At 35.0% G+C, this 72,089-nt stretch overlaps 6 protein-coding genes and 1 long non-coding RNA gene across 9 annotated transcripts; 2 read left to right on the forward strand and 5 right to left on the reverse strand.

Annotated features, from left to right (window-relative positions):
• Nucleotides 1-3,995: 3,995 nt before the first annotated feature.
• Nucleotides 3,996-30,512, forward strand: LOC110703880 (TITAN-like protein; the record flags this gene model as incomplete). Its single annotated transcript, XM_021881661.1, has 7 exons — nt 3,996-4,243; nt 4,368-4,491; nt 6,057-6,363; nt 6,484-6,554; nt 27,140-27,185; nt 27,326-27,747; nt 29,435-30,512. Coding segments are annotated over 7 exons (1,275 nt in total), but the record flags the coding sequence as incomplete, so codon positions are not given.
• On the reverse strand, nt 30,435-31,821 carry LOC110703955 (glucuronoxylan 4-O-methyltransferase 1-like). The gene is made up of 2 exons (XM_021881758.1): nt 31,235-31,821; nt 30,435-31,149 (listed from the first exon to the last, which is right to left on the reverse strand). Exons 1-2 carry the CDS (start codon nt 31,362-31,364, stop codon nt 30,452-30,454), a joined length of 828 nt encoding a protein of 275 aa, XP_021737450.1. The 5' UTR covers nt 31,365-31,821; the 3' UTR covers nt 30,435-30,451.
• Nucleotides 31,822-31,987: 166 nt separating this feature from the next.
• Nucleotides 31,988-34,432, reverse strand: LOC110703956 (acetolactate synthase 1, chloroplastic-like). Its single transcript, XM_021881759.1, has one exon. The coding sequence runs from the start codon at nt 34,304-34,306 to the stop codon at nt 32,294-32,296; it is 2,013 nt and encodes a 670-aa protein (XP_021737451.1). The 5' UTR covers nt 34,307-34,432; the 3' UTR covers nt 31,988-32,293.
• A 131-nt stretch (nt 34,433-34,563) lies between these two features.
• On the forward strand, nt 34,564-37,370 carry LOC110703958 (histone H1.4-like). The gene is made up of 2 exons (XM_021881760.1): nt 34,564-35,041; nt 35,981-37,370. The coding sequence occupies exons 1-2, from the start codon at nt 34,996-34,998 to the stop codon at nt 36,262-36,264; spliced, it is 330 nt and encodes a 109-aa protein (XP_021737452.1). The 5' UTR covers nt 34,564-34,995; the 3' UTR covers nt 36,265-37,370.
• Nucleotides 37,371-40,723: 3,353 nt separating this feature from the next.
• Nucleotides 40,724-42,247, reverse strand: LOC110703882 (protein FAR-RED IMPAIRED RESPONSE 1-like). The gene is made up of 3 exons (XM_021881662.1): nt 42,179-42,247; nt 41,548-42,021; nt 40,724-41,467 (listed from the first exon to the last, which is right to left on the reverse strand). The coding sequence occupies exons 1-3, from the start codon at nt 42,245-42,247 to the stop codon at nt 40,724-40,726; spliced, it is 1,287 nt and encodes a 428-aa protein (XP_021737354.1).
• Nucleotides 42,248-42,376: 129 nt separating this feature from the next.
• On the reverse strand, nt 42,377-43,344 carry LOC110703883 (protein FAR1-RELATED SEQUENCE 5-like). Its single transcript, XM_021881663.1, has 2 exons — nt 43,329-43,344; nt 42,377-43,170 (listed from the first exon to the last, which is right to left on the reverse strand). Exons 1-2 carry the CDS (start codon nt 43,342-43,344, stop codon nt 42,377-42,379), a joined length of 810 nt encoding a protein of 269 aa, XP_021737355.1.
• A 3,275-nt stretch (nt 43,345-46,619) lies between these two features.
• LOC110703959 lies at nt 46,620-52,039 on the reverse strand. Of its 3 annotated transcripts, none has more exons than XR_002507828.1 (3): nt 51,471-52,039; nt 47,390-50,428; nt 46,620-46,942 (listed from the first exon to the last, which is right to left on the reverse strand). It is a non-coding gene; the product is annotated as an uncharacterized LOC110703959 (long non-coding RNA). The 3 variants fall into 3 exon arrangements; XR_002507827.1 differs by having other exon boundaries at nt 47,390-48,214; nt 49,981-52,026; XR_002507826.1 differs by having other exon boundaries at nt 47,390-52,035.
• Nucleotides 52,040-72,089: the final 20,050 nt, after the last annotated feature.

Consider the following 72,089-nt stretch of genomic DNA (forward strand, 5'->3'; position numbering starts at 1 on the left):
GCAGAAAATTTGAGAGAATCGGGTTGACACTTTGCTTAAATATATAGAAATTGGTGTTGGATTAATATGATAATAGAAATTGGTGGAATTGTGAGAGAAACCTTGTAAGTCGTAGCAATATAAAAGATATAGGGAAGAAGGCATGCAAGGTATACGTAGCCGTCACCTATCAATAGGGATGACAATTGGGCGGTGCGGGTGCGGGTACCCCCTCCCGTATACCCGCACCCGCCAAAATATTTTATACCCACCACCTACCCGCCACTCGCGGCGGGTAAAATTTCAATATCCACACCCGCCTAAGAGAGTAGAAACCTAAACCCACACCTGCCTTTTACCCGACAACTCAACATTTTTTTAAAATAAATTTCCTATATAACTTGTCATTATACTCTTTAAGTTGTTGTGAATATATAATATAATAGCATAATACAATGTAGTAGGCAATATGTGGGCATTTAGTCGGGTATGTGGATAAGTAGACGGGTAATGGGTGGGTCATGCGGATAATAGGTTGGTATAGCTCAAAATCCACGTCCTACCCACTACCCACAGGAGTAAACACAAAATACGGTCCCTAAACTTTGCCAAAAGTTTGATTTTGGTCCCTATACTTTCAAAAGTCTGATTTTGGTCCCTCAACCACCAATGACTCATCAATTGTGGTGGTTATTGTAACGAGTCAACAAAGTTTAGGGACTTTGCCATATTTAATTGCTGACTGGACCAAAGTTTAAGGACTTCTAATACTGACTGGACCAAATTTAGGGACTTTGCCTTTTTTTAATTCAATTGCTACGAACTATGTTAATTAACCATATTTTTAACTTTAATTAATCTAATTATTTTACTCATTCCAATCTTGAATTTATTTAATTTCCCACGTTAATTTTAATAACTTTATGTTCTCTCTCCTCAACTTCTTACCTTCCCCATTTATTAAGCTCCACCACCCTACATATACATACTACTTCCACTACCAATCTAGCACCACCCTCTCCCACCGAAAATAACAAGGTGGTGGTCGTCGTGAACTTGACATGGGTTATCCTTCAATTTTTTTTCCTTGATTCAAAACTTGTTTGTTTTCAATTTGATTTTTTATTTTATTTTTTTTGTTTAATTTGACTGACATTTTAGATTTGTTGGTAATTGGTTTTTTTTTTTTTTATTTATTAATTTTAAGACAGATGTGGTGTTATAATGGTGACGCCCAGTGGTTGTTTATGTATTGACAATGGGCTAGTGGTTGTGGTGGTGGTGGTGACTATTGTGGTTAAGTTTAGGTAACTGGTAAGGATAAATTATTGAGTGAGTTTGGCAATTAGAAAGGTTAATTTTATGGGATTAATACTTGGAATGTATGGAAGTCCCTCAACTTTAGTCCAGTCAGCAAGAATAAAATAAAATAAAAAATGCAAAGTCCCTAAACTTTGGCCATGTCAGCAATTAAATAGGCATGAGTCCCTAAACTTTGCTGAGTCATTGAAATAGCCACCACAAATTATGACTTATTGGTGGTTGAGGGACCAAAATCAGGCTTTTGAAAGTTGAGGGACCAAAATCAAACTTGGATCGTATTTGGTGTCTGGCGGACCTACCCTTGGTCCAGGTAGGTCACGTGACCTAGCAAAAAAAAAAAAAAAAAAAAAAATTAAAAAAACAAAAAAGACTGACAGTTAGTACTGGAAGGGGAAAAGAAAAACAGAGACCAAATTCAAAATCACGCACTCTCATCCTCTCAAATCTCAATCTCTCTCTTCGCTCTTCGCCGCCGCACCGCCACTCGCCGGAGTCGCCGCCGCACCGCCTCGCCGGCTGCTCCATCCGCATACACACACACTCGGCGCTCTTCGACTCTTCTTGCTGCCAGGTAAGTTTGTTTTTAAGTTTTTAAATTTGTAAATTATACCCAAATTGTTGAATTGTTGGGTTGAGTACTTGAATTTGTGATTAATTGAGTTGATTATGTAATTTAATCTAGTTAATTAGTGTGTGTTCTATTGTTTTTTGAAATTGTTGATAATTTATCAATTTAGGGAGTTAGGGTTTCTGATTTTTTAGGAATTGAATTGCTGGTTTTTTTTTTTTTTTTTAGGAATTGAAATTGTTTCCTGTAAATTGATAATTTGATATTATAAATTGTTTCCTGTAAATTGATATTATAAATTGACAGTAAAATTGAGTAATTGATGATTTCATATTAGAACTTAGGGTTTTTTTTTTTTTTTTTTTTGGAATTGATTAGTTTGGATAATTGCAAAGGTGGATTGTAAATTGAAGCATTTGTGGTTTTCTTAATCTAATAGTTAATGTAACTTAATTTTCAGAATTAAAAGGAAAAAAATGTGTGATATCACAAGTTTCTTTGGTCCGAAAAATCCCCCTCCTCCACAAAATCCTCCTCCTCCACAAAATCCTTCTCCTCGTAGAGAGCGAGATATGTTTTTGAATGTTGACATGAATGATATTATAGATCAATATCAAAACATGAAAACCCGTAGAGAGCAATTGTAATTTCCTTTATTTGGTTGTAATATGGATATTTATTACTTTTGGAATGTATTTTTTTTTTAAATATTAGCTTTTTTTTTTAATATTCTTGCATTAATTATTGATTAGTAGTCGGTGGTGACCTAGCACCCGAAAAATCCTGGATCCGCCCACAGTGTGTATGACTTTTGTATCCATACCCGCCTAGCTTGTACCCATACTGCCCCAACTGGGGTGGGTGCAATGCAGAATTCACATTTTTATACCCACATGCCATCCCTACCTATCAAGGAGGAAGATCATGGTCAGTTATCATAATGTTGCACCAATGCATGATAATTTCTTGTTAGTTTGTCAATTATCATGGAAGAAATTAGCTTAATTATAATAGTTAACCATGATTAGGATAATTATCATAATCAAACATGCATTTAACCTTTTTTTACCTACCTAATGTCACGTTTAAAGACTAACTAATGTGTACCACAGCCGATGCACCGAGTTTTACTTTGAATCTGAACAAATATTATTTGACCTATAAAATATAAACTATATAATTAAAATAAAAAGAACAATAATAATTATGAAACCAAAGAAGTGCTCTCAAATTAAGTATTTAGTATGTTTTAATAGTATATAAAACATAATTAAACAATAGAAAAGATGGTTAGAACATCAATTTATTTTTTATTGGTCTTGTTTTCAAATCTTATAATAAGCATTTTTATTGCCATTAAAACATGTTTGTAGTTTAAAACATGTTTACAGTATAGTGGATGATGTGGCATATATCCAATACATGTGAAGGGTGCCATGTGGCACATATTTCGTTTTAGGAACACTTTTAATTTATAATAATAATAATAATAATAATAATAATAATAATAAGTACAAATTAGTAATTGGGGTTTATATTTGATAATTTAAAAAATTAGAAGTTACCATTGAAAAACTAAAAAAATAGGGTTTTCTAAGCTATGCCCCCGTAATTGTTGAGTTTCTAAGGTATGTCCATGCTTTTTCAAAATTACAAAATGCACCCTTCCAACTTAAGGTATTTATTTAATCGTACTCTCTAACCCAACATGAGTATTTGTGTTAATTATTAATTACTCCACTATGGAGAGAATTTTCATGCCTAAATTGGGTTAGATTTTATATAAGAGGATTAATGTTAAACATTTTTTCCACATTTTCTCATCTTTTCTTTTTTCTTCTAAAAGCAATTATTAATATTCTCTTGGTGTAATTCTTCTTTTTTCTCATCCACTTTTTAATACTTTATATGTTATTGAAATTACTAACGTCGAGTTAACGTAAAAGAGTACGGTTGATTAAATAATTTAAATTGAAAGACCCAACTTTACTTATAATTTTGAAAAAGCAGGCCACTTAAAAACTCAAGAAAAATAGAACCCGGCAAATCAAAAGAAACACAAAAAACATTCAAAAGATGAAAAGAGACGGAGACGAGAAGAAGATGAAGAAGAAAGTGGACGAAAAAACCATCAGAATTCGAGTTCTGCAAAATATGCAGAATCAACCACAATCAAGGTCGTCGCCACAATTCCTTCCCACGCCACACCAATTCACTCTCCTCACTCTTCACTCGCTTCCATCAGAAGCTCTCCTTCGTCAAATCTTCACTCAGAAACCCTAGCTTCGTTCTCTCTTCTTCGGATTCTCCTGATCGTCTTTGGTGCATCTTTTGTGATTCCGACATTGTTGAATCTGATTCTGCATTTGTTTGGTAAATTTTAATTTTTTTCGGATTTTTTTTTGAATTTTTGGCTGGAATTATGATTGGAGTAACTGTTAAATGTTGCATTTTTACATATATTTCACAAAATTTGGTTATGTTTTCATGTAATTAGTGGTAATGTAATTGAGCATTTGGCGAGTGATGATCATCTGAAGAATTTGAAGCATTTTCTATGGAAGTATGGTGGTGGTATGAACAAAGTGGATTCTTTCAGAATTACGGTTGAGTTAGCTGAGGTAGTTAACTAATTTAGCTTCATTATTTAAATGGCAATTTGTTATTATACTTAATTGTATGTATACTTGTATTTATTTGATGCAATTTTTAGTTTTTGATTGAATGATTTGGTGATCTTTTGTATGCCTATTTACTTTGAACTTTATGATGTGTTCAGATTGTTTAGTTTGCAAAAGCGATCGAAAACAAAGGGAAATAACCTATTGTTTAGAGTTTATGTTTAAGGATACATCTATATTTATTTAAGAGATAATAAATGTCCTATCTATCAAGAGTAATGAGTATGTAGTTATAAGTCACATCAAATTGAGATGAAGGGTCTATCTATCAAGACTCAAGAGTATGTAGTTATGTATCACAACTAAGTATTTGAAATTCTATTGTCCAATCCCGAAGATGATTTTGATGAAATTCTTATTTGTGGGAGGATGAGAAATGGTGTTTCTACCATGAAAAAAGTGTTTGGTTTAATTGGCTTGTGTTTCCATGAGTGGTTATGCATCAAAAGGCTTCATAAAAAAAAAGGTCTATTGTTGACTTGGTAGCTTAGTTATATAGCTTTTGCTCCGTTGTATTTTTCTTGCTAACATCATCCTCACCCCATCGATCATTCTATGTTGCAAAAAATTACCGATGGTGGCAACTACCTCATAATAATGTAATTCCTCCGTTCTTTTTTACTTGATCCGCTTTGAATTTTACACTATTTACCACTCCTCCTTTGACCGGTTTTGTGAATAATATTTAAAGAAAAAGATATTCATGTAAGATATTTTTAAATTCGTCTCAACAAGTACTATCATAATATATTAATTTTATAATTTTTACTTATCGAGAATTAAAGTTATTGATCGTTAAAGTTTTACATCGGCAAGCGTGATAAAAGAAACAGGTCAAGTAAAAAAGAACAGGGAAGTATGTTGTTACAGAGCATTCTGCAGTTTATACCTTATTATCGTCCATCTTAGAAAGAAAACTAGTTTTTGGCCTGGTCCTGGCTCATTATTACGTGAAATAAGCACTTTCGCTAAGTATGTAAATTCTGAATGAGTTGGAGATATGATGGTTATATACTATAGCAACAACAAAGTCAAGTTATCAAATGAATCAAAGAGAGATATATAAGTAGTCCCTCTCCCACCTGAGATGTAGAGACTCATGGTTGGGTCACTTGGGTGTGGCATATGGCAATGTGGCAATGGAAACTATGTCTTTTTTTCTAGAAAGGGAAGGAGGAGGCATTGGCTTGTCACACTTGAAATATAGGACTGATCATATCATATATTAGTAAATTACCATAAGCCGGAGCTGCCTTTTTTACCTCTTTTAGAGTAAGTAAGAAAATAGACAAATTGATGTTGCTTGGCCTGCTCCTATTTCTAAGGGCCTCCGTTAATCTCAACTACCAAACACCAGATAAAGATGTCTTTATCTATTTTTTTATTTTTATGAATTCCATGAATTGTTGTGCTTAGAGTGTAATTTATGTTATATGTTCTTGACTTCTAGTTTCTAGCCTTCAGCTACTTGCACATTTTTATGCCATTATTTCATTGTTATGCAGTGGAAGAAGAGGTGTGCAGTACTGAAGAAGGATGTTCCACCATCGAGATCTTCACTTGGGCAGTCGTATGATATCCAAACAAATTATGAATTCATGAATAATTCTAACATAAATAATATTCACTTTCTTGAATCACGTCTCTTAAAAGATGTTATACCTTTACAATATGGCACAAATGAGAATTACCAGGTATATCATTCAGATATCTCACAAGCTGGTGAAGTTAGTTCATCTGCGTACGATGTTGCTCCACATACAACTTGGACCCCAGAGCATCATATGGAAACTCAGAGTTTAACATGTATGAGTATGCTTACTTTCAATAGATTATACATAGTTCTTCTTATCCTTTCTCCTTTCTTTTTTCTTTAATGAATATTATGTTGTTAATGGATATTTGTTTTTTTGGTCTGTGCTTTCATGGCAGGTCAAAGTAGGCAACAACCCCTTGCATCTAGCGTGGAAAATGTCTTTGCTGATGGTCTTGTAAAAACAGGGGTAAGTTTGTTGTTAATGGCTTTATGTCTTATCTTATTGACCATTAATTGTTTAGTTTCTTTGTCAATAAACTGGCTTAGATTTTCCCTAAAATGGTGGTTTGGTGATTTGATATGTCAATATGTGCTTAAAATTTACGTTTTCACCTTTACCCCAAAAAAGGAAGAGAAATGAATTCAAACATGAATGGAGGGATAAGAATGAAAAAATTTGACAAGAAATGCAGAATTTGAATGTCATGTTGTCACCTTGATATTACCCCCTTTGTCTTGGATTTATCACACTGATTTGACGAGCGCATGTTTTTATGCACTACAATGAACTTTCTTTATTTTATAAATTATTGTTTATTTATTATAATTTATTTATTTTATATTTTAGTTTGTAGTAAGGTATATGCTATTGTTATTGAAAGTGGGCTATTATTTTTGATTGGTGTCAGTGAGAATCTTTCTGTGTGAATTTTGTTAAGGGAATAGCAAATAAATGGATCTAAGTGAAAATTGTGGATCAATTCTTTTATAGAACTATCACAAGTAGCCTATGACAATTTTATCTTTAAATTGGTGTTACTAATCTAGGAAGGGGGATTGATATTACACTTTTTTGAAATTAGGCTGTATAATTTTTTTTTTGTGTGTATCTATTTCCATTTTTTATTTTGCTAGACTGCCAGAATCATTAGGGTTGCACAATAGCCTGGACAAAGGAATGGATATGGGTACAAATTTGCATGTCCAACACAAAAAAATTATAAAATCTTAGGATACATCCAAGATTAGGAAACATATATAGGGACATGAAACATATTAAATATTTCGGATTTTTTTACCAAATGCCCTTAAGTTTTTTTTTTATTTTTTTATTTTTATTTTTTTTATTCACTAAATACCCATTAAAATTTTCAAATTCACCATATACCCCTGAATTTAACAAAAATGTCACTAAATGCCTAAATGACTAACGGACGTTAACTCCGTTAGTCATTTAACCTAAAATTGCCACGTGGCAACATTTTATTAGCTGTTTTTTATTATTATTTTTAGCCACCACCATATCCCCGCCGGCGTAGGGTCCAGAGAGACGTGTGTCGGCGTCGCCCCAAACCGACACCCCTCCTAGCCGTCCCTCGCCATCTCCACCATACTAGCTGTCCGTCAAAAACCTCTCCGCTCCCTACCGCTGGCTTCCAAACTCTCATCCATGCACTGGAAAACCCAAACCGCCCCTCCCCCTTCCATCTCCACCCCAAGAACCACCACGCCAAAACCCCAAAATTAAAAAACGTCCAAAATCAAAACCCTAGATCTTGATTTTAGGGTTTTGATTTTGGGGTTTAAGGCTTTTAGGGTGGTGGTTTCGGCTAAGGTGGGTGGCGGCTACGTGGAGGAGGGTACCTGACGGCGAAGGGTTTTGGCCGGAGTAGTTCACTGATATTCGGCTAAGGTGGAAAGACGGTGAGGGGTGTTTGATGTTCAACTAAGGTGGAAAGACGGTGAGGTCTAAAGGGTGAGCACCGTGGTTGGCGTAGTGGGGGATGGAGCAGGGGTTGGCTGGGAAGGCCTAATGTTGGTCGGTGCCAGCGAGGCTGGTAGTTAAAAAGGGGAAGGTGGCTGGTTGGTGGGTTAGGGGTGTTGGGTTTTATTTATTTATTTTTTTTTGGAAATTTTCAAAAAAAATTTTAATTTTTTTATTAATGAAATAATTAAAATAAATAACCAATCAGGTTCTGCACATGGCATAATTAGTTAATTACCCCTAATGACTAACGAAATTATCCATCAATCAATCATTAAGGGCATTTAATGACATTTTTTGTAAAACTCGTGGGTAAATGGTGAATTTCAAAAATTTCATTGGTATTTAATGAGTAAAAAATTAACTCGTGAAACCTCCGTAGATATTTTCTTCTATTATGTTTATGGAAAGATAAACATTTCTAGTATTTCATATGGACCTGTCTTCATTTAATTTTTATTTAAAATGGAAAATAGAGCAAGATAAGGAGCTTGACCGAAAATGCATAAGTTTTCTTGTAAATAATATTTCCTGTGTGATTTTTTAATTGGAATTTCACATTTCTCAATTGTACATTGATAATATTAATATCTTAATTATAATTTAGTAATTAAAAAATGTTTATAGTTTGAAGGTTTATTTAGAGACAAATCTAACAAGATTGCACATGACTATATTTTTTCCAACATATATAAATCACTAAAGACAATCAAAGAGGTGTGGGTGAATAGTATAAATTTTTAGCAGCAGTAGGAGTAGGAGTAGTAGTAGCAGCGGTAGCGGAGTAGTAGTAATAGTAGTTACATTACCCTAGTTAAAAGGAGAGGAAAGGTTGAGTGGGTTAAAAAGTAAAAAATAAAAGTAAAAAGTACGCATAAAGATTCCTAACCACAAAATTACCTCATTCTTATCAACCCTCAACCTTTAGCTTTTTTCTTCTTTCTCTCTTTATTTCTCTAGCTGGGTACAGTTTGCGACACGTCGACAACAATGGAGTCTGCCTCTAAACTCCGAACTCACGGATTTAGGCTTTTTTTTTTTGGGCGATTCAGTTGTGTATCGGCTTTATCAACCAAATATGCGGAGTTTTTTAAAACTTCGCTACAAAACGGTAAATCTCGTAACGGCAAGCTTCAAATCATGTTATATCTCGGCCGCATCGCGATGTCACGGTCGAGTTTTTATTCTATGCCATGGACCCCACCCACCCACTTGAGGGAGTTTAATTAAATAAAGCTCACTACTCTCTCTCATGTGCTTTACTTTCTTTCTCCTCTTTGAGTTCAACAAAGAACTCTCTCGAATTCAATGGAGGTTTCTCCATTTTTTTTTTCATTTCTTTCCTTTAGAAAGCAAGTGCTTTACTGGAAATTTAAATTTGAGATAATATCGGTTTACGCGGGCGAATTTTATTTCGTATTGGTTGAATCGGCTTGAATCGCGGCGTTTTAAAAAACACTGTATCAAATCACAAAACTTATATTGGTGGCTTTGAAATCCGTTAAATACCGGCAGAATCGCGACATACTGGCTGCATTTTTATACCATATTATTAGGTACTTGAATTTCTTTTTGTATCATGTCTAAATCTCTTTTGAAGATCCTTTGGAAATTGTTTCCTTATTTTGAACCTCTTTTCCTTTTCCAAGTACTCTTATCTTTAGAACCTATTGAACTTCCACCCTTTTGTGGTTTAGACTCGCAAATAATTTTGTCCTTTCGGGACATTAAGTTTTAATAGAGCATTTACAAATGGAATATGTGACTTAAGTCACTTTTTTTCGGTCAGTAACCGAGTGTGTCAATTGATTTGTTTAACTTTGTAAATGAATTAATTTTTGAACTTACTTTTCACATTGTTAGTTCATCTAATTTCCTTTTTTCTCACCCTTAAATTAGGAAAGTTAATTCATTTAAATGACAATCTGCAAATCAAGTCGTATCCTTGTGGTAGGCTAAGATATTTAATTATTGATGGGGGTTCAAATCTAACATATATTCTCAACCTCCTATAAGGACCCAGTGTGGGCATGGATTTCTTAAGCAATGATGTGTATTAATTCTTAGACGTTTAATTAATGACTTTGCCTTAATGTTCCATGTATGAACATGTGCTACAGGATGTTCAACATTGATTCCAATGGACATGTAATAATCATTGAGACAAGTAAATCAGGTTTCGACTTAATAACAAGGACACATGTGACCATCTAGTCGAAGCATCGATTATAACCATAAAATTCCTAAATGATTATTTCCTTGCTACAATGGTTCTTGATAAAAGCTCATCAACGGTAACATATATTGGTTTAACTTTTCTCTTTCGCAACTTTGTCATCTCTAAGTTTCCACTTCTGATGGGAATGTGAATTTGTGAAATGAACTTCACGACCTCTTCCATATCTCTCAAATCCACGTCTACGGCTCATCCACACCATTGGCCACAACCACGACTGTGATCTCGACATCAACCACCACTATTGGAATGGTCTTTGATTTTAGATTCTTCCTCATCATGGGATGTCGTATTCACTTCAGGGGAGCTAGTAGGACGTGATTCACGAATTATAAAGTCATGTGACTGAGTTATATTCGCTAATTAATTTAAAACCTTACAATCTCAAAGTCACTTTAGGGGAGTATCACAGTTTAGACTATTCGGAAGAACTCGTGGGTCTTTCACGGTTAAAGATTCATTTTTAAGCCCTTCATGGAGGTTATGGCAAAGAATTTTCAAGGCTTTAGCTTTATATAGAGGTTTTAATTCATTATTCTCCTTAATTGTTTCATCAAACCCTTCAGCATCTAAGGGTTGTACAATTTACGAATTGCTAACTCAAATGATAAAATGGATTAAATAAAGGAAAAACAAATATAAGTTACAACCCAAGATAACAAAATTTCAATTATGTGAAATATATATCTATCAAATACAATATTCTAATCTTAATTAATTATTATTATTATTTTTTTTAATTTTATTCTTCTTTTTTCTTAATAACTCAATGTAATAAACTCTACATATATAACTTTTATTTTACCGGAGATATAGAGGATGAGAATTATTCTCATTATCCACCTTTCACTAATTTAATTAAATTTTAGCAATCTAATAATAGTTATTTCAAAATTACCATTTGTGGCTTATCTTTCAACACACCCCTTCAAACTTTAAATTTCATTCCTATTAATTCATAACTTTTTGAAGGTTTCATAAGATAGTGGTTTCGTAAAAATATTTGTGACTTGCTCCTCGAGCACAATTGTTTCTTCTCAACTTGATACCTTGAGCACAATTCTCCCATGTTATATTGGATTCTTCAAAAGTTTTATAGTTGACACATTGTCAACGGATCCTTCTTAAATGTGACCAAGCTTTTTAAGAGATTTCTCAATTTTAATGCTACACAAACTGCATAAGCTTTACAACTTGATACTGCCACAACTGGTTGTTTGTTAAAACTCCAAGTAAAGGGGAGGTAGTTGAACCTAGATAAAATACATATCAAGTTGTACGTTGTCGCTCATCTTGATCTCATAATGTTGCTCCATTTCCAAAAGAATAGAATATCCCATAATCTAAGGTACCTTTAATATACCTTACTATTCTCTTTGTAGTGCACCAATGTGATTCTTTAGGTGTCTCCGTGTATCTACTAACAATGCCTACATCGTATACAATATCAGATGATGGTTAAATATCTTAAACTCCCCATTAGACTTCTCTATAGAGTTGCATCAATTAATTTTCCTTCTCCAGCTTTGCAGTAGGTAAAAGGAATACTCGTAGGGTTGCATGTATGTGTTTTAAAATTTTCAAGAATTTCTTTTGCATGTTTTTTTTTGTGAAATAAAGATTCCATCCTCACATTGCTTCACCTCTATGCAAGAAAGAAGTTCATTAAGCCACAATATGTCATCTCCAATTCTGTAAACATTGCTTCCTTAAAATCATCAAACATTTTTCTTCACATAAACAACATGTTTGTATGGACACTTGATAAAACCATTTTTTTTTTAGTAAATATCTATCAATACGTGTATTCAATAGGACTTGCTTTAAGCCATCAAGTGTCCTTTTCAACCGAAGCACTTTATCTTTTTCTCCCTTGATGACAAATATTCTAGTTCTACATAAACTTCTTTCTCTAAAATTCCATTGACATCAAGTTAGTATCTTCCATTTGTGATGTGCAGCAAGTGAAATCATCATACCCACGGTGTCTCTAAATAAGCAAATACTTCAACATAATCAACACCATACTTCTGCTTGTATCCTTTTGCTACATCTATTTGCACCTCTTTTGATCATGTAAACCCATTATGCACCTATAGCTTTCTGGCCCTTTAGTAATGTATATCGTTTTTCTCTATTGAATGGATCTTCTTCTTCTTCAAAGCAGAGCTTCATTCTTTCTCTTCACTACCTTCCTTAAAATCAATGGTTTCTGGTCATATAATCAAAATAACTCAACTTCTTCGACTTAAGTTTCTTTTCATAAATGGTTGTAAGGCTTCTCATCTTTACATGTTTTTTTTTTTTTTTTTATAGCGGTCTCTTAGGGTGTGTTCTATTCATCTGATTTTTACTTATCTTATCAATCCTTATCTGAACTTATAACACCTTATTAACACTTATTAAAATTTATTTGACCTTATTAGACCTTATTAACACTTATTAACTCTTATAAGACTTTATTAGACATTATTTTGCCATTCTTGAAACATATTGTATAACATATTGGTAATATGATTATATAACAATATATTAAAATAAAAGCAATAAAATATGAAAATATTACTCCCTCTTTTCCCTTTTGGTCTTTACATTTGGAATTATGCGCGATTGTTAAGAAATTGTGTAAAATTGAGGTTAATTGATATAAATGAATCATTCAAAGTACTATTATTGTTAAAAAAAAAAGGAATATTGTACATGTAGGGTAAAGAAAATAGGAAGAAAGTAGAAGAGAGATGAGAGAGAAAGTAATAATGAGTATTTAAAACCCATTAAAAATATTATAAGCAATATAATTGCACATCAAAAGTGAAAGGTAATTGAGTATTTAAATTGTATAGTAAGGGATATTTAGTACAAAATCAATGACTTAAAAAGGAAAGATCCTAAATGTAAAGAATAAAAAGGAACACCCTAAATGAAAACGTAGAAATCAAAAGGGAATGGAGGGAGTAGCATTTTTATTATTGAAAATATTAAAACATTAATAAATAAAAAAATAGTCAAAAGTGTATGTAGGAATAACACCAAACAAAATTTTAATCTTCTAAAATATGATTCATCATCATCATTGGCATCATTTTCTTCTTTCGTATCATCCTCTACGACACCTCTAACTGACTTCCATATATCTTTTGTTATTTTATCCCGAATACGGTTCATAGCTTTTTCCCTTAACTTATCATACTTATTATAATCTACTCTAGTCTCCATTTCTTCAACCTCTTGAAATATTGGTATCCCTAATTCGTATAGATGGATAAATTTGTGAAGCGTAAATGTTACAACAATGATAGACAATTGAGATGCTTCATCCATCAGTGGCATCATCTTTAAGATCTTCTGTTTTTTCTTTAATATGCCAAAACATCTTTTAATTGTTGAACGTAAAGAGGAATGTCGATAATTATAGTGCTCTAAGTTTCCAATAGGTGGATCCCTTTCTTCAAAATCCGACAAATGATACCTCAAAGTCTTTGCGGGCTTGATATCCAAGAGTATTTGGATGGATATGATGAGTCAACTAAAAAGTATTTTCCTATTCATTCAGAAGAAAATATTTGTATACACTAAAAATAAGGTAGCATATTTATCTAAGTATTAACAAATTTAAACTTTAAATAGTACCTGGAGGTGGATGAGGGAATTTTTTTTGGTTACATCACCTAAACAATGTGTCCAAACTGCCGTGTCATGTGCACTTCATTCGAAGCCCGCATTAAGAGAAGTAAATAACATGTTAAATGAACACGCAACCATGACATTCCATGTTTTGTTTTGTTTACGTCCTCTATATGGCTTACCACCAACATCATCAACAATTTCTTCTATATGAGTATCATCTAAAGCTTCGAAATAATCCTAAGAATGAATTTTTTTTTTTTAAAAAAATAAAAGAACAAAACAAATGTAGCATGTTAGGATAAACATTTTCACTAATTAAATACATTAGAATTGTTACTTTGAATAATGGCTAATATAATGAATTGTTTTTAATTTTCGGTGGTGTTTCATTGAAACTCTTATATGGTCGAATTATATCACAAGATAATGAAACCAAAGCTTTCAACGTTGTTCTTTAATCGAATGTTGTAATCTCTCTGCAGCATCATGATATGAATCAGCTTTAGCCATCATGAACAAACATACATATATCGACTTGCTCTTCCACGTGTATAAATCGACCATCATATAATTTTTCTTTCTCTCTTAATACATCAACAAGGTTTATGAAAATATCTTTATCAATCCTTAGCTACTCTTTGCACAAATTAGGATGTCCAGTCAATAACGTATGTATCCACTCACTTCCAAGTTCACCCCCTACATGTAGAAGCATTCAGTCTATTTGGGTAAGTATTCACTTCAACTCAGTAAGCCAATATACGTCATACAATTTTGGTGCAATGTTTCGTCCATTTTATAAATCAAAATAAAAGTTAATTTCTTTTAAAAAAAAAAATAATCAATGAATACGTGATTAATAATATGTGACTCTTCATGCTTGTCTTTGAAACATAATAAAATAAAGTTTCACATATCATAATAAAAACACATTTATCAAAATTTATTAGTTACCAAAATTTAACTTATTTCATATTGGAAAAAATGAAACTTACACACCCAAACTTTAAAATAACAAGTGCTAAGCATCTTAGACGACTTATGATAGTATAATAATCATCGTCCAAGTTATCCCTGAAGCTAGGTCTATAGCAATCATCTAGGTGAGATTTTTTTTCTTCAAATACATGATTCTAAACTCATTATCCGGAAGAGACGAAAAAAAATCACTTTCATCTAGATCACGTAAGAATTTAGCACTTGAAGAATGAAAGACTTTCCGTGATTGCTACTTGCCTGCATTCCTTCCAATATTGAAATTATTTTTTCATCTTTTGATGGAGATGGTCTAGGTTGTGTCTTAGAGCAACCGACTTGCATGTTTCTTCTTATATAATCCATGCAAGTTTCAATGTCATCCTTCACACTCTTTCTGCTAGAGATAGCACCGCAATCTGAACTCTTATGTTTGTTAGAAGATATGCTCTCAGTATCTTCCATATTATTATCTTTGGTTCTAAGTTCTTGATGAGAATCCCCATATCCTTCCTTAGAATCATCTTAAACAAGAATCATGGGTTGGGAGACCAAGATTTGTTACTTGTCGCATACGTCCCAACAAATATATCATACAATTTATCCTCAAACATCAAGGGTTTCTTTACAAAGCTTGAAGAGTTCTTATATATCTATAAGCCAATACAATAAAAAAAAAAAATTATATTATTCCAAGTAATAATAACAAAAATATAAGTAAGAAAAGCAAAATTTATAACCTAAATACCTTTATAAATGCCTGCCACTTCTCATCTTTTGAATCAATCACACCGCAACCCGTTTCTTAATTCCAACCAATTCTAGTCCAACTTTTAAGTTCGTTCCAAGCTTTAAATTTTGTTCTAATGTCACTATAAAAGTTTTCCAATTGTTTCTTTTTGAAGTCTTTCCGTGTTTGTGCATTCAAACGTAATAGAATTGTGTCCCAATTATACTTGCCACCTCTTGACCATTTGTTTTCTTTTATTAAATCCAAAAATATCTCAATATCCTCATTGTTCCATGATGTCCTTCGCTTAGATTCCCTTGTGGCTTTGCTAATAAATAAAATATTCAAAGCAATGTTAACTAATTGAAGTAAATAAGATACTAATATGGGTGATGTTGGGACTTACAAACAAATATAGGTGCTAAGAGCTAAAATGCACAAAACAACAAACACTCTAAAGCAATACTTTAAAAACCAAGGTACCCGTACAATTCAATTCAGAAATTCGTGTAAGTTAGCAAATCATATCCTTGTATATGAAATAAATATTGCCAACGATAATGGGAGATAGTATAACATATTTGAAATTAGTAGCTAATATTTCATGAGATGATTCACGATGATCAAATCACACTTTTTTTTTAGCTGCGAAAATAACAAATTCGTATAAGTTAGCAAATTCATGACTTTACTATCCATTCAATAATTAATAATATGAGAAAAAGCAGCAGCTACATTGTCTCCATTTTTTATCTTAAAGCTAGTGAAATTTAATCCACTTATTAAGTACGGAGTAGTTCTTATTTTTAATTAAAGATATATGGTGATTGGAAAAAAATGATTTTGGACTCCTACACCATAGTTATTTACATGATTCTTTGATTTCATTCGTTGTCCTTATTGTATCTTTAGCTTTTCATGCAAGTATGGACTACATAATACTACCTCCGTTTTTATTTAGTTGACACGTTTTGACTTTAGCACTATTCACACACTTCCTTTTGACCGTGTTTTGTGCTTTATACGTAATGAAAAATATAGTCGTGTGAGATCTTGTTAGATTCGTCACATTATATATTTTCAACATATCAACTTTTTGTTTATCGAAAATTGAAGATATTGATGATTGAATAAGTGCATTGGCAAACGTGACTAAAAAAACGTATCAATTAAAAAGAAACGGAGGAAGTATGATTTATTGTATTTAATATTTTTTTAGTACAATATATAAGATAAAAATACTACAAAATAAAGTATGTACATGTAAAAAAAAAAATGAACAAATGTGATGTAAAAAAAACACGGCAAGCACGCATTTATACTCTGTCTCACTAGTGGTCATCTTACTTTAGCAATCACTTATTCACGTATCATGTATTACACAAACGTATGAAAATAAAAATGTCGATGATAATGTAAAATAAAAATCAGGATATTTTGGATTTTAACACCTTACAAAAGGCTGAAAATGTTTTTTAACACCCCCCAAAAAAAAACTTTTATTTTAACACCTCCCAAAAATATAAAAGTTGGAAGTTAACACCAAAATCCATCTTCCGTTAACAGAACTGTTAGTGGGGCCCACCCCAACGGATATATTTTTAAAAGATCTGTATATAAGAACCATTCTTCCACGATTCTTGCACGATATATAAGAACCATTCTTGCACGATTCTCCCCCAATGAACGAAATCGTTGTTCTTATTGAATAGCAGCAGCGCATTGCATTGTTGCACGATACTTGAAACAATTCTTTCACGATTCTTCCACGATTTTTGAGAAGAGGAACAGATTGAAGCTGCTGAAACAGGTGAGTGCGGTCAATTGTTCGGTTGTTTGGTAATTATGGTTTAAATTCTCTTTAATTATTATTTGCAATTGTTTCGTACTCAGATTAATGGTTGGATTATGTTATGTACGCATCTAAATGCCCAATTGCGAAATTAGGGTTCGTCAGAAATTGAATTTGGGGCTTTTCGTATTATGAAATTAAAAATGAATTTTGTTGCTGTCAATGTTAATTCGTCAGTGTACAAATCTGTAAATGTGACTGTCGATCTAAAATTGATGCAGATTATGTCGTTTGTTAGCTCTTCCCCTCCTGAGGCCAGAAAATGTAAGTGTGGTGTGCCAATGGCCAAGCTCACTAGCTGGACAAGGAGAATCCAGGCAGGAAGTTCATATCATGTAAGTTTTATGACCCAATAACAGAAACAAGGGGTTGCAAAGCTTTCGAATGGGTTGATCAACCTGATGGAACAGATTGGCAAACAGGGGTTATCAACAACCTGTTGTTGGATAAGAAGCTGCTAAAGGGTGAAGTTAATGAATTGAAAAGGGAAGTTGATGAAATCAGTGGCCAAAGGAGGTGCCTACTTAATGAAGTTGATAATTTGAAGATGAGATGCAAGACCTTGAACGCTGACAGGAAGAGAATGAACAGGGAGTGCAATGAAGGGAAGGTGTCTTCAATCAGCTGTTTTGGTTGGGTGGGCATGGCCATTTGTATAGGTTTGTCAATGGGTGTAATTTTCCTAATGGCTAGGGGTGTGTAATAGTAAGCTGTATTAAGTAGTTATAATTTCTTGTAATGACTTGAAGTGTTATAAATATGTCTTTTAATCAACCTATTTATGCCTTGTCTAAGTTCCTATTTATGCCTTGTCTTTTAATCAACCTATTTAAACATGTGAAACATTAAAACATGGGAAATATGTGAAACACTAAGATAGTTCAAGTACAGGTTGACAAAAGAACCTTACTTCAACATGTTTCAATGGCAATCAAAGCCATGCAACCATTACAATTCAATATCTAATTGTTCAAATTTGTTAAGGGAAGCCACTAAAAAACTAGCAAGTTACATAACCAGTCATGAGTACATAATAAAAGTTTGAAATTGTTCAACAGACATAATGTTTGATATCCAGCATGAGTACATCACTGAGTAAGGTTGTTGAGGGATTGCAGCCTGGCCCTTGTTACAACACCTGTGGCTGTTGTAGGCTGACTTGAGGAAGACCTTGTCTTTCTTTTTGGTTGGCTTGAGGCAGGCTGACTTGAGGAAGGCTGAGCTGAGGATGGCTGACTAGAGGATGGCTGAGCTGAGGAATGCTTAGCTGAGGAAGACTGTGGCTGTGGGCGCTTGCTGAATGGCAGACAACCTTCTTGCTCTTGAGGAAACTTTTTGTTTCCTATGCTGTTTGGTCCAGCCCCAATTGCACTCTATGACATGCATATAAAAATAAAAAGTCAATGGAAAAGACACATACATATATAAAACAAAGGGGGAGTTGGTGTAATGCTTGTGTTACCTTTTTAGCAGCCCTAATCTCTTTCTTCTTCATCGAGGAATTTGATAGACTCCATGGCAATTTCATGCTCAAACTGACATATAAAAGCATACCAGAAATCACACCAAGCATATACAAGCTAACCAATATAAAAACACACCAACAGTCATATAAAAGCATAGGCTAGCTTCAACAATCAATAAACTTACAATGGTGGTGGCCCTAGCTGCTCTCCAAAACAGCTCCTTAAAGGTTGATCCAGTGAAGTTGAGCTTGAAGTTAGCCCAAATATGCCTCACACAAAACCTTTGCTCAGCTTTGGGAATAACATCAGCCATTGCTTTAATCAAACCCTACCAAATGCAGACAAAAGTATAATCATCAGTCAATCACATACATACACATGAAAACTTAGAAATTGAACCTAAATAGTTAAGAGGGAAACAGAAGCATTACCTTTTGCCTGTCAGACATGATGGTCAGCCCAGCTCCTTGATCATGTGTGAACATTGACATAAGGGATTCCAAGAACCAACCCCAAGTTTCCTGGTTTTCAATCTCCACTGTGGCCCAAGCTAGAGGAAACAAGTTGTTATTCCCATCCTTAGCAACTGCCACCAGAATTTGCCCAGGAAAGGCACCCTTGAGGTGACAACCATCCAACCCTATTAAAGGCCTACAACCCTTTGCAAATCCATCTCTCAATGGCCTTAAACAGATGAACATCCTCATGAACAATGGTGGCTCTGGCCTGTCAATACCATCAACAACAACATTGCACCCTGAACCAGGGTTGTACTTCATCACAGCTTTCCCATAATCCCACACCCTAGCATACTGCTCCCTAGCTGAACCAAATATCAGTAGTTTTGCCCTACACCTAGCTAGCCATGCCTTATAGTAACTCACATCAACTCCTAAATCATTCAAAATCCTAGCCCTAATCTCCTTAATTCTCCAACCAGGGTTACTCCTAAACTCTTCTAAATACCTCTCTGCTATGTATTCAGCAGTAAGCATCTTGTTCTTCTTTACTCTGAAGCAGGAATGGTCTAAATTCAAGGTTTTGATTTGCCAAGTTTGCTGCTTAACAAGTTTTGATGCAAACACCTTGAACTGACACTTTACCCCCCCCACACATGTACAAGCAGGCATTCTACAAGTGTAGCTATTGAACTCACAGCCACATCTATATCTACACTGAACTGTAATCCTTTTACTGTCATTATGCAAGTAGTAGAACTCATACCTGTTTTGAATGGCATGAAGTCTTAAGGCCCTCCTCAAGACTGAAGCATTACTGAATTTCTGATTTAACTTCAACTTGATTGGGTTGTCAAAGTCCACATCAGCATTAAACCAAGGAGCATAGTCCTGTTCCTCATCAGATCCACACAAACTCCTTGAATCATCTGAATCAGCATCACTTTCTGGATTCACCTTCGGTTTTCCAACATCCAAATCATTTCTCAACTCTACTCTCTTATCTTTGCCAACCCTGTCATCTACTGCACTCTCCAAACCTTTCCTAAGGCTCTTGTTCACTTTGGCCAAGATCTCCTTTGACCCTTCAATATACCATTCCTCATCCCCTTCATCAAATTCTTCTTCACCAGGTTCCCAATCTTGTCCCTCATCACTCAAATCTGAACTTGAATAACCAGATCCTTCACATCCATCATCCTTTTCTTCATCAAACCTCAACACTTTAGCATTAGCTGAGGCTTTCCTAGGTGGACTCTCCTCCCTTTGTTCAGTTTCTGTCTTCTTAAACCTAGGGCTCCTCCTAATAGTCGATGTATTTGAACTTTCTACCTTCTTATCCTTTTTTTTTGTCTTTGCAGGATTGGGTTGGGCCTCTTGTATGGGCTGACTAGGAGCTTCTGTTGTTACAAAAACCTCAACATACCCCTCTTCATTTACTGTCTCCAAAAGGCCCTTAACCTCTTCACTGTTAACTAGTTCCCTTTTCCCAGTGTTAAAGGTTTTCCCCTTCTGCCTATACCAACAGCTGTAATGCATAGGCACATCCATATCACCATTAACAAAACCATGAATTGCAGCTGTTCTAATCAAATGCACATCCAACTTAGATACTTGAACCTTCCTCTTCCAGTAACACCAACCACCACACCAACACAGCAGCTGCCTGTTTTTGGTTACTCTTTTAGGGACAAAAGCACCTCCCACTCTAAGGCAGATGTCAACCAAACTATCCTTGTCACCCATTATCTACCCACCAGTGAAAAACATATAAAACATATTAAAAGCCATGTAACTATACATGCACAATACGAATAAACAAATCCATCACAGCCACACAAACAAACACATAAAAAAATTGAAAATAAACATATACAAGCCAATGTAGGTGCTCAGTAACATAAATTAATCAACAAACCACACTTGCTAGTTTAATTAACAATAAACCACCTTAATTAATCTCTACTTTCAATTACGAAATCCAATTAACCTAAGTCGCATAGTCAGTTACAGAAATTGATTTATCAAGGCTTTCCTACTGTGGTCCCAAAATTTACCCTAATTACCCAATTATTGCAAGGTTTACAGCAATGAAGCACCAGTAATTGACGAAATTGCTATCAAAGGAGAGCAATTTTACCTTATTTTCTGTGAATTTCAAGCGGCTTTCGCACTTTTGTAGTTGAAGAAGATGATGAAGAAACCCTCCTGAGCTTATCTTCTCCAACGTTGACACCACCCTACACTCCACTTCTCAGCCAAGATCTCCTTTGGTTCAAAAGCGAAATCAATGAAGGTTCAGAAAGAATTCAATGCAGAAGGTTGCTGCGAATTCAATGAAGAAAGAAGTTTCGTGTTTTGCTGGGTGAAAATTGAAGTTCAAGCCAATTTGTGGGACCCACGTTAAATTTCCGTGACGGAAATCGTTAACTGGTGTTAACTTCCAACTTTTATATTTTTGGGAGGTGTTAAAATAAAAGTTTTTTTTTGGGGGGTGTTAAAAAACATTTTCAGCCTTTTGTAAGGTGTTAAAATCCAAAATATCCTAAAAATCATGTTTTGCTAAACTAAGATTGTTATAGAATTCAGCTTAAATTTCCATTGAAAAAAAATAAAAATAAAAATCAAAAACAGAAATTTAAAGGCATTATATAGACTTACGTGGTTTGTTTGTCGATTAAGTACACTTTTTATTGAAACTACCTCCGTCTAGAAAAATGTAGTATAAAAAATAGTATATTAGTATCAAAATAGTAAAGTTATCTAAAATACTCATAAACAAGCTCTCGTACCTTCTTGGTGTTTTGTGAAGATACACCTAAATAGTTATTGAATAAGAAAAAGTATGTGCGTATATATATACACAATGGTAACTAATTGCATCCATGAAGAAACTAAAGCCACTATTTTATAGCTTAGAAATAGTGTGTACTTGACTTTTAACAACATGCAATTAATCACTATTCTATAGCTTAGGAATAGTAAAAAGTTAACGGTTAACAACACTACTATTTTATAGTTTAGAAATAGTATAATTTTCCTTTGGTTTGTTATTGTTTTGACTTTCATTCTCATTAATTTCCCTTTGATTTTTTTACAAAAATAATGAACTTGTTTATTTGCATGACTTTTATTTTAGCAAAATTTATGTGATTGGCATGTTAGTCTTACTATAACTTATGAGTATAACGTAGTTTAATTATTAGTTTTTATGCAAACGCTATTTTATTATTTTATGAAATAATGATAATAAAACACATTAAAATTGACAAAAAAATAAAATAAAAAAGAGAAGCAATCTTAAATAGTAATAATTCTATATAAATATAATAAGTGGAAATAAGGTGGGGAGAACGTTAATTTAGAACTTATTAACCTTGAACTTATCTGAACTTATTAAACCTGAAATAAGTGAAAATGGCAGACCCTTAGTTGGCGATGTTGATAAATTATTATTTTTTCTTGGATTCCTTGATTGAGTTTGTTCTGAAATCTCTGTGATATCGTTCTACTTTTAAACAATATTTTCTCTTTCCTTTTCCTTTTCTTGGTCATCCCATTTTCAATTCTCCTTCATTGAATGATCATTTATACGTAGTATAATTTATACATACCATCCTACTCTTCAAACACAATTTTTGGTAATTTGATTATCTAATTTATAAGCTTTGGACTTAGTTTTTAAAAGATGGCCAAGCACAAGGCATAATGATGATGCTTTGGCGCCTTAGCTCTTTGAGGCTCAAAGACCTAGATAAGGCGCGTGTCTTTGTGCTTTTTTCTAAGTTACTTCTTGTGCCTTTGCGCCTTATATTGCACTTTATGTTTTAAAGCATCAATAGCTATTTATTTTCCCCAAAGTATACCATGAGACTTTGTTATGGGCAGGTTTTCTTCAATTCTAATGGAGAGAAAAATCCCATATACTGTAATTCGATTTGATAAACTCTTGTTATTGATCACATGGCCCTTTTACCTTTTCTCATATTTTCATTTTTACACTTATTTAATAAAAAATATTATTTCTTTTCTATATGAATAAAGTGCGCCTCACCTACAAAAGGCGGGCACCTTCGCCTTGCGCCTAGGCTATGAGGACTCTTTTCGCATTGCACCCTTTAAAACTAAGGCTTTGGATTGTGAACTGTATCCAATGAAGATACATTTTTCACCTCGATTATCTAACTTCTTTCTCTATGCTTTGGGTATTTTAGCATAGGCTATGCACTCAAACACTCGAAAATGTTCTAACATTTGGGTTCTTAGTTCTCACCACTCCATGCTTCTTGTGGAGTTATATTCTTCACACTTTTCGTTGCACAACGATTTAGAATATAAGTTGTGCATATAACTTCTACCCAAAATTGCTTCAGTAATCCTTTGTCTTACAAGATGCTTTGCGTCATGTCTAAAATTTAATGTATACTCACCCCTCGATTTTAGTGTGTTCAATTTATATCCGCTCTCTAGCTTCACTTAAGCCACAAATTGCACAAATGTATCAAATTGTACCTCGGTGTTAAGTTGCAGCGGAAACATGTGATTCTTCGCCATTTTTTATTTAGCAATAAGTCTTCCACTTTTATCTTTAAGGGTCCACCTGGATTCCAAGAACTAATTAAGGGAGTAAAAAAAAAATGGGGCAAAAATTACACTAGGGTTTGTTATGGGGTGATATTTACTTTTTCAAGAGTTAAAAGCAAAACTTTCTTTCGCTTCATCCTCCATGGCAAGCAAAGCTTGAAATAGAGCTACACCATTGAACGGACCACCAAATCAACCACCTTATAAACCCAATCCCACCTTGCAAACTACCATTAATGCCCTGCTTATCAAAAATAAACAGCACATCTTGAAAAATAAAAAAAAGGAGAGGCGAAAGAAAGAAAAAATTCATCAAAAATATTTAATGAAGGTATAATTCAACTCCTTCGTGGTAAAGTTTGAGCGTGAAGGTTGTTGATCTGATGAAATTATTGGTCAATTTTGACCGCAAATGAGTTAAATTTAACACAACTTGTTCATAAAAAATGGAGTAAAGATGAGACGACGATAGAAGGGAGATCGTGGTTGTAGTCGGTAAGAAGCCATGGCACTGGGTGGCGGCGAAAGGTTGAAGATGGGCTGGTGCCTGGTCGTAGGAGATAAAAGAGAAAGAGGAGAGAGAAGGAGGAGAGAGTAGTTGTTGAGGGGAAAATCATTATCCTTGGGGCCTGGGTAATTTTTACCCCTATTTTTAGGGGAAAAGCATTACCCTAGGAGAGTAGTAGTTTGTCTTGTCGATTTTTATTTTTTTCTTTGATCTAGTAACAATGTAGGACTTTCCTCATTGTTTTTTGAAGATTAACGTAATTTGAACGATTTCCCTAATCCTTTTGTTTCCTCCAACACTCGATGCACAATGTCCATATTTTTGATGATAATAGTATTGAATGTATTTTGTTTTACCACATTCTTTGAAATTCCTTCCTTTGTTTGACTCTCTTCCATGGCCAAAATTTCTCTCACTACTTTGGTTGTAGTTACCACGACCTCTTCCTTGTTCACAAAATCCACGTCGTTGATTTCCACCTCTTTATTCATTTGATGACAACTTTGATTCAAGAGCATGTTCTATCACGACTAGTAAATCATTATTCTTAATTCTTTGTTCATGCGCTCGAAGCGATCCAAGAAGCTTTTCCATTGATAATGTATCAATGTCTTTAGATTCTTTAATTGAAGTTAATACATGTTGAATCTTTTATTACAAGATTGTAGTACTTTCTTGACGATCTTAGCGTCTTTAATCATTTCTCTATATGTTTTTGCTGGTTAACATATGTCATTTTGATATCTTTAAATTCACCTCGTAATGCTTGTAAACGGATTTTTCTAACTTTCTTAACTCCTTTAAATATTGTTGCGAGAACATCCTAAGCTTCCTTGCTTGTGGTTGCATTCGAGGTTTTCACAAATGTTTCGCGGTCTAATCCTGCATAGATAAAAAATAATGTGCTTTAATCTTTCTTCTGATTTTCTGTAAACTCGTCTTTCTTTTTTTTAGTCAGTGCCGCTTTTGTCTCATTTGTTGATTTTTCAAACCCATCATTAACAATTTCCCACAAATCATGAGACCAAATAATGCTTTCATTTTAATGCACCAATCTTCATATTAGTCTTTGGATAATTGGGGTACTTAACCTCGCTCTGATACCTAATATAGGAGTAACACAATTTATGAATTGTTAACTCAAATAATAAAAAAGATAAATGAAGGAGAAGCAAATATGGGTTGCAACCTAAGATAACTAAATTTCAATTATGTGGAATATATATATTCATCAAATACAAGACAATAAAGAGTCCATTTATGTAGGAGTTACAAAAAGAAGTAAAGTCATAGGGAGTTACAAAGGGAGTCATAAACGTTGAGAGAGTTACAAAATAATAATGGATATTCAATATAGTATTTTACAACAGTTCATACTTTTTAGTCATAGTTAAATCATTAATCACTTTCCTCCACTACCTATCATAGGTTTATAGCATGTGTAAATGATGTTAAAACAATTTGCAAAGTTGTTTGATCATCATCTAATGCAGTAGTTGAATGCTACAATTCAAACAATACACGCTACATTATCAAGCAGCTCACACCATAGAATAAAAACTCGGTTGTGACATCGCGATGCGGCCAAGATGTAATGGATTTGAAGCTTGTCGTTACGAGATTTACCGTTTTGTAACGGAATTTTAAAAAACACCGCATTTTCGGTTGATACGGCCGATATATAACTAAACCCCCCCCAAAAAAACTTAAATCCGTGAGTTGGTTGGAGTTAAAGAGGTAGACTCCATTGTTGCCGGCATGTCGCAAGCTGTATAACCGCATAGAGAAATAAAAAGAGAAAAAAGAAGAAAGCGAAAGGTTGAGGGTTGATAAGAACGAGGTAATTTTGTGGTTAGGAGTCTTGGGATAGTTATTATTAATAAAAGGTGGGATAGTTGTGTATTTTTTACTTTTTACTTTTTATTTTTGACTTTTTGACCCACTCAACCTCTCCTTTTAACTATAGTATTGTAATTACTTCATACGAAGTGCTTTATTGCTTTGTTTTTTTTTTAAAAAAAAAACCCTATATTACTTTTTCAGCTCTTATTATTATTATCTATATTTTATGATAAATTGAATTTTAATCTATTTAGAAAGAAAATATCTATAAAAAAAATTTAGACAAATTATCTAAAAATTTAATCATATTATCTAAAAATATTTTTTCTTTGATATTTGTAATAATAAAAAATCCTACCGCGATGACTACTATGCGGTCCGCGATCAACGCATCGATTCCGTTACCGTATCACCGCGACTGTTCCCGCGATCGCGACCGATACCACATTTCTATTCTATGGCTCACACTAACTGAGCTAGCGTTGGTGTGTCATGCAATGACAATAAAATGTAGTTTAAGCTTTTTTTATTATTATTATTTTGTATTTATTTATTTATTTATTTTTATCCATGGGGAAGGCTACAGCCCGAGTAGCCCACCCTTGGATCTGTCCTTGACCACTGGAGCTGCATTTGATTCTCTTCTTTTGCTTCAACACTGTATTCTTCACAAATCTTGATGTTAGTTTCCTATTTGATGTGCTAGATACCTGCTTTTTTCCTTGTAAATGGATGCACCATAATTTTACCAATAACACTGATTCTGTGATGGCATCTATATCATGTCAGGTCTGTCAGAAACAAAGCATTGTCAGCAGAGAGCCTTTTACTGAGGGTAAACTGCCATTTTCTGGCCTCATAATTTTTCAACACTAAATCTACAAAATGCTGTTAGAATTGCTGTAAGGGGTTGTGACAAATGTTGATAGTGCCTGCTTGTCATGTTATTTTATTATCTGGTTATATTCTATACAGGTTACCATAGTCTCAGTCGAATATCTTCTGGAGGTATGGATGTTATGAATGGAAATGTTCATTCTGGGGCGCTGCCTCCTTGGCTTGAAGGATTTGAGGCCTGTAATGAGCATGAGCAATCAAGAGGGCCGAAGGTGAATGTTACTGAAAAGAATAGGAAAAAGACCAACAAATTGAACCCAAAGAGAGTAGGGGCTGCATGGGCAGAGAAAAGGAAAGCAGAATTGGAGATGGAGAAGAGAGGAGAGATAATTGCTAATTGCTCTGATGCTAACTGGCTACCTAACTTTGGTGGGGTTTGGCAATCAGGCAGCCGAAAAGAATCAATGAAAGAATTTAAGAAGGAAAAGCTAAATGTCTTGAAAGCAGAAAGTAAAGTTGAGTCTGAGATGAAGTTGCATCCTTATATCAGCAAACGGATGGTAAATTCTTTGCATAGCCTTCATATCTTTTGTATTGGCTGCCTATTTTCGTTGTGAAATATTTTATACTTCTTTTTGGTCTCGATTAACCAATTTGATGATTCCCTAGTTGAATCATCGTCTGAATTTTGGCCCTCCATTTGTTGTGGAAAATAATGCAACTCTTAATTATCAAGGAAGAGGAGAAAAGAAAGTCTTAAGATAATTTTTATCCCTGACCAGCAACATTAACATGAAGTGGGTATTTGGTGGGTTGTGCCACTCCACAACCACAGTCCAACTCACCACAACCACCACCACCACAACAGCTACCTACACAATCAACGCATCCCCTTCACCGCCAGACCAACACCATTTATCAATGAACGCCCTATTTTCCTCTAATTTGAAATAGGCAAGCAAAGGACAATTTATCAGTGAACGCCCTATTTTCCTCTAATTTGAAATAGGCAAGCAAAGGAGAGAAAAAAAAAAGGAAAAAAAAAAAAAGAAAAAAACCACTGCCCACCAAGCACCATCAAATGTGAGCATAAATTTTAACAAATTCGAGTGCTTGGAAGTCGAATTCGACTATGGTGGTTTTAGATGTGGAACCTTCTAAATTCGATCATAAAGCCACGATTTTGGTAAATGTTGTTGAGTATTTGCGGTGAGGACACTTTATGGTGAGGGTGGTGGAGATGGTAGAGGAGTGATGAAGGATGGTGGTGTGAGGTGAGATAGGATGAGTAATACTATATGGGTATATGGTTTTATTAGGTACAAAAGATGAGGGTAAATAAGGGGAAGTAGAGTCTAAAAATTGCCCAAAGAGGAAACAGATCAAGTAAAAAGCCTAAAAAGTAATACAGGTCAAGTAATAAAGAGCGGAGGAAGTGTATCCATTAGACCCTCTGTCTGGAATATAGCATAGCTATCTACTTCATATTAGTAACAAGTGTGTACTTGATACTTAAATGAGCAATTTTGGTTTTTGTGTAACATACTCCCTCTTTTCTTATGTAAGTGTATCTCTTGTATTTTCACAAAGTTTTAGGCAAGTAAATTAAAGTGAATGTTTTAGTGTGCTAGTGGGGTGAAGTTGGAAATTTAAAACTTCCGAATAAGGCAAGTGATGCACTTGTTTTAAATTGGAGGAAGTAATTTAAAACCAGAAAATTCTGAAAAAGTGTGTATATGTAAATAATGGATATTCCTGTGTTGATTTACGCAGCATACTAGTAGTGTTTGGATAGAAATCATAAAGGGAAAGAAAGTAGAGAGAAGGCGAAGGGAAGGAATGAGCTTGCAATTTCCTTCCAAATATCTTCAACAGTGGGAGCATTTTGAATATTGATAGGGGAAGTGAAAGGAATCTGTCCAATCCCCTCTCCTCCCCTTCCCCATGTCATATCCAGAAAAGGGATAATAATCCCTCACTTACGAGTTATGACTTCCTTTTGCTTCCATCCCCATCCCCACCCCCTCCCTCTCCCCCAAACACCAAAAGCCCCTACCCTACGTTGGTGGATAAAATGTTGCATAAATGGATACTATAATGGAATTGTCGTAAAACTCTGAAATTATTATTGCCACCCCACAGTTAAATTTTGTTCTAATTATATCGTGTTAGATTTGTGGCTCTGCCTTTTATTTTAATCAAAGAATTTATCCTTTTATTTTTTTATTTATTTTATTCTTTAAACAGCGGCAAGATACAAATGACAATTCCAAAGATGTTCAGAAGACTGGTGATTTCTCCTAATACTGATCAACTCCTGGTAATGAGTTAGTGAACACTGTACAATTGAGGATTGTGATGTTTTATTGGTATGTGGTGTTACTGGGTTGTGTGTTAAGCTGAAAGCTGCAAAGTCATTTTGTTTAGAAGACCGGTGATTTCTCCTAATATTGATCAACTCCTGGTAAGGAGTTTGTAAACACTGTACAATTGAGGACTGCGATGTTTTTTTTGGTACATTGTGTTACTGGGTTGTGTGTTAAGCTGAAGCTGCAAAGTCCATTTATCCTCATGGTAATGTGTAGCTGTAAAGTCCATTTGTCCTCATGGTAATGTGAAGCTGCTAACAGTGCTAACAGAGGTTTCCATTTACTAATTTGGAATCATATTGTAGTATAGTGATCTAATTTAAATTGTCAAAAATCTGTACTGGATATGATGTTTTGTGATCATACAAGTTCTTATTGAATCTTTTGAGTATATTCTTTAGATGATAGATGTAAGTGTCCCTCTGTGTTAAGCGGAGTGTACATTCATGCGTTTTTTCCTGCTATATCTCTAACCCTTTAAAAAGAGGGAAGCTCTCCAACATGAAAGGAATAGTGATGTGAGTCTATAGTCAATCATGTAAAAGTTGCTAGTGTTTCAAACTTTCAACACAGAAACGTGGAAGAAATGATATGCTATACTACACTGCACATGTAAATAATAGTCTTACATGCCTCTAATTTTTATAAGTTACTATCTCAGATGCACCTATCTTGTATACAGGTTTCATTCAGTCATTCGTGGTGGGTGCCACTGATGGATAAATCTTCTGCACTCCTGTTGACTCCTTTGCATGTCATAACACCATATAGAGATTGTTTTCTTTGCTGTAAAGTGTAATACGTATGATGCACTTTCCTGCTTGTAAACTCATTTGCAGCGTGATCAAATCTGCACTGTATAAGATGATGGAATAGCCACTTATGTTTTTTGTGATCAAGAACAAAAGCTGGTGGAATGCCATTGCTGACCACCTTTAATCTTGAAATTCCAGTATCTCCCTTTTGATGAATCTAAATTTTCTTCACACAGGAACTCCCGGGAAAACCATTTTTCTATCATCCGGTCTACGTCATGTAATACCACATTTGTTGTGATATTCCCAGCTCTCGCTATCGTACTTGATGTGTAGATAGCCGTCATCCTTCCGGGTGCTTCTGGTCGATCACTACCTGGTCCATCAATAAGTATCACATCCCATATGCTTCTATAGACCTCATTTGGCAAGTTTGTTAGTGCCAATTTGCAGCTTGATGTTTCTATAGGCCCAGAATTAGGTGCACAGGCAGCTCCATCTCTTGCATGTTTTAGCAATCTGTATGCTTCTTTGGCCTTCACATCATAACTGACCTTGTAAATCCTGGTGCTGTTTGACCTTCTAACTCTTACTTTTTCAGGGGTGTCCTCCAGAATAACAGTGGTTCCTGCAGAATTAATCTTTGCCAAGCGACGGTATTGGGGTTCCCAACCAAAGATTAGAAGGTTGCAGGGTGCCCTCTGAGTGATGATGTCTGATAGAAACCGATATTCCTTTTTTGTGATCGGATTTCTATTTGGAGGAAGAGTGGAAGCCCTTGTATGGGATGTAGCTTCCTTGCAGCTTGATTCTGATAAATTGCACGTCTTTAAAAAACCTGCCCATCCAGAGCGTGGTGATGGAGAATAAGAGGATGGACATAGAAGCAAGGACGAAAACAAGTATGTGGATTAATCTCTTACTTGTGAGAGTGATTTCCATTCTTTTCAGCTGCCTACGTTTGGTTGAATCCGAGGAGTTTACAGTTGATCTGGGCAATACTGGAGGACAGATCTGGGGAGTGTGGCAAGCGGATGAAGTCTCTGGAGGCATTATTTTCTTGTGATGTATTCTACTATTAATGAAATGAGATATAGCATCATATTTTCATGATGTGGAACTTATGAAGCTTTCAAAACTGATGGGTAGTTATGTTGATGGTGAGGCTTGGGTTATTTTTTTTGACCAAATGAACATGATTTGGCTTCCATTCCAAGAGTTCTTTTTCTGTTATGCTTCTTGCTTCCCACCTAATTTGCTGAAGGCGTTGCCATATTTGTGGGATTCAACCGCTACATTAAAACATACTTGTATTTAAGTTAGGAAATCATAGTACTCAAGTGTTTTGGTATCACTTTTACATCAGACGGTTGTTAGATTGATTGAAAATGAAGGTTTCTGCCAAACTTAAAAGCTCACTTTAGGTTGTTTAAGGCTCTATTTGGTTTGATAGAGAATAGAGGAAACTATTGCTTTTTTACTCTTAAAAGGAAGAGCTATTCTTGCACTCTGTTTTCCACAGCTTATCGTCCAAATACTTCATGCTCGATTAAAACATACAATTACATGATCTGATGTATTGCTGCAGCTATTGCTCATATAGATTTATAAATTCCCGCATTAATGCATTGATATAAACAAGAGACGAATTTATAGACAGCCAAACAATCTAAATGTGGTTTGATTTATTGGGTCAAATATCGTTTTCAAAGCAACTGATTGCCATCATCATCTTGTAGACTTGTGCTAACAAAAAAGAGCCAACGAGTGTATTTCGCAAGAGAACATACATAGCTCAAAGACCACTTTTGTGAAATCTTTGAGCTAATCATCCATAGTAATACCTCAAAAACAACAAAAAAGTTTTATCATAGTAGTAGCAAGCAGCATGTGAACAACAAACTAACCTAAAGAGAACAGTCATAACCTCTCTAAACATATTATTATACATACAGATTTAAGCATCATCATCGATAATGCGATTAATAAGATGTTCTTCCATCACCCTCATTAATGATATCTTTGAAGGCGGCACCACTTGGGATCATAGGCAGCACATGCTCTTGATGAGGTACAATCACATCCAGCAGGTATGGCCCCGGAGTATCCAACATTTTCTGCATGGCAGCCCTCAACTCGCTCACCTTGGTAACACGGGCAGCAGGAATATCACAGGCTTCAGCGAATTTGAGCATATCGGGGAAGATTTCAGCCTCTTTGGCAGGGTTTCCAAGGTATGTATGCGCTCTATTGGCTTTGTAGAATCTGTCTTCCCATTGAACCACCATACCTAAATGTTGATTGTTTAAGAGCATTATCTTAACAGGCAGGTTTTCCACCCTAATAGTAGCTAATTCTTGCACATTCATGATGAAACTCCCATCCCCATCAATATCGACAACCACTGACTCTGGTCGAGCCACAGCTGCTCCAATGGCAGCTGGTAGCCCAAACCCCATGGCTCCTAAACCACCTGAGGTCAGCCATTGTCGAGGGTTTCGATACTTGTAATGCTGGGCAGCCCACATTTGATGTTGCCCAACACCAGTACTTATAACAGCATCACCATCGGTCAGCTCATCGAGCATCTGAATGGCGTATTGGGGAGGAATAGCCTCACCAAAGGTCTTAAAACTCAATGGAAACTTCTTCTTCTGCTCACCCAACTCCTCCCTCCAACTAGAGTAATCTAAATTCAACTTCCCTTTTCGAGACTCCAAAATCTTATTCATACCCTTCAACGCCAGCTTAACATCAGCACAAATCGACACATGAGGCTGCTTATTCTTCCCAATCTCAGCAGAATCAATATCAATGTGCACAATCTTAGCTCGGCTAGCAAACGCCTCGAGCTTCCCTGTCACACGATCATCAAACCTAACCCCGAAAGCAAGCAGCAAATCCGCCTTATCAACAGCATAATTCGCGTACACAGTCCCGTGCATTCCCAACATATGAAGGGACAATTCATCATTACAAGGGTAAGCTCCTAACCCCATCAAAGTACTAGCCACCGGAATCCCTGTCAATTCGACGAATTTCCTCAATTCCTCACTAGAATTCAAACACCCACCTCCCACATACAACACAGGCTTCTTAGCCTCACTCATCAACCTCACAATCTGCTCAAGAAGCCCTTCCTCATTCGCAGAAAACTTCGATTTTGGCAGCCTAGAAACATACCCACCAAGCTTAATAGGCTGATCCCAATTAGGGACAACCAATTGTTGCTGAATATCTTTAGGAATATCAATCAAAACAGGTCCAGGCCTACCAGAATTAGCTAAATAAAACGCTTCCTTAACAACTCTAGGAATATCCTCAACATCTAAAACCAAATAATTATGCTTAGTGATAGAACGAGTAACCTCAACAATAGGAGTCTCCTGAAATGCATCAGTTCCAATCATTCGGCGAGGCACCTGACCAGTGATCGCAACCAAAGGGACAGAATCAAGCAGCGCATCCGCGAGCCCCGAAACAAGATTAGTAGCACCAGGACCAGAGGTCGCAATGCACACACCCACGCGCCCAGTAGCTCGAGCATAGCCTTCCGCGGCGAAAACTCCACCTTGCTCGTGCCGGGGCAGGACGTTCCTGATAGAACCAGAGCGCGTCAGAGCTTGATGAATCTCCATTGATGCACCACCAGGGTAAGCAAACACATTGGTAACACCTTCACGCTCCAAAGCTTCAACGAGGACATCACAGCCTTTTCTGGGTTCATCAGGGGCAAATCGGGAAACGTAAGATTGGGGGTTTTCATCGGTGAGAGGGGAAGGAACAGCTGTTTGGGTAGCGGATGGCGGCTTTGGGTTAGCGGATTGAGAGGCGGAGATTTGGAGAGGGCGGCGGAGGAAGGAAGATGGTGTTTTGGGGTTAGTGGGAAAAGGGAGGGAGTAAATGGAGGATTGGGGTTTAGGGGTTTTGGAAGAGAGGGTTGGGAAAGGGGAGAAAGAAGGGTTTGAGGAAGTAGCCGCCATTGATGAAGGCATTGAAGGTTGAAGAGAGAGAAATCGAAGAAGAAGAGAAAGGGTGATGACGAGTGTGATCTGGTTTTGTTAATACGGAGTAGGGTTTATTTTTGTAACGAGTGGAGGCGCTCAACTTTTGTTTTCAGCCATGGAAATGAACTAAAGTAGCATTGGGAATTTTTCTTTGAAAAAAAAAAAAAAAAAAAAAAAAAAAAAATAATAATAATAATAATAATAATAATAATAATAATAATAATAATAGTAATAATAATAATACTCTGTAATATTTATAAAAAACACAAATTTTAAAAAAAAAAACCGGTGTTCATTAATTTAATGAATGGCGGAATTTTTGGACAAGCATCAACTGCCAATTTAGTGGGTTTGACACGTGTTTCCTAATGATTGCCAAAATAAAGAAAGAAATAGAACTTTTCTCTCTTCATTCATTCACTATAGCTTTCTCTCTCTTCGTTTTTCTCTCTCTAAAAAGCAAGTAACTGGCGATTTCGAGCGTTTTCTCTCTCATCCATTGTTGATTTTCGAGCTTTTTCTTTCTTCTTTTTCACTGGTGAAGTTGTTATTTGCTTAATTCAGGTTCGTTTACTTATTTTTTTGAGATTTTTGTTAGTTTAAATTGTTTTGATTCTTCGATTTTTAGGTTTTTTGATTTTGATTTTGTTTTTGATTTTCGTAGTGTTGATTCTGCAATGGTGAAGAAGAAGATTACAAAGAAGGCTGTAGATGCTGAAGAAGGTGTGTTTACTTAAATTTTTCATCATTTTTTCAAATTTTTCAATTGAAATTTCGCTTATATATGTCGAATTAGTAGTGCATGTTATTTTTTATAGTTTTCAGTTGATTTTTTATGCATATTATGATAATTGAATTTGAATTATGAAGTTATTATGTTTAATTTTGCTTTATTTTATTGTTCATTGTATATAATTGATTCAAAATTTTGCTTATTATTCTTCAAATTTTGTATGTTAGGTTTTAGTCAGAGAATGCTAATTAAACTGATTATTTGTTTAGGTTTTATGTTTTAGTTAGATTATGTGTATAGTAGGCATATTCGCATTGTGTTTGTGCATCTGTGTTTGATTAACATGCATATATGCATTGCTCATTGTGTTTGAGTAATAGACATGTGTGTCATTTATATGTTTTGACAATGTTCACTTTATGATGTTAAAATGGTGACTTTATGCTGTTAAAAGAGTCACTATATGTTGTTAAATGATTAACTTTTTCAGTTAAAAGGGTCACTTTTTGCAAAAAAAGGGTCACTTTATGCATACAAAAGGGTCACTTTATGCTGTTAAAAAGGTCACTTTATGTTGTTAAAAGGGTCACTTTGTGATGTTAAAAGGGTCACTTTGTGATGTTAAAAGGGTCACTTTATGCTGTGAAAAGAGTCAGTGTATGTTGTTAAATGAATAACTTTTTCAGTTAAAAGGGTCACTTTTTGCATATAAAAGGGTCACTTTATGCTGTTAAAAGGGTCACTTTATGCTGTTAAAAGGGTCACTTTATACTGTTAAAAGGGTCACTTTGTGATGTTAAAAGGGTCACTTTGTGCTGTTAAAAGGGTCACTTTATGCATTTAAAAGTGTCATTTGTGCACATTATTCTATATTTTTCCATGAGTAATTTCTGAATTTGTATTTATATTACTTTAATAATTAAATACAGGTGGTTCAATAGGTGGTTATCGTTATAAAAAGCCTACAAAAGGAAAAGGAAAGCCTAAAGAGCCTGCTAAGCCTAAACCAGTACCAAAAAAGACCCAGATAGCTCCTGAGAAGAGCAAAGCAGTATCTAAAAAGGCTGGGAAAATTCCTGAGAGTGACAAACCAGAGTCTGAGAAGGCCAAAATAGTTCCTAAGAAGGCCAAAATTGTACCTAAGAAAGCTAATACAGTGGAAGATTCTGATTATGAAATGCTTTCTGAATCTGATTTTGAATCTTTTTTGTAAGTATACATATTTTTTTATTACATTTTTAATTATATTTTGTTTTTATTTTATATTGTTTTAGTTACATTTTCTTTCTTTTTTTTTTCTATTTAGGGAGCAAAGAAGTATCATTGCAAGATGTAGACCCTATTCATTGGAAATATTGTTGCAGAACTAACAGGCTGTTGAAGAAATTGGTTTTGGAGGTTTATTACATCTTAAATTGAAAACTCTTAATCGTCAAATGCTACCTTGGCTTGTTGAAAACTTCAATGCTGGTAGCTGCATGTTTACCATCGCTACTGGTAAAGAATTTGTTGTTACTAGAAATGATATATGCGATGTGTTTTGCTTGCCTTTGAGTGATATTTGTGTTCCTGAACTTAATAAAAATTCTGAAGATGAAAGTGTAGATAAACGTATCATTCAGGCATGGAGATCTGATTATGGTCTTTCTGGTAAGCAACCTCTTCATTTACCAAAATTGGAGTCTAGGATGGTTGATTTGGTTGATGGAGGGGAAGAATTTAAGAGGTGTTTTGTTCTTCAAGCTATGTCTAGCTTTTTAGCTCCTACTACTAATAGGACTGTTTCATTGAAGTTGCTGAAAGCTGTTGAAAAAGTTGATGAAATTAAAACTTTTGATTGGTGTTCATATGTTTTAAAAAAGTTAAAGAAGGCTGTTCAGAAGTATAAGGATGATGAAAATGCTCAAAATGTTAGTGGTTGTTTGCTGGCTTTGCAAATTATGTATTTTCATCGTCTAAATTTTCAAGGTGAAAAGGAAAGTAGTACTCTTCCTTTAATTCAACATTGGACGGATGGAAAGATTAAGAAGCGAATTAAGTTAGAGATCAAAGCTGGTGGTTATGGGCAGGGACCATTGGATACTATTACATATCCTGTGTCACAGCTTAATTTTAGGGGAACTGTTTTTAAGCCAGCTCCTACTTTGGGTCATGATAAGGGTCCTTCTACAAGTGGTACCACTGGTCGCATTGTTGCATTTGAGCTTCCAGAAGGTATTATGACCGATGAAGAAATTAAAAAAATTTCAACTGATGTAAGTGTTCTGTTTTCTTATATGTTTAGTTATTATTGCTTTTTGTTTACAAAAGTTATCCTTTTTGTGTACAAAAGTTATCCTTTTTGTGTACAAAAGTTACCCTTTTTGTGTACAAAAGTTACCCTTTTTTGTGTACAAAAGTTACCCTTTTGTGTACAAAAGTTACCCTTTTTGTGTACCAAAGTTACCCTTTATTTGCACCGAAGTTACCCTTTATATGCATTAAAGTTATCTTCAATATTAAGTTAAAAGGGTTACTTTATTCATACAAAAGGGTAACTTTTTTCATTTAAAAGGGTCAGTTTATGCATTTAAAAGGGTCACTTTTAGCATATATTTAGATTTCCTACTTATTTTATTATTTTTATTTGTAACATTTTTTTTTTCATTGTTCATATGTTTGTAGGTTGTTCAAGAAACGTTTCTTTTGTTTAAAAGAAATATGGATGTTTTATTATTTGTTCAGTCAACTGGTTTTCAAACCTTGAATGATCTGATTACTTCTCGCAGAAGTGTTTCATTATCTTCTGATGATTTTGTTTCAGTTTCTCAAACTGAACTGCTACTATCTGATCCTCATTATTTGAAGATTTTAGATGGTTTAATTGATGAGTGTAATAAAATGAAGTCTGTACATGATATGTTTCGCGGTTTTTATGAACCTACAGAAGGTAACAAAGATTTTGTTCCTGAAAAAGAACCTGCACAAGGTTTCAATGAAAATATTCCTAAGGATGATGACAATGGTCATGGAAAAATAGTTAATGAAGGCTTTAATGGTTCTGGACCTTCTGCTATCATTCGTCCTACTCAAAATATTCCTGTCGGGCATATTGATCAAAATGAACCTCCTCGACTCAGAGCAAATAAATCTCTATGCTCTCTGGACTGTGGACATGTAGGTGTGCAGGTGCCTTTTGTAACTCTTTTTGTAAAGAGCAATGCTCGGATTTTCAAGAATTTGCCTCAGTTACATTTGGAAATTCTCGATTATTGTTTGCTGAAGGATGTTTCAATGGATAGGAAGTTAAGTGTCCTTTTTTATTATAATTATTTTTTTATCTGTTTTTTTTCTTATATTTTTTTTTTAATGCTGATCTTATTTTTTATTGTTTCAGTGAGAGCCTTGTTACTTTTGGAATGAACTTTTTAATTCCAAGAGAAGACATGGTGTCCCTTGTTGCTCCACTCAGGATTTGATGGTGCGTTATTGCTTGCTTCTGTCTGTATTTGAATGAGAAAGCATGTTTTCAGGCTACTGGTCCTCGAAAATTCTTCTTCGGTGTTAGGCAGAGTGTAAGTTATTTCATTCCTTTTTTTATATCTTAACACATTTACTTTATATATATATTATTGAGATCTTATACTTTAATAGTTTTCATTCTTGCATGTTTGTGACAATATTGGCAAAGGTAACATATCTAGTGCTGTTAAGGATTTGCACGACATATGGGAAGGTTGGGTTAGCTATGAGAATCCAGAATGTAATATAATGGATGCTGATCTGGTATTTTTATTCTAAACTTAATGTAATAAATTTAAAAGAGTTCTCTTTATGATATACTTTGTTTAAATCTCTTTAATTTTGCTGTTTCAGATCTATTTTCCTGTTCTTATTGAGAATCACTACATTTTGTATGTTATTGATCATACAAAAGAGTTGGTATATTATCTTGACAACATTATCTGGACTGATTCTGCTCTTGTTTATACAAAAGAATTGTGTTCAAAGATGGTATGTTTATGTTTGTTTTTTTTGTTATGTTACTGTTGATTCATTGTTTCCATTTTAACTTTTTTGATTTTAATGTATTCTAAACTTTTATATTTTATGTCAGTGTGTTCAAATGGGTGCTTTTCTTGGCAAAAGAAATCATCCAAAGAGTTCTCAGCTACCTTCTTATGGTTTTGAAGTTGTTGAGTTGGAATGGAGAAAAGAAAAAGTTGACAATTTGGACTGTGGGGTCTTTGTCATGTATCACATGCTCCATTTTGTTGGTGAATCGTTCAAATTAAATGATCTCAAAACAGTAATTATCTATATAGTTTCTGTAGTTTTTTCCTTTCTAATGCTTTTATTAATTACATATTGATAATAAATATTTTTTTTGCTGTTTTGAGATTAATGGAAGGAAATTTTTACGAGGAGAGATCTGTACCACACTGGTACTGTGTGATTTGAATGAATCTAGGAACGATGTGTTGTCAGAATTACACAAGTTCAATGAGAAGAAGAAAGATCCTGCTTATGTCAATGGAATTGAAGAAAGATTAAAGGCTGCAATTGCTGCAAAGAAGAAGAGAGAAACTGAAGAAAGAAAAATGGCAGCAGAAGCAGAAGCAAAGGCAGAGGGAGAAGAGGAAAAGAACAAAGGAAAAAGGGCAAAAAAAGCAGGCAAAAAAGTTTACTCCTTCTAAATAGTGAAATAATTGATAGTTGTTAGCTGATTAGTTCAGGGGATTTTTTTAACAATGAAAAAACTTAATGTATGTGCATACATTAAGTTTAATGATGTAATTAAACTTAGTTTAAAGTCTTTAGTTGTTTTTGGAATACTGATGTATGTGAATACATAAAGTAATTAAAAGGTTTATTTTTATGTTTTTTATGGGGTAACTTTTATGCAGAAAAGGGTAACTTTTATTTATAGAAAGGGTAAATTTTATTTATAGAAAGGGTAACTTTTAAGCAAGAAAAAGGTAGATTTTATTGTTAGAAATGGTAATTTTAGCAATGAAAAGGGTCACTTTTATGTAGAAAAAGGGTCACTTCTATTCATGAAAAAGGACACTTTTTTCTGTAAAATAAAAGGGTCAGGGGTTTTATGCATGAAAAGGATAACTTTTAGTGATAAAAAGGGTAACTTTTATTAACAGAAAGGGTAACTATTACCAAAGAAAAGGTTGATTTAGTGGATAGAAAGGATAACTTTTATGCATGAAAAGGGTCACTTTCATGCATAAAAAGGTTTACTTTGTAGCATAAAAAGGGTTACTTTTGTGGGTAGAAATAATAAGTTTATACATGATAAGGTATACTTTTGTGGGTAGATAGTGTAACTTTTATGCATGAAAAGGGTAACTTTTATTGATAAAAGGGTTAACTTTTATTAACAGAAAGGGTAACTATTGCCAAAGAAAAGGTTGATTTAGTGGATAGAAAGGATAACTTTTATGCATGAAAAGGGTCACTTTTATGCATGAAAAGGGTCACTTTTATGCATGAAAAGGGTTACTTTTATACGTTAAAAGGGTAACATAAGTTGATGTGTTCCAATAATTAAACATGTGCTAATAAAAGTGTCAATCACATTTTCATTAAACTAGTCATAGAGTAAAAAAACAAAAGAAAAATAGTTTAACAATACAAGGTATATTAATTTCGAAAAAAAAAAAAATGTTCTAAAAAAGATCTTAAAAGAGTCGTAAGTTAGGTGTCTTTGATCCAAATTCTGAATTTGGAGGTGGCAGTGCTGGTTTTCTTTTTCTCTTGCTTTTTTCAAGTCCTCCTTTTTCTCTCTTGCTTCTTCCTTTTGTTACACCCCTTTTAGTTACAAGAATTATTGGTACACATGTGCTTGTACTCGATGCTGAAGAAGTGTCAGTATTGCTTTGAGTGTTGTCTGCCACATCAGGAATGTTAGAAGCAGCTTCTGCACTTTCTTTCTGAGCAGCACTAGCAAGTAAGTCTTCCACCATTTTAAGACTGTTTCTGAATCTTTCTTCCATAAATGCTCTTGTCTCTTCATTTTCTTGACTTTTTAAGATTAGATTGTAGTATTTCCTCATCATTGTTTGCCTCCATGGAATATATTGCTGTTTAGGATCCTGATTCTTCAACCTATCCCATGCCTCTGTTTTTGCTAACTTAGTCCATCTTTTTGAAACATACTTGTCTGGTATTCTTGTTACCGAATGCAAATGTAGAATTCTAATGCAATGATAACATAACCATCCAGATGCTTCAAAGTTTTTGCAAGTACACCATACAGTTTGGCTCTCTTGTATATAGTTTACTTGATGTGCAGACCATGGCTTGTCTTCTAGTGTTACTTGATAAAGTAGGCATTCTTCATTACTGCCTAACATTTGAACAGTTGTTGCCATAGAGTATCCAAACTCCTCTTCAAAAGTTCTAAAAAGTGATAAAGTGAAAACCTGTACATCAAAATCATGTAGCTTCATTTAAATTGCCATATATTAGGTGTAATTTATGTACTTGTCAGTTAACTTTTTACCTGTGCAGCATGCTTTAACATTCCAGATAGAGGCAATGAAGTGAATGCTATTGACTTGCTACAGGTAAACTCATCATATTTCTCTGTGCTTCTCCAACGATTAGTTGTCTTCTTAAATATGGTATAAAATTCTGTCAAAGTAGTTGCTTTACTTGCTCTGAATCCTATGGCATAATTAGTGCTTTCACTCCTTTCTGACGATAAGATCCCTGCTGAAAAGAAATCTCTACAAAGGGCAGGACACCATTTGTCTTTCAACTCATACACTCTTTTGTACCAAGAGTGTTCTGTCAACTCATATTTTTGCAACATTGCTTGCCACTTTGCTTCGAATTCTTGTTCTGTCACACACATCTTTAAGCACTGGTTGAATGCAAATTTGAATTCTTTGTCTTTTTTAAGAGCTCCAAATTTGGTTATGGCATTTTGCTCCAAATGCCATATACAAAGTCTATGTCTTGTATTAGGAATCACCTGCATTGAAAATAAAGGGGTCACTTTATGCTGTTAAAAGGGTTACTTTATGCACTAAAAAGGGTAACTTTTTGCAGCTAAAAGGGTTCTTTATGTGAAAAAGGAAAACTTTATTGTCATAGCTCAAATCTGTAAGATGTCAATATAAATCTTTTACCTCCAGTATAGCATTTGCCATTGCTTGGTCCTGGTCAGTGAATATTGAAGTTGGTTTTCTATCCTCCATATCTTTGAAGAAGGTTTGTAGTAACCACACAAATGAATCTGTCGTTTCATCCCCAATAAAAGCACAAGCAAACATACAATTATGCCAATGGTTATTTACGCCAACAAATGGAGCACATATAAGATTATATCAGTTGGTTCTGTATGTTGTATCAAAGACAAGAACATCTCCATATATCCTATAGTCTTCTAGCATCATTGAATCTCCCCAAAAGATATTGCAAATTCTTCCTTCTTTGTCAAACTTCACTCTAAAAAAGAAGTTTGGATCCTCTGATTGTTCCTGACTTAAAATGTTCACTAAAGTTTGAGCATCTCCAGCCTCAATTTGTTCCATTCTTAACCTTGAGCAGAAATTCAGGTGATCTACAACACTATGGCCTATATTCTGTTCTCCTCCAGCCTCTGTAGACATGTAATTGTAAGTGTCCATTGTAGTTAGACCCGAAGATTTCATTGTTTTGATTGTTACAACTTTTTCCTCTGTCATTTTTCTTTCAGAACGATGCAAATAATGCCACTGTGGCTTTGTTAGCTCGTGGTTATGCTGAATAACATGAGCCACCACCTCAAACTGTCCTTCTTTATTCACTTTTGCTCTTATGCATGCCTTGCAATTTGATCTTGTAATGGATACTTGTCTTGGCTTTCTTGTTTTTACATTTACATCCTCTTCATTAACCATTTCAACTAACTTTGTTTTCTTCTGACCTGAATGTCTCTTTCCCTCAGCAGAACACACATAGTTTTTCTCAGTTACTATTTTTGTGTGTTGTTTGAATCTAGTTGTATGTTTTCTTATTGAAAACCCTAGTATAGCAGCATGTTTTTCATACAATTCCAAAATTTCTTCAAAAGTTTCTCTTACCACACCAACAAATGATCCTCTAAGATCTAAACCATAAGCATCAATTGGATTTGTATCTGTTATTTAATACAAACAAATCAGATAATAACCACAGACAACATAAAAAAAAGGGTAACATTCGTTTGAAAATAGGGTAACTTTTATGCATGAAAAAAGGTAACATTTAGGCATTGAAAGGGTTACTTTTTGCATACAATCTGAATTTTCAGCATACAATCTGAGTGTAACATTTGAGCATAAATAGGGTAACTTTTATGCATGAAAAAGGTAACATTTAGGCATTCAAAGGGTTACTTTTTGCATACAATCTGAATTTTCAGCATACAATCTGAGTGTAACATTTGAGCATAAATAGGGTCACTTTTAAGCATGAAAAGGGTAACATTTAGGCATTCAAAGGGTTACTTTTTGCATGCAATCTAAAAAGTTATACATTCAATCTGAGGGTAACATTTAGGCATAAGTATGGTCACGTTTATGCATGAAAAGGGTAACAATTATGTATTCAAAGGGTTACTTTTTGCATACAATCTCAAAAATTCATAGAAATTACCTTCAGTTGCATCTAATTTGGTTGTTTATTCTGAATTTGAATCAATTGATTTATCAGGAACCACTTGATTTTCTGCATTGTGAATTGCGTCTTCTGCATTCTCAATTGCTTCATCTGCATTATCGATTGCTTCATCTGCATTGTCTGGACTGTTGAATATTGGTACGAATTCATCTCCAAAACAATTAGTTTCTTCTTCTTCTATAATCGATCGATTTAAATCGATTTCAAATTCAGTCTCAATTTGCCTCTGTTTTTGTAGCAATTCGTGAATGAGATTGCTGCAATTTGTTGTATCGAAAGTCGAATTCTCCATTGATGATCGAATTCTGCAATTTGTAAGTTTTCTCACTTTCTTTGTCCTTAATTGATGATCGAATTCTTCTATTTGTGCGTTTTCTCACCTTTTTTCTCCTCGATTGATGATCGATTTCTGCAATTTTTGCGTTTTCTAACCTTTTTTCTCCTCGATTGATGATCGTTTTCTGCAATTTTTGCGATTTCTCACTTTCTCTCTCCTCAATGGATGATTGATCATAGCTGCGTTTTCTCACTTTCTCTCTCCTCCATTGTTGTTCTGCGTTTTTTTGATTTTTAGGTATTTGAAATTCTGCGATTTTTTTTTAAAAAAAAAGCACGTGCGAAAACCCGATGTACAGTAAAAATACTATACACCGGGTACATGCAAATGGGATTGTATAAAAAAAGACTTTGGGGTTAGAAATATTTTTGTCGTGTCATAAATATTTTGATTCGAATCCATATTATCTCATTTGAAAATCCAAGAAATTATTTGCAAATCTATGCATATGTATGGTTTGATTTATCATGTAGTATCAAAAAATACTCGGTGTAGTATTGTACAAAGTATATTTTAATTAAAAAAATAAACCAAAAAGAAAAAATTCTCTCTCCTCTCATCTCATCTCCTCTTCTCCTCTCTTCTAGGGTTTCTCCAAAATCTTGGTCGTTTAGGCCGGAAATAGTCTAATTTCCGAAGATATTCGTTTTGCAATTTGAATTTAAATAAATCTACACAAGTAGTGTAGATATTCGTCCGTCTCCCTATGGTGGAGTCGTTAGTTTAGTTGTTTGTTTTTGTTTAGAGTTTGTTTGTGTGTTATGGTTCATCAAAAAATTAATCATCTTTTGCCCTATTGTCAGTTCTTTGGTAAAGATTTGTTCGGGGTCGCAACGGTTGTCAAATTTTCAAATGCGCTCTGGCGAATCAGATGAGAATCATCCTTACGCCTACATCAAATCGTTAGACCGTCTCTCCGAAAAGGCTGTATATTCCAGCGATGTGTGTGAGAGATGTACCACAGTGCAAGATCTTTTCAACGATTGTAGCTCTGATGAAGGAAAACCTAATTTGATTCAATTTTATGTATTTGTTAATTTAGATTTCATTTGTAGATGCCGGATTGCTTTTTATTAATGAATTGTTGTTTTTTTTTTTTTTTAAAGTATATTTTAATTATGAATTCATAAGAGTTTAGGTTTGTCTCTTAAAAAATAAATCAATAAATAAATAAATAAATAGAATTTACGTTTGTCATTAACTATATGGTCAAAATATTAGCGCAGATTATGAAGGTCTCTACTTAGAAATATGCAAATACATCGAAAATCACTACTCATATCAACTTAAAGAGATGGGATGTCGACTATGTCAAATATGCAATTTAGTTATGAATTTTATTATAAAGTTATGTTTATATCTAAATTTGTGGTTTACAAATATTTATTATTACTATAGATGTCGTATGACTATTCATTAATGATATTTGCAACAAAAAAAACTATTTATTAATGATATTATTTCTTCCCGTAAAAAAATAAATAAATAAATAAATAAATAAATTTTGAATTACAATTCTCATTTTCCTATCACATTACATGTTAGTTCATTTTAAATCGATAACTAGTGATTTTTCAAGACGACTCCTCTTGTTATCTTTTTCTTAATTTAATGTTTAAAGGAAAAATTAACAACATGACATGATAAATGAGAAATCAACATTGATAAACATGATATGTTGATCTAAGGGTAGTATAATACCTTTAGTTGAGTTGTAAGGAGCATTTACATAAATTTACAAAACAAAAAGTATACATTGTTTAAGAGTGATAGAGAAAATTCTTTTTTTTTTTTTTTTTTTTTTTTGGCCAAGCTCCGGCTTCAATGGAAAGGTATCAACAAAATTTATACCTTTCCACATATATATATATATATATATATATATATATATATATAAATATATATATATATATATATATATATATATATATTAGGGTAATGCTACATGCAGCTCAAAGGGTTGCATATAAGTATTTAATATACTTCACTTTTTAATATTAAGTTGGGAATATATCAACAATTCACGAGTAAAATAAATATTTATTTATCGTCAAATTTTTCATTTTTTGCTTTTTTTTAAGGGAAAAAAGGCTAAAAATGGAAAAATTGACAATAAATTAAAATTTATTTTACTCGTGAATTGTCGATATAGGGCTGCATATATCTTTTTCCTTAATTGATTATAGTTTTAATGCATATCATTTTTCGAAAATATCAAGCTTAACACTAGTAGAAAAAATGTTATTTGTAACTGGCGAAATTGACTTTTTGTAACTGGCATTGTTGGTTGCGAATGCCACCGTTACAACTAATGAAAATTATTCGTAACCGGCTAATGTTAGTTACAAATAATGTACTATTCGTAACTGGCTTAAACTAACGCCACTTACAAATAGGCTATTTTCCAAGTTAGAAAACTTACTATTTGTAACTGGCGTTAAGTTACGCCGATTACAAATAGAATATTATTTGTAACTGGCATAGCCTAACGCCAGTTACGAATAGTGTTTTTATTATGAAATAAATAAATAAAATGGTAACAGTAGCAAATAGCAAATTCCTCTACTGCCACCACCCATACACTACATTTATATTTTTTTAACTTAAAGACCATTTATTGTTAATAAACTTTTATAAAATACAATAACTATCAATCTAACCAATACAAGACCAACTTTAAATGACATCTTGTAAATTATATTGAATTGATGTACTTGTAAATTACAAATTTTTATCTCACAATTCACAATAAACAATACTCTAATGCTAACAAAAGCTAGTCAGTTAATTGATACAATGGTCAACCTTCAAATTTTGCTAATTTTGTCGATTGTCTCTGTCTGCTTCATAAATTTGACTCTTATGTATAGGATAACAGCTGTTCACACTAAGCACTTGAAATTGCAGCAGAATTCTGCATGGCAAAAAAATATAAACATAAAAAAGCCAAAATTAAAAAAAAAAAGTTGTTTCAGACAGTCACCAGTGAACTCTTCCAACATGGTCAATGCACAAATTGAGTGGATATAAAAGAAAATAAGCATCAAAACTCACTTGAAAAACTTCAGTCACTTATTAGACAAAACTAGTCAAATAAATTCAACACATAAATCAAAACCAGTAATATCACTTATTAGACAAAACTAGTCACAAATAAATTCAATAGAGAAATCAAAACCCCACATATAAAATACAACAAAACATAGGGTAGCAGATGCTTGGTGCCTAAACTAGCTCAATTTTCAGTTTCTTAGGTGTCTTAACTAGCATAATCTATTTTTCTGAACTAGCAGGTGGTCAATGTTTTGCCACTTATAGTTGTAGAAATATCCAAGATAAGTGAGCTTTTTAAATTGCATACCTGATGAGCCTGCATCATTACAAGTAATATATGATCCCCGACCATTGCAAAACAAATGAGCCTACAATCATTGGAAGCAAATAATGAGCCTGCACCAATAAATGTGTGACTCTGAGGAAGCTATGTACCACGTGACTTATAATTGTAAATTACCAAAAGAGCTTCAGAACAGCAGCCATGTGACCAATAATTGTAAATATACAACCTAATTACTAGAGATGCACAAAAATTCAAGGCAATTTATCAAAGCTTAATTGTTATTTCTATATTCCATAAGATAGACACTAGCAGCCCATAGTTTGAGATAAGCCCTGATTCAAACAACACATGATTTGACAGTAAAACCAGGACCCTGACATAGAATAGAATCATGGACAATAATTAATGGATTAAAAGGAAAGCAATAGCCTCTAAATGACATAGTACTTCTAATTATAACACTCCATATTTAGTAAACAAACTTGGACTAAGATTTTAATTATAATCACTAACTTTGCTCTTAAACTCTTAGATATCCAAAACTGTATATATCTTATTCAAAAGTCAGCTGACCCGTCATTGCATAATCTGGTGCACAATAACCATATATACCCATTACCCGAGTCGATACATGAGTATTGCCTCCAACTGGACCCACTTTGGCCAGCCCAAAATCCGACAGTTTAACGTGATAGCCCTTGCCAAGCAAGATATTTGAGCATTTCAAATCATGATATATTACAAGTGGCTCCATCTTGTCATGAAAATATTCTAAGCCCCTAGCCGCCCTAGCGGCTATTTTCATCCTTTTGTTCCAATCAAGAGCCTTCTGCTTATTTCGGAGGTCTGCAGCATTCATTATCAAGGGAATACAAAAAATGCATTAGGATATGAAAAAAAAATTGCTAGAGAAGGACTACTGTAGCAAAAACACACACACACACACACACAGCGGCGCCTATGTACCACGTAGATGGCTTTCCAAGGATCCTAGTGGCATGTACTCATACACCAACAACCTCTGATTACCCTCATCATAGTACCCAATTAATTTCACACGTTTAGGGTGATAAGCTAGACTAAGCGTCACCACTTTAACAACAAATTCCCTGATGCGGCCTGTACTCCATTACGATTAGTTAATTTTTGGATTTTCAATTGTGATAAGACCTATTATATTGTTAGCAACTCTAGACAGGTCTTAATCACAAATTTGCAACCTAAGTTCATATTAATTCTACGTCTAATACACAAATCCCAGTACAAGCAACAATTTCACAATCAAATAAAAAATTTGGCTTAATATTTCTCAAAAGTAATAAAATTACAAAATCAACAACTAACAAACCATTTTTTAGTCACTAATTATCACAAAACAGGACAAAAATTATCCTTGAAAATAAACATGAAATCCTTGAATTGGAGAAAAAAAAAAACATATAAACAAAGATGAACATTAAAAGTAATCTAGTGGAAAGTAAGCAGCCATGCATGTACACTTGCACACTTGTGCACTGTTTTAAAGAGAGGCTTCATAGAAACCTACTTTAAATAAACATTTCTGCTATAATCAAAGCTATATATATACATTAAGATATATGCCATGAGACTAGGCAATTTAACACTCACCATATATCAAAATAAAAGACCATTATATTTTCACCATTAATCGCAACTACTTCACTATCTATCCAAACATCATGGTCCTCAATTCAAACAAGAGATCTGACAGCTACGCAAACTTAAGCGACTTGCAAAATATAAAACAATGTTGTAAAAGATGATCTAAAAGAAACGGAATAAGAAAATCAAGCAAAATACAGTCAACATTGCCTTGTTAAGAGGGAAGTAAGACAGTCATGCAAGGAAAATTCAGCAATAATGATACAGGCTAATTTAGATTAAAAACACTAAATTTGTATCATATGTCAATACTTGAAATTATTCGCCATATGAGCTTTAGTTATGCACTCATGTTTCTCGACTTTTATTTTTCAAATATCAAAGTTTTCCATAAGATAAATAAGATAAGTTTCACTAAAGTTATTAGAATTAGCATCAATATACTACATATATGAGAGATCTGAGTACAGAGATATGAATGGCTCCAAGCTTATATTTTAAATGGATTGTCCAATTCCTACATTTTAAGAAACTAGTAGCAAAATTTGTTTCACAAGAACCAAGAACTATCAATATTTATGAATTCTAATCAGTTAGGTGGTCGAAAATTTTCCTGAGAATTTATCAGATGAAAATTATCTATAAAATAGATAAATTAAGTTTTCAAGCAGGGTGTCTCAAACTCTTTTTTTTTTTTTTTTTTTTTTTTTTTTTTTTTTGACAATAGGGTGTCTCAAACTCTAGATAGGATTTAATCACAAATTTGCAACCCTAGCACAAGCAAAAATTTCTAAATAAACTCAAATTTTGGCTTAAAATTCTTTAAAAACTAACATTTCTAGTCACATGCACTAAAATCTTCAAATTAGAAGCTTGTTCATATTCGCTAATTTTAAATCCCTTAACATAGTGATAATTAAAATTGTAAAATTTCTCATAGAAGTATTTAAAAAAAAAGACACTATATATATCATAATCAAAGATTTTACCTGAATTGAAGAGCCATACCGAATCTTTCAGCCCAGCAAATTGTTCAACAAGACACCGATTTAAGAATTATAAGCTTCAATTTATCAGCTCGAAAATATCGCAACCCAGCATCTCAAATGTAGATCAACTTCTTTAATTCCAGTTTAACATGAACAAGTTTGCAACCGGAAAGTAATAAAACCCCGCCTAGTTTCATTGCAGACAATCTAATCTTTCCGGCATGATTTCCCAATGTCAGCAACATTTTAGTAGTATATTTTGTTTCTTTATTGTTCATTCTCCAAAACAAATCATAATTACAAGGGATACATTGAACCATACCTTAACTTCTGAGAGGAATCAGCTCCCTACGACAACCACCCTCCGATAGCCTCCCCTACAATGGTAGCAAGCCAAATAGGCCTGTTACGAGGATCTATCTTGAGCAGCTGGTCTCATTAACACATGCTAATATAATAGTTAGGATAAAGTCTTAGCTTCTATCATTCATCTAGCCAATAGAAAAGAGGATACTAAACTAAGATTGGTGAGGAACTTATCAATATAAAATGGTGCAATAATTTATCTTGAGAATATTATCTTTGACTTACTATAACTGTAAAGCTTTTATCTAACAAAACTAGCTACTTCTACATGCCACTAAAACAACAATAATTCATTACTATACAATCTAAAATGTCAACCTATTAATGCTGATGCATAGCCACAATTACATTATACTTCTCCCGTTTTATTAGTGGCCTTCATGATTTTCTTAATTAATTTTTTTATGTTCAAAATGAAATGAGGTGTATTGATAAGTTCCCGAGAATGGAACTATAAGCGAATACATTTCTGTATTATGACAAGATATTGATAATTGTTGTGAGCAACTTTTAATAATTGCACAGCATAAGCCTACCTCAAAGGGACAAACCTAGAAAAATCAACAAAAAAACACATCATAATTCATATATACACCATCAAAAGGCGGGACAAACCCAGAAAAATCAACACAAAACATCATAATTCATATATTCACCATCAAATTTAATCACAAAATCAATCAATTTACAAAATTAATACGACAATTTCCCAAAATCTAACTAAAATAGTATACATCAAACCTCATCCCAGCAAAAATACAACAAAAAAACAAAATTTAGGGTGAAAACCAAACTTTCAGCAACAAATTGGTTGTCGCGATTATACCCATTGCTTTAATATTTACACGCACTTAACAGCCAAAAACACCTAAATTAACAACTAAAATCAATGATGAAAAACCAGAAAACCCCAATCAATCAAAAAACATTCAAAACAAGAACAAATTAAAATCACATGCAGTACAACCTCATTTGAGTAAACAATACACAACTAAAATCAACAAAAACAGAATGAACTCAATAACGAAGCAGAAAATGTAGTTGAATCCGAAAACACTAGAGTCAATTAGTTAAATCTAGCTAAACCAAACAAAAAGGAAGAAGAATAGGAGGAAAAAAGGAACCTTAAAATGGTTGAAAACGAAAAACTACGCGCTCAAATAAATGTTCTTTAATCGCGACAACCACCCTCCGATAGCCTCCTCGACAAAATGGGGCTTGCGCTGCAATTCCTCATCATCATCCGGCAATTAGGACGATTCCGAAATGCATGATTGCATAAGCAGAGAGCGCAGGTTGCTCTATGAAAAAATGAGGAATTTTAGAGGTTTTTTAAAGGAAAACTGAGGTTTTTCGAAGGAAAATTGAGGTTGTTCTGTGAAAATTAGGGGTAAGTTTGATTAGGAGGAAGGAAGAGTAGAAGTACTTTCTTAAAAAAAAAAATAGAAAAAAGAAAACACGGAAAATGAGTGTTGTGCAGTTATGCAATTGTGCAGAATAGCAATTGTAACTGAACTTAATAAAGTCCATTATAATTAATATAGTCAACAAATTTGACCTATTAGTTGTAACTAGCTTTTTCTATGTCCATTACTAATAGTTGGTCATTCTATCTTTAAACTACTTTTTGTAACTAACCTTGGATATGCCAGTTACTAATACTAATTTATTTATAACCCGCACTAACAATGTCAGTTACGAATACCCTTGTAGTAACTAACACAACTTATGCTAGTTACAAATAGAGCGTTACAAATAGCATTGGTTTTTTTTTTTGAAAGATTCAAATGAGTTTTTAAATAACCCAAGTTTTAAAAACATTTTTCCTAGTTAGCCCAAAGTAAAAATAAGAATCTTCCTAGTTAAGCCCAAAAGGTACCAAAACCCAATCTTATCAAGATCAGGGAATTAATCAACTAAAAGCCCATCTTTATAAAACTTTTTTTTTGAACGGATCTTTATAAAACTTTAAAACCCTCTTACTACTCCTATTCTACGAACTACGCTTCAACCTAAATGAACAAAAAAAAAAAAAAAAACCTGAAGCAACTCTCTCACATGCACGGGTGGCACGACCAAGAAGCCCGACGGCCCAACCAGTCAACCGTATCGACAGCCGGAAGCCACCTCGGTACCCTCTCTACTCTTTCCTCCTTTAATTTGTTCCTTCTTATTACTCCATGTTTCAAATTAAGATTTAAAGTTTATGTTTGTTTTTATTTATGTTATTGATTTCAATGATCTTAACTCTTAAGCATGTTTAAATCTTATAAAACCAAGCGAAATTATCAAGATCATTAATTGTAATACATGGTTTAAATTTTCAGATTTTATTGTTTATAATATAGGATTTAAAAGTAGGTTAAATTTTGTTTTAGGGTTTAGAATGAGTTAACTAATCTTATTTTATAGTTATGATGATGTGTTGAAACTTTATTATTTGTGGTTGATATTTATTTGTAGATCATAAATTTATGAATTTGGGCTTAAACTAATCATGTTTTCATGTTTTTAGGGTTTTATTTTTAATAGTCACGGGTTATAATTAAGGATAGGACAAAAATTTAAAAAAAAATACAAATTATATTTACAAAAAAATATTAACAAAAAAATATTAACAAATTATATTAACAAAAAAATATTAACAAAAGTACTTTGTAAATGCGGATAACTTATAATAAAACAAAAAATATATTCACAAAAAAAACCATTAAAAAAATTGATTACAAATACAAAATTAAGTCTTGATTCCCTTAAAAAAAAGTCTTGAAATATTGTGCTGAATGAATATAAGTCTTCAATCTGATTGTCCACACATTTCTTGTTTCATGTAATAGAGTTCTTCCTCTCATCTTACTTGTAAAACAAATGATGATATCATCATTTTCAATATCAGTTTCATTTAGTATGAAAGTGAATGTATTCATAAAAGGTTCAAAATTCCTCTTAAAAGTAGTCTTTAAATTCATGGTCTTAATTCTTAAATAACATATTTTGTCATTATGTAAGGGTGTATTTTCTTAATATATGAATAAAGAGTATGGTTACATTATTTGTCATGGCATGAATACTTGATATTAGATAATTGATAATCCTCACAACATATTGGTCTAACCAAAGATTATTAAGATAATGTATTTGTAGTGACACCAATTTTACATTGATTCTAAATTTGTTATAATTAATATGATATAGTTAAGTTTAATGATGCGTAAAGTAGGTTAATATATTTTTTTTTGAAAAATAAAAAAATGTTAAAATACCTTGGCCTACTCAAGGAGGGTCACATTCCACGTACATTACAATTCTCCTTGAGTGTCGAGCGCATGGTTTATACCAAATAGGCATAGAAGAATTAATGGATAACAATTTTGCTAGTACTCGAATTTATTTTAACTAAAAATAAATCAACAAAAATTAAACACCTCATGTATAAGATAATGTCAAATGAATAATAGTCGATATACATACATTATGCAAAGTTAAAAATCGATTCAACTTGATCCTTTTAGCATTACTAGGGCAGCCAACACGCGTTGACTGTCCCTTTCTTGTTGTTTGTATTAGGTTGTATTTAAACTCTTCATGACATTGGATTTTTAAGGAAAGTAGTTAATTAAATTAATGGAATGCGTATATTGGGTTGTGTTTAAACTTTTCGTATTTCATACACAACTAATTCAGTTGTTTACAACTTTTCCTCATGAAACATCTATGCAAATATTTAACAGTGCAATATTGCAAAAACATCTACAAACTTAATTAGGAATAGATTAAATACAATTAAAAAAATCATAGAGCACATATTATATACTAACAGAAGTAATTTAATATTGCATATGCATATAATAATGGAAAGGTTTTCTGGAGCATATACTATATGCAAGTATATGCTCTCACCCAACCTAGTAATTACTCTATATAAATTATATTAGTTTAACTATATGAAACTATAAAAGAGAAATAATTACACCCAACCCGCATAAACATTAACATTCATGCAATTAGAGAAAATATAGTATCATCTTTCATTTGCAACTTTCTTCCAAAAACGTGGATTTGGTATGCAGTATAAAAAACTTTATGCAACCCCAATTGTAGCCTTTAAACTCTAGATAATTCCCTTCACTTCCTTCTTGATTTTTTTTTTCCTTTTTCACCATATGTAGTTAGTTTGGTTTCCTTTCTTCCTAGTACATATACTTCGACAAAATCATCAAATTCATTTCATTAGTCTCAATCACTACTAGAAAACAACCAAATTACGACGGAAACACCTCGTTTTTCGTCGGAAAACCCATTTCCGACGGAAATCCGTCGGAACTGGTTGTCGCAATATACTTTGTCGGAAAAACGCATTTTTTCGTCGGAAATTCCGTCGGAAAAGCGGTTCCGATGGAAACCAGTCTGTCTGAAGAGGTTTTCGGGCCTAGGAAAGTCCGTCGGAAATTTCCGACGGATATTATTCTGCCGGAAAATCCCGACGGAAATTCCGTTGGAAAACTCAATTAAAAAAACAAAAAAAAACTGCACCCACCCAAAACCACCAGCCCCCACCCCAGAACCACCAACCCGTTCTTATCCCACCACCACCGACACTACCACACCATTATTGAACCCCAAAAAATGAAAATAAATCCCGAAAACACCCAAAAAACGAAAATTAAACACCAAAAAACGAAAATTAAACCCGACGAAACGAAAATCAACCCCAACGAAATGAAAATCCACCTCCAGAAATTTGAAAATTAACACCACAAAACGAAAATTAGCCCAAAAATTTTAAATTAACAATGAAATCGAAAAAATCCACACAATTATCTAATAAAATTCATAAATTAACATAACAATTATAAAAATATACAATTATTCAATAAAATTCACAAATTAACATAACAATTACAAAGAAATTAACTAGATATACAATCTAACCTAAATTAAAACTAGATCTACAAAACAAAAACCTTGAAAGTTGCGTCGTTGTTGTTGTTGTTGCGTTGTTGCGGCCGATGTTGGTGGTGGTTGACGTTGTAGCGTTGTTGATGTTGTTGCGGTCGATGTTGGAGGTGGTTTGGTGGTGGTTGATGGAGAAGATGGAGGATTGGTTGTTGAGGGAGAAGATGGAGGATTGGTGGCTGAGGGAGGATTGTTGTTGGTTGCGTTGATGCGGCCGATATTGGTGGTGGTTGATGGAGAAGATGGAGGATTGGAGAAGAGTAGAAGGAGAAGAGACGGAGAGGAGGGGCAGAGGGAAAAGAGGAGAGAGAAAGAGAATGTGAAGGGGATAGTGGGGAAAGTGAAAAGAGGCGGAAGAAGGAAGAAGGAAGAAGGAATTAGGGTTAGTATATAAATTTTTTTTTCTTTTTTTTTTTAAATTATAATTCCGACGGATTTTGCCGTCGAAAATTTTCGACGAAATATTTTTCCGTCGGAATTGGCCTTTTTCGACGGAATATTCTGTCGGAACGTCTAATTATTCCGACGGATTTATTTTCCGTCGGAAATTTCCGACGGATTTTCGACGGAATGTTTTAATTTGTTGGAAATATCCGACGGAAACTAAATCCGTCGGAAATATCGATTTTTCCGACGGATTTTTAGGTCCGTCGGAACCGATCCGTCGCTATTTGACCTGATTCTTGTAGTGAATGTCATTTAAACACAATTATGTGTAAGTCGTTAATTTTGACCTTTACTAAGAAATAACTTTTTGCTTGTCCAGTTGATAAAGTTGTCATGCATTTAAACTATAACCCTCATTGAATATCCAACACTTTAAATTTTATTATTTCATTTTTCATTTAATTTGATTAATTGAGTAGAAAGATCTTTCAAATTCATCCATCTAATAGAGTCATCTTATTAATTTTGATCATGGGAGGTGAACTTTAATTACCTATAGTATATATATTTATGATATAAATAAATAATATAAAAATGCATAAATACAAGAAGAGAGGAAGCTCAACACTTATTACATATGTACACGTGGAAGGACATAATCCACATAAATGTAAGAAATTACATGTGAGGGTAAGAATGTAAACAAACATTTTGAAGGGCATATCGGTCCGTGCACTATTCATAAGCGCAATCTCCTACTTTTTATAAGGTAGGGAAACACCATTTCCATTTGAGAGATACCATTGGCTTGGCTAATATATATTCGACTCTATCCATCATCCGCATACCTATATGAATTGTATAATTAAATACAAAAGTATGCAACTTTAAATTACATTGTTGATTTTGTTTTTTTTAGACTCATGAAGATCATTAGTTTCATCAATATCAAGACTAATAAAGAGTCTAGTACGGCCAACAATCAAAAGACATGTACCTATTGAAAGGCCAGTATAATAATTCAAAGCAATGATATTAAAGTAAATGGCATTATAGTCCTTCTATGTTTATCTAATTTAATTAAAAATAATAATATTTCCGTAATAGGAGCCAATTGATAACAGGGATGCACCTAACATACGATCCGAAGAAGAAATGAACTTGATCATGAGCAATCCTGTCCCATAAAGTTAGCCTCATTGTTTCCATCCTGCGAATCAGAATAAGTCATTTGATTAGAAAAAAATGCTTAACATGGGATAGTTTGTTGTAATTATATATAAACATATTGTAAATTGTGTAATATGCTCTTATTTTGTGTTTCAGAGTAACATATCTCTTTGATGTCTCTCACCTAAGACTTTATATGGTTCAAATACATAAATAACCAACCCAATAACATCTGTGTACATTTATTGTCACAAAAAATAATATATATGACTATTAAAACTTGAAAAAAAATCATATAAAATATTTGTATTAGGTACATTTTAATTACTAAAAATAAACATACCAAGGAAAGGAGAATTGCTCATGTGAAGTAGAATGTGGCAAAATTCAATAAACCTAAAAATGTACCTTGGGATCTCATCACAATCATCAAGAATTTCTGTTATCATGGTCTTGTTACCAAATTTCAACCTCATTTTATTATTGTCATATTTGTAAGATGCATCCAGAGGCATAAGCTCTAGCTAAGTAATCGAATAAACTTTTTCTTGTTTCAAGATGTCTTTATATCTATCAATATCAGCATTAAATAATGTGACTTGAACTTCATCCCCAAGAAAGTGGGAAATTAAACATAAGTGTTTTCATTTACTAATATCTTGAAAAAAAAAAACCAAAATAAGCACAAAATAAAGCTATAGTTCAGACCTATGTGTCAATAAATACTATATTCTGATCCATGAACAATGGACTTATTTTGCACTTCTAGCTCTAGCTTGTTCATTCACCACTCATAATAAAGGCAATCTCATATTCACTTTCAACCTTTAGAATGGGTGATAAAAGGACATGGTGTGTATATTTTGTCAATTTCTTGCATCTAAACATCATTGAAGTAGACATAAAATAAATAAATAAATAAACATATTATATCATCACCGATCCTAACTTGCACATGTAATGAGGTCATATGAATAATATAGATAATGAAAGAAATATTTAATAAAATAAAAAAGGAGCATTAACATGATAAAGAGAATTTTTTATTTTTTTTGTAAAAAAGAATAACTCTAAAATTACACTAAAAAAAACATTGCTAAGAATTACTAAATAAATATTATATCAAAACTAGATACATAGCTATTTTACCGTGTTTAATACTTCCTTATATACAATATTTTTAGTAAATTGTTAGAAACATCCTTATTTTGTAGGATGATTTTTAGCCCTAAAGAAGTTGTAACTCTTGACATTGCAACATATAATTGACGAATGTTTGTGGAGACTAACAAAACTTTCTCTCTCTAAAATCGAGAGCATCTCTCACTAGAAGTGAGCCTTTTCTAGCTCAACTAGGGTTTCTCCCTCATCTTTGAGGTTTATTTTCTTTCTAATCAGTTCTGCTGCTAATTCTTGTCTCTTTTCTAGGTTTATACTACAAGTTTGTTTAGGTGGGAAGGATACCAAGTTTTTTTTTTGCTTCTGTCTTTGGATTACCTCCTATTCTTTTCCATTTCTCAATATATTTTCTTGTTGTTGGAGAAAACTCCTCGGCTTCTGGAAAAGTTTAAACCCTTTCTCTAGCGCCTACCTTTATTCATTTCTCTGAGCGCCTCCTTGTGGGTATCAGTACCCAATACAATCTCAACAATTAATATGCTTTCTTTCTACTGGTGCAGTGGGGTTTTAGCTAGATTCGGCTACAATAAATTATAGCCTGTCCTTGCTCCCCATGCTTGTTATGTTTAATCTTCCAAGAACTCAACTCTAGTTATAAATGTGAAGAGTTCTCATCAATCTAACTCAACTTCTCAACCTGTTCTTTTCTTTGTTCTCTTCTCTTCTGAATATTATGTTCTTCTCTCCTTTTCTTCTTGTCTCTTTGTCATTACTCATCCCATGAGTAATAATTTCAACTCACAAAATGCTCATAATGGGCAGAACATCAGGGATCTGCGAGGGGACCTCTCATTTCCACTCCTCCAGATTTCGACTTAGAAAACACGACTATTAAGTTCAATTGGTGTGTTATAGGGGTATTCGTAGGACCTCACCCTCCTGCAGTAGAATATGTGCAATACATAGTGAATTCTAGGTGGATAAGAAGTGGAGAAATAAGGGTGTATAGGTCAGGGATCTATTTCTTATTCGAATGTGCCATCAGGCAAGATCAAGAAAGCCTAGTTCGAGGCAGTACGGCTGTCATAGATGGAAGAATAATTAATCTTAGAAGGTACCAAAGGGATTTTGTATCCCACCAGATGAGCTTCTCGCTTGCAAGAATCTGGGTTAGGGTGTATGGACTCCCACTTGCTTACCTCACCACGGGGTGGGCTAGAGAAATATTCCGACATGTGGGGTATTTGGAGGAAATCGATCATTCAGGGGACGTGTTACCGATGCATGCAGAGCTGAGAGCATGTGTATTGATAGATTTGTCTATCCCCCTAATCCCAGGGTGTTTCATACCCTAGGAAGGAAATAGGGTAATTTGGGTCTATTTGAGGTACGAGGGAATATTCAAGTTCTGTAAGACTTGCGGTTGCGCAGGGCATTCAACATCAAGGTGCTACACGCACCCTGTCACGGCTAGAAGAAGGGTCAGAAGAAGACTCAACGAAGTAGAAGAAGATGGGATTAGGGTTCTATACGGCCAGGCCGAATACCCATTTTACTCAAATTATATTTGTGGCCTGCTAAATAGGTAAAGGTTCCGCAATACCGGGGTAGATCTGAGAATTAGTGAGGGGCATGAAAATAATTCTCTATTTTGAAGAATTCCAAGAGAGGAGGAGGCTTTTGACGAGGGACACCCATACGAACAATCCCTCTCTTCGCTGGACAACAGTGATAGTGAAAGGTTTCACACAGGGGAAGAGGATTTTTCGAGTGAAGAATCAGAAGTCATAGAAAGAGGGGAAGATCCGATGAACCTGGATTTGTCTCTCTCGCTTGGCAGAAGGCTAGGCTTAACTGGTGACCCCTATGCCGAGTTCACTCAGCCATCACGCTTGAACTCTGGGGGCTTGGACAGGGCACAACACTCGAATGGGCTTCGTGGTAATGGGCCTACATATTCAGGCCTTGGTTTGGGCGGGCCTAGCCCGGTTAGAGATGCTGCTACTTCGAGTCATGGAAGGGAAGGGCTTCCACTAAGGGGTTTGTTCGCAAACTCAACTTTCAAAAGAGGGGAATCGTCCTCGGCACAGCAAAAAAATCTGCAAGGTGGTGGCCCAGGGACAATGTTCCACTCATTGGGTATTTCTGCGTGGGCCTCTACCCCAATTGAATTTGACAGGAGTAATTTGTTGTATATGGGAAATATGATGTCAATGACAGGGAATGAGCAAGGAGCTGTCATTCCAGCAGCTTTGTAGTCGCACTATGCAGCGACTAAATCTACTTCCATGACGACAATGAGGCTGGGTGAAGAGCAGTTATCGGATGAGGAGTATGCTCGGGTTATGCAAGCAGGTACAAATTTATCTTTGGGTATAAGGAGTGCTAGAAGTGCAGAAATCAGAATTTCATAGCGAAACGGGAGGGGCACGTCTCCTCCTTTCTTGCGCCTTTCCCCTTCGGACTTGGCAGGCTTGCCAAACTTGCCACTCACTGAGTTTGACCCACCCAACTTTCCGGTATCTCCTTTTAGCTCATTCAATTTTACGGATTTATTTAACTATGATGATAGTGCAAATTGTAGGGAGAGGATAAGAGAGGCTATTGGGCATTTGCCTCATTCTTGTGATGGAGACTCGGTGAGGTATAGTGAGGTGGATTACTATTGGGTGGAACGTAAGAGGCTTAAAAGGCTTCACCGATGGGCCGACAAAGGAGGGTTTAGCATTTGGATTAGGGATCAAAAAGGCGGAAGCAAGTTTGCTTCCAAGGCAATCTCGGATCCGGAGATGGCATGAGAGTTTGGGATTGATATCGATGAGGATATTGGGAAAGGGTGTCTTCTAAGAGGCGCCAATCGGACTCCTCTTCTTCTTCGGGTTCGTAAAAAAGGCAAAAAAGTGAAGAAGTGACTTCGGCTCTAAGGGTGAGTAAGGATGACATGGATATCGATCTTCAAGTGGCAATGTTTGACTCGGTAAGACTAGTTTCAAGTGGTGAGGTGGTTGTACCAGAACAGCCCCCGAATGGAATATGAATGTTGTGTCTTGGAATTGTAGGGGCTTGAATGATCCACACTCCCTTGCAATTCCCTACCTAGTGTGGCTCTACCGTTCGAAGCTACCTATTTTTATGTTCATCTCGGAAACTAAGATGGATTATGTTAGTGCGTCTAGTAAGTTAGATGTGTTGCACCCTACTTCGATTTTTGGTTGGAACTCGGAAGGAAGTAGTGGGGGCCTTTTAGTTTTAAGTTGGGCTAATGATGTAGTGGAATGCTTGTACTCTTCTAAGAACTTTATCTTTTGTAAGATCTTGAATGAATCGAATGGTAATTTAAAGTATGTCCTTTTTCTTTACGGTGAACCTCAAGTAGAAAATAGGGGTTTAGTTTGGGAGCAACTTCAATGGCTCCTGGAAGAATACAAAAATGTGCTAGTAATAGGGGATTTCAATCAAATTGAAAGCGGAAGTGACAAGTTAGGGGGTTCGGTTATGATTAGAGGCATTGATGCCTTTCTTAATTGGAGGTTTAGTAGTAATGCAACGGAAGTCCCTTTCTCGGGTCCTAAGTTTACTTGGAGTAATAAAAGAGAGGGAAGTGGACTCATTCTTGAGAGGTTAGATAGGGCATACATAACGGAGGAATGGTTTGTCCACTCCCCCAATGGGAGGATTGTACATGAACCAATTACGGTGTCGGATCATGCGGCAATTACGTACTACTCCCACCCTAGTACTATAGGGTCCAACAGGCCATACCGAATTGAGAGTTGGTGTCACAACTTCCCAGAGGTTAAGACCATAGTGGAAGCAACTTGGAAGACTAAGTTTTATGGGTCTCACATGTTTTTCAACTTTCGCGAAAGCTAAACTTGGTAAGGACAAAACTCCAAAACTGGTGTTTGAGTAACAAGAAAAGTTGAGGCATAAACTGGAGGAAACTCTCTAAAGACCTTCATGGAAGGGGTGTGAACATCAACACAGTTCAGGAAGGGGATGATTACATCCAACACATCAACAGGCTTATTCCAGAAAGCCAACTATGTTTCGAGTTTTGGAAACAGAGGATGAAAGCCAATTGGGTCAGGTTTGGTGACTGCCCTACTTCTTTGATGTACAGGAAAGTTAAACAAAGGCAATCAAACAATGAAATATTGACGCTAAGAAATGGGAATGATACTTGGGTTGAAGGGAAAAGAGAGGTGGAAGATGTAATCCTGAAGTCAATCAAGGATATCTACAACCCGACAATGGATGATAATCATGAGGAAGAGGTAGATCTTTTGTTAAGGCAACTGGATATCCCGGGTTTGACAGTAGAGGATAAGGGCTGGCTGGACGGGGATTTCACAGACCTTGAAATCAAAAAGGAAATGTTCAACATTCATAAATCCAAGTCCTCGGGCCCGGATGGCTTCACAGCAGATTTCTTTCAGGTCTATTGGAAGGAGGTAGGACAACTAGTGTTGGACAGCATTCATCAGTTCTTGAAATCAGATCACATGCTTAAGGAGTGGAACCAATCCCTATTGGTTTTGATACCGAAGGTTAAGGTGCCAGAACTTGCTAATCAATTCAGGCCGATAAGTTTATGCAATACGGTCTACAAATTCATCTCAAATTGCCTTGTCAACAGGCTAAAGAAGGTTATGCCAAACCTTATCTCAGAGAATCAACATGCATTTATACCAAGCAGGTATATGGAGGATAACATCCTCTTGAGTCATGAACTCCTGAACCTGATAAATTCGAGAAAGGGCTCTAATTCCACTGCGGTCAAGATTGACATGTCAAAGGCTTACGACAGGGTAGATTGGGTCTTCCTCTTAAGAGTGCTACATGCTTATGGGTTTTCGAGCCACTAGATCAGGATGATCTCTCAATGCATCTCAACAGTAAGTTATAAGACAGTCATCAACAGGAAGACCTCGGAACACTTTGCTCCCAAGTGTGGTCTAAGGCAAGGAGACCCACTATCCCCGTATCTCTTCATTTTCTATATGGATATCCTTTCTAGGATGCTGACTTTGGCAGAAGATATCAAACAATTTAAAGGGTTGAAGGTTTCAAGGAGAGCACCATCTATCTCTCACCTGTTCTTTGCAGACGATGCAATGCTCTTTTTCAAAGCAACGGAGGACTCCTGTCTATGTATAGGGGACATCCTTCACAGGTTTGGTAAGGCGTCAGGGCAACAACTTAATGTCAAGAAGTCCTTTGTGAAATTTTCCCCAGGGGTGGAGGATAGCACAAAGTTATCTTTTAAAAGGATTCTGGGTATGACAGAAACGACCAATATGGGTACACACCTTGGTGCCCCGATTGATATACAAGGAAAAAGGAGCCTCTCCTTCCAATTCCTAGTGGATAAGGTAACTGAGAAAATCATGTCTTGGGCTACCCTGTGCCTCTCCCAAGCCTCAAAACTTATTCTCATCAACACTGTCCTGGTAAGCATCTCGGCTCATGTTATGAAATGTTTAAAGTTGCCACAGAGTATAGCAAACAGAATCGACTCCCTGATCATGAGATTTTGGTGGTCAAATAATGGGAATAAGGGGATGCATTGGGTTAACAGGGCGACTATTCAACTCCCTAAGATTATGGGAGGCTTAGGAATTAGAGGAGCTTCAAACCTAAACAATGCCCTACTCTTCAAGCAAGTGTCTAGGATGCAGCTCAACCCGCAACTTCTTCTCTCTAGAGTGTATAATGGTTTCTAGGCTGGGGGATCTGCAATATGGAAAGGCCTTATGTTAGGGTTGGAAACCCCTCGATGGGAAGGGCTAACCTTCAAAAGGTTATAGAAACTTTTAGGGAAGGTTTTGTGTGGAAAGTGGGCAGCGGGAAGAACATCAAGGCCATCAGCATGCCTTGGGTTAATGGTGATACCCCTCTAGTCAATTCGAACCAGAATTTAGGGGCCGCCTTAGGATGGAAGGTCAGTGATTTTATTGACAGAGAATCTTCGCAGTGGAAAGCAGAGAAGGTTAAGGAGTGCTTTGATTGGAATAGTGCAAAGTCAATTCTGGCTATGGAAATCTCCCATTCACAGGAAGATGACTTCCTATACTGGAAATTCCACCCGCCAGGCAGATACAGAGTCAAGACAGGATACTACTTCTGCTCTAGGGCACAGGAGTTATGAAGTCCGCACACGAGCAAGAGTTGGTAAAGGTCATTTGGAGGATGAATATCCAACCCAAATGGAAATTGTTCTTGTGGAGGCTTTTTCACGATGGGGTCGCAGTTAATCTTAATCTAGCTAACAGGGGAATACATTTAGATTCAAAGTGTGGCCACTGTGGGTTGGAGTTGGAAGACAGTCAACATCTTTTTAGGTTATGCACTCTAGCAAAGGAAGTCTGGGAGAATGGCTCCCAGGCAATTTGCTCTGACTCTACTAGGTTCAACTCTCTGAGGAGTTGGATTCAACATCATATCCTGCTTTTCTATAGCAAGGATGGTATACAGGGAACTCGGGGGGTACAGTTTATCGCCACACTCTGGGGATTGTGGAAAGCCAGGAATGCTAGAAGTTTTAATGGGGCAACTAGGACAGTGAGTCTGGTAAGGGAGTTCATTAGTAAAGCCATGGATGATCATGGGATTTACATTCAAAAGGACGAGTATGAAGATGGAGAAGGGGATAGCAGGGAAGGTCCCATGTTGCCACCTGGTTTCAATCATGTGCACTTGGGGAAGGAAGGGAATGGATATGACAATTTTATCGTAGAAGTTGATGGGTCGTGGGATAAAAAGACAGGAAGGGCAGGGATAGGTTGGGCGGTGTTAGGTTCTGTAGACACCTAAAAATGTCTCCCCAAAACCAAACCCGATGATGAACAACCTTTCACCGCCATTATTAGTCGGGTTGAGTATATAATTTTTGGAGTGCTTAAATCCATATTTCCATTTCATAAAACAACCCAATTCCTAGCCCATTTCCAAAAAATAACTTATTTTCCTCTTTTCGTGCCTTTAAACCCAAAATAATTCATTTCGTGTCCTTTAAAATCATTCAATTCGTGTCCTTTTTATAAAAACGTTTAATCCAATTTATTTTGGTCCATAATATAGGTCCAATGATTAAATAGTTTGATGGGGCTTGAAAAGAGCTTTCCAATGATATATTATAAGCCCAAATCCGAGTTATAATGAATAAGTTATGGCCAAAATATTAAACCGAGCCCAAACCGAACCTAAGCCCACCTTACCTACGACCCAATGATCATGTGAAGGGTCCAAATGATTTAATCCCAATCCTAAACAAATAAAGATTAATTAGAAGCTTCTATAATTTTCTAAAAGATCTTAATTATCCTTTTTTAAAAAGATAAGATTAAAGAGTTTGAAATTGAATAAAACTCTTTTTTTTTTAAATCCTATTTCTATCCGAATTGAAAGACATTCAAAGACTGACAGATATTATTTTCGTGCCTCATGTTTTTTATCCAAATTTTATATGGTTGGATAGCCCTTGAAATTATCTTTCCAATGATATATTATAATATCAATTCCGAGCTATAACGTAAATGATATGAATAAAATGTCAAACTCTATCCAAAACTGACACCGTCTCACTATTTCGGCTATATCTTTTATTATACAAAATAATTTAATCTGATTCTAATTGGGTTAGAAAGTATACTTCAAGAGATTTTCAACAATATCTTATTCATCTTATTCCGATTTCCGGATCAAAAGTTATGATAAAAACAAAAACTGCAAAAACTGCTGTCTATCGCAAGAGTTTTATCCAATTCGAATTCTTATCTTTTCTTGATTCTTCGACCTTCTTTTTTCTCTATAAATAGAGGTCATATATCCCCTTTTCCATGAGTCAACAAGCTTGATCATCAAATCATTCTCTTCTCCCTCTTTAGCCTAAACACTAGCCTCCCATTCTTTCACTATTTCTTCCTTTAAGCACTCTAAGGAGTCCATACAATACCTGAAGTTCTACACTTAAACCAAGGCGTGAAAGTTATAATTAACTGAGGGTTTGGACCAAATCAACTCTATATTTATTTAATTTAATTTAATTTAATTTTCATTTGCTTTATATTTTTATTGAAGTTACTAACAGTTTATTCATGATGTAGCAATTTAAAGGAACACGCAGAATGTGAGTAATTAATTAATTTAATTACTCTTATTTTATTTTTATATTGCTAGTATCATGATTAGTTTATTTTATATTTGATTTGACTAACGCTATTATTGTTAAATTGCTTCCAATATTAATGTTTATTCTATTATTATTTTGATCACCATATTGCATGTTTAAAGGGAATATGTAATTGAAAATCACGCCTAATAAGATAATTTGGACAACCGGTTTAGGTTCCTTTTTAATCTTGTTATTAAATCAAGTTATCACAAATATTTTAGAATAATGTGTTGCATTAATATTAAACCAATTTAGCATAATAATAGTTTGGAGCAAATTAAATTTTTGTTTGTATGCCTTTGAGATCGCAGGAATTACTTTTCACTATAAGAATCGAGTAGAGGCCAATACGGGCGAATGTGACTCCATGACTCATTTCGTACCATCATCCCCGATCCTCCTTTCGTGGTTCTGAACCATATGGAGTTAGTATTATGAATGGGGTGTAACCTTCACGGGTCAATCGTTGTTGCCTATCGTTGCCCCTTATTCGTGGTTGCCTTTTATGATCCGTGAACGGTTTACAAGTTCCTTAAAAACGTGTTGGCGGCTCCCTACTTTATTTGTCCCTAATCGTGTTATGTCAATTCCCACTTCCTAAGAGTGCCAAGCATATTCACCACATGCTTAACGTAGGCGCACTTCGAACGACGCCTATAAATTTGGCGACTCCACTGGGGAGAATTCTGTGTTATTTATCCATCCTTGGAAATGTTGTCACGATGAAGCGACAATCCGTACCTCGGAAAATTTGCCAAAATCCAATTTTTGGAAAAGTTGCCAATGCTTCGTAACAATCTTTCATAAGAACTTTGCTACGATCGAAAATCCACATCTTGGAATATAACTCTTGAAAGCAATCCACCTTGGAAATTTGCCAACGCTATGCGACAATCCTTTTAGGAAAATATTGCCACAATTGACAATCCGCATCTTAGAACATTTACGAAAAAGAGTTGACCGACAATCCACTTCAGGAAAATTTGCCACTTGCTGAAATGAATGAAAATCCACGTTGAGGAACCTTTGCCGAAATTTATGATGAGTAGAGACCTACGACAATCCTTTGGGAAATTTTTCCATAGGGACCTGGGTGCATGACAATCCAATCTCGGAAAACTTGCCAACGAGCCGGTGAATGTATGACAATCCGAACTTGGAAAAACTTGCCAAACAGAGAAGGAGCACGACAATCCACGCTTGGAAACTTTGCTAGAGATGACAATCCAATCTTGGAAAAATTGTCGTTGAAGAAGATGCACGACAATCCATTTTTGGAAAACTTTGTCGTTTAATAAGAATGCGCGACAATCCATATTTGGAAATATTGTCGTTTAAGTGCTTGCTTTTGAACCGATTGTAATGAGCCAGTGTTTTAGGCGCTTAAGCTAAGTGAGACGATTTTTTGTCAGGTCAATCACTTAATACGATTGTAATCGAGTCGACTACTAATCATGTCAAATTGCTTATAGGGGCTAACTGGCGTACCAAGGAACCCGACATTGCTGCATGAGGTCGAAATCACCTTTCTGGGAGGCTTCGAGCTCTGTCGTTGTTGAGATATCTCTGGCGCCAAGAATTGGAGTAGGGTCTTCCCTATTCTGCTGCACCTGTATTTATTTTTGACTATAGAACTTTGCCAATTTCTTTTTAATTATCTTAGGGTTGACCTAAGGCTTAATGTTGCTTGACTCATTGACTTGACACGACTCAAGGTATAAACTTGACTCGCTGATTGACTGACTCGAGGTTGACTCGACTCAAAGTGAAATGACACATCTACTAGACTCATGACCCGTGTGTGCATAGTGTTGATTATGCGACTTGAAAATGCAAAAAAGCAAAAAATTTCCGTCATTTTTTTGGAGGGTACCGACTTTCTCCCGAAAAGGAAAGACGCGAAAAAGAATCGAAGGTTTGAAGATGCATGTTGAATGAGCTTAGTCAAATGTCATTCGATTCTATCTCTCAAGGTGCAAGGATTAATCCATCCTAGGCTATCTCAATGGTTGACTCCATGATGAAAGTATTTGGGTAACTTAGGCACGAAGGCTAAGCACTTCATACTTCTATGTAATGACAATTATGAGTGATGAGTGATGTGACAAGGCATGCTTCATCGTTATGTTAAGATTTCATGACAAAGGGTTCCTAAGGGAAATATATTTGGTCATGTATGCGTGATGTGTGTGATAGTGACACTAAAGTTAGGCCACAAGAGCTAAGTGTGTGGAAAAACATATTGTTAGAAGAGACAAATAATGGTGACTCTTAGGCTAGGTAAGCTAATGATGTAAGGACCAAGTCCCCAAGTCTAGCTCTAAGTGAAAAGGGATGAGCATTGGAGATTCCTTGATATGATCATGGTGCAAGTGTGTGAATGTGAATATGAATGCATGTTTATTACGGCCGCACCTCGATGTGAGGTTGCCTACGTATCCGTTAGGAATCAGGCCGAACGTAGCTCTAGCCGAACCTCGCACAAGTGTGTATACCTCAAAAAAGGTCTTTTTAAGGGTTGTAACGTGGTTAGGCTAAAGTTTTGAAGAAGAAGGGGATAAAAAGGCTCAAGACCCTAGATAAGCCCCCAAGGTGTGCAACCTCACTTTTAAATCTTTATATTTTTATGCTTGAGTTTCTACTCTTTTTTAGCTCTCTTTTATCTTTTGCTTTAGCATTTATTTTATTTTTGTAAGCGTGGGCAATCCCGATCATGTGGTCTATCACTCACTTGGCATTCATGTTTCTCAGGCACGGTACCGAGCACTCGATAAGAGACGCAATCTGAGACATGTTCTTATCGAAGATACTTTCATATCAAAGACATTGGAACACTTACCCTTTTGTACACTTGTTTTCGTTTTTTATTATTGCTTATTTTTTTCTATTGCTTTCTTTTGAATTTGCTCAAGCTCTCTTTAGAATTGCATAAGTTGCACGCCATCCCATCCTAAGGTTAGGTAGATGTAGGTTGAAAAAAAAGAAGGGTCTATCGTTAGACGAGGCTCAAAGTGGCTTATGAAGAAAGGATTGTATATTTGAAAGGTGAAAGGAGATATGATGTGGCTACAAGGGGTGCCTCAAATCATTGGTATACCTTGTGTTTAGCTCGACATGGATTTTTTTTTCTTTTTTTATTTTTTTTATGCAATGTAATGAAATGATCATATGCAAGGAAATAAATGTTCATTTTATTAAAAAGGGAATAGAAAGAAAGTAATCTAAAGGAAAAGAAAAGGTGCCTATGCTAGACTTATTGGGGAAAGGAAAAAATGAAAAAGAAATAGAAAAAGAGGTCAGGAAATCTTGTCATTGAAGCTCGCCTCTTGTCTTGTGTTGTTTGCGTCATCATCACCCAGTCTTCTCGTTAGCTAGAGGCAATGGGATCTTGTTTTCCTCTATGAGGTCTTGAATGAGATTTTGAAACCTGTAGCATTCATCAGTGGTATGACCGTTTCCTCGATGGTCTTTGCAATAGGAATTTGGATTCCATGTCGAAGATCGATTTTCTGGTGTTGGATCCTCGGTAGGGCCAATAGGTTTGATTAGTCCTCGATCATAGAGACGATCGAAAGCAGCATCGTAGGTCATTCCAATGGGTGTGAACTCTCGCCTGGGTTTCCTTTTAGATCTTTAATTGTCCATGGCTAAGACATCATTATGGTCAAAGGTACTAACATTATTACTAGAGTGGGCGTTTTCGGAAGAAGAAGGATTTTCGCTCTTCTTTCCTTTCCAGCCACCATGGCTACTATTGTTAGTAACTTTTTGCTTTGCGAGGTCGTCTTCGATTTCAATTCCGATGTCATAAACGGCCTTGAAAGTATTCAAGTTGTGTTGATATTTTAAATGCTTCGAATACTTCTCTTGAAGATTCTTAATAAACATCCTCACAGACTCCTTTTCGGTGGGGACCTCAATCATCTTGGCGGAAGTTTCCCTCCATTTATTAAAGAAAGAAGTAAAGCCTTCATTCTCTTTTTGTCTTAGCATCTCAAGTTGTCTATGGTCAGTTTCAACTTGAATATTGCACTTGTACCTATCAACGAAAGCGTTTACTATCGATTCCCAGGTAGAGGTTTTCTCCTTGTCAAGGGAGAAGAACCATTGTTGGCAAACGACTTCACGAGATAGTGGGAACAGAGAGGGGAAAACCTTCTTATCGATACCCTTAATACTCATTATGGTTTCAAAAGCTCTTAGATGAAAGTAAGGGTTATCTATTGCCTTGAATTTGGGGATGTCAGTGGCGTTGAACTTATGCGGAAGAAGTTCCTTGTCCAGCGAGACCCCTTGCGAACTCATGCCCTGAAATTTATAGTCACTAGATAGCTTCCTCAAACTTTCTTGCATGAGGTTCATTTGTTGTTGCTTCACGGGATCGTCGACCTTAAGTGCGAGAAGTTTCAATGTCTCAGTCACAGTAGCCAATTGGTTCTTACGATCATTGACTTCTTCTTGAGTTGCCATTATCTTCTTAGCCTTCCTCTTTTGACGAATCGGTTTATCAAAAAGCGAGACTTGAATAAAGAGGTTGTCCTTGATTGATCGCCCTTCTCTCCTCGACCAAGTACTGTGGGAAAGGAATTTGGGGATACTTATTGTTAATTATTGGACTCAAACTTTATTCAACATGCGATTGGATGGAGGAGGTGAAGAAAGATGGAAGAATGTGAAGAAAGATTTAGGTGGAGGGATGTGAAGAATTAAGAATAGAATGTACCCCCTCAACTCAAATGACGGAAAAAACCGACTCATGCATGAACCTAAGACATGGTCATGGTGACATATACTCAAAGTGTGTGCTAAGACTAGTGAGTGTAGGTGACATGTTGAGACTCGTGTCATGACCACGTGGCTAGACTATGTGACCAAGACTCGATTAATGACTTGACAAGGTGTTATTGACAGCGAAAATTAACCGAGTTAATTAGTAAACTAGTTAATTAGACCTTAGGTGATGACTCGACAAATAATCCGAACTGTCGGCCAAGTGACAGGACTGGCGTCGCATTATGGTGGTTGGCGCCAGACAATTTAGTAAATGTCTGGCGCTGCACACTATAATGTGGCGCTACAGCTCAGACTTTGGCGCCAATATTGGAGCTTCGGTCTGGGACTATTTTCGGTATTATTAGTCAACTGGGGTATGCTTAAAGTTGTACTAAGTCAATTCCGATTAAAAAAACTTTATTGACTCAAATTAATTAATTAATTAAATAAATAGGCAAAGTTCTTTAAGTCATTAATTTTAGTCTCAACGCAAATCAACAAACGGTTAAGAGAAACATAGAATATATATGCACAACAAATAATGCACAATTAGTCAAGTAGGGAAAATATAATGCAATGAGTTCGCAACCTAACCATGACTCTAGTTCTCTAAAGTTCGGGATATGGTTTAGTCAATAGAGGGTCCATGGTTAATTGTCCGGATGCACCGCGCGGAAGCCTAACCGTGAAGGGTTGGTGCGAGTGGATGGGACACCGCGAGTTTTAGAAAAAACTCACTTCCATGGTTTGGTGAATTCAACATCTCGGATGTACCCTTTGTTGCCAGGAGCGTTCAATCGGGTAGATGGAGCATGAATTCCCAGAGGGTTATGTCCATATGTAGAACACATATGGGTTTCAGAAAAGTGAGAAAAAAATTCAATCAGGAAGTAGGATCGAGCAAACAATACGAAAAACTGGTCGAAATTAGAACGCATATTTCTGGCTTGGTATTGGGGGAAATTGGCGCCAGCAAACAGAGACTGGCGCCAACTTTTAACTGTAGCGCTTGGCGCCAATATTGGCGTCTGGCGCTACGGCTAAAAGTTTGGCGCCAAGCTCTGGCCCCTGACACTACTTCCCACATGCCTCAGCAACTTTCTGTGCTCGATAAAATCTTCCAGTTTCGCGCGGTGTTATTTCAGTCCTAGTTGTGAAAGAC

The sequence above is a fragment of the Chenopodium quinoa genome, unplaced genomic scaffold (genome assembly GCF_001683475.1).
Source record: "Chenopodium quinoa cultivar QQ74 unplaced genomic scaffold, ASM168347v1, whole genome shotgun sequence".
NCBI classification, from domain to species: Eukaryota; Viridiplantae; Streptophyta; class Magnoliopsida; order Caryophyllales; family Amaranthaceae; genus Chenopodium; species Chenopodium quinoa.

Excerpts from the sequence above, each read along its gene's own strand:
- LOC110703955 (XM_021881758.1), bottom strand. The coding sequence starts at position 31,364 with ATGCCTCCAGAGACTTCATCCGCTTGCCACACTCCCCAGATCTGTCCT. Across the intron at positions 31,150-31,234 it reads AATGGAAATCACTCTCACAA|GTTTTTTAAAGACGTGCAAT; the intron begins GTAAGAGATTAA and ends CTGGATGGGCAG.
- LOC110703956 (XM_021881759.1), bottom strand. The coding sequence starts at position 34,306 with ATGCCTTCATCAATGGCGGCTACTTCCTCAAACCCTTCTTTCTCCCCT.
- LOC110703958 (XM_021881760.1), top strand. The coding sequence starts at position 34,996 with ATGGTGAAGAAGAAGATTACAAAGAAGGCTGTAGATGCTGAAGAAG. Across the intron at positions 35,042-35,980 it reads GGCTGTAGATGCTGAAGAAG|GTGGTTCAATAGGTGGTTAT; the intron begins GTGTGTTTACTT and ends AATTAAATACAG.
- LOC110703882 (XM_021881662.1), bottom strand. The coding sequence starts at position 42,247 with ATGGAGGATAGAAAACCAACTTCAATATTCACTGACCAGGACCAAGCA. Across the intron at positions 42,022-42,178 it reads TGGCAAATGCTATACTGGAG|GTGATTCCTAATACAAGACA; the intron begins GTAAAAGATTTA and ends TTTTCAATGCAG. Across the intron at positions 41,468-41,547 it reads TGTTAAAGCATGCTGCACAG|GTTTTCACTTTATCACTTTT; the intron begins GTAAAAAGTTAA and ends TTTGATGTACAG.